Below are 60,091 nucleotides of genomic sequence, written 5' to 3' on the forward strand. Positions count from 1 at the left end.
AGGGTCAGTTCTTCATAATTCATTTATCTGAATAATGAAAATGTCATTTTTCAGTGTATGTAGAGCGATCAATCAGCCTCATCCATGAGAACAGCCTTCAGTACTGTATGTAATGTCTCATATTAGCATTGTCTCTCCATCCAGGCATTTGTACTGCATCCATCACTCTAGAGCCTGAGCATATACAAGAAGCCAGAGGAATGTACCGTACTGAATCCTTACCTGTAAGAGGTTAAGAAGCTCAAATAACCTGGCTGGCACCTGACCAAAAATACCAATAAGGAAAGAAGATACTTTCAAATCTGATGGGGCGGGGGAGGGGGGTGGTATTTTGTTTGGGCTTTCTTTGTTGTTCCCTCTCTGGATGGAGAGAGAAACCAGGCAGGAAAAAATCTCCTGAAAACATACCTGAAATGAGCATATGAGATTACAAAAATTGTAAGTAAGGGCAAGGAAATGTGATAGATTATCTTTTGTTTCAGCTTGTGAATTTGCCCTGTACTAAGAGGGAGTTTTATTCCTGTTTTTGTAACTTTGAAGCTGAGCCTAGAGGGGAATCCTCTGTGTTTTAAATATTTTTATTACCCTGTAATGTTACCTTCCATCCTGGTTTTTGCAGGTGTGATTCTTTTTATTTTTCTATAAATAAAATTCTTCTTTAAGAACCCGATTGATTTCCAGTGTCCTAAGAACCAAGGGGTTTGGTCTGTGCTCACATTGTAACCAATTGGTTAGTATATTATTTTCAAGCCTCCCCAGGAAAGGGGGTGAAAGAGTTTGAGGGGAATATTTTGGGGAACAAGGGACTCCAAGTGACCCTTTTCCTGATTTTTTGTCTAAATCACTTGGTGGTGGCAGCAATACCATCCAAGGACAAGGGGACTAATTTTTGTCTTCTGGAAGTTTTTAACCGAAGATGGTAAAAATAAGCTTAGAGGTCTTTCATGGGGGCCCCCACATCTGTACCCCAGAGTTCAGAGTTGGGAGGGAACCCTGAGAACAAGCATTTTTGTTAGGCCATGCCTTTTGCTTAATACCATTATCATGATAATGTTTTTTTTCTTTTCTTCCTGTTTTGAGGGGTCAAATTTTGAGGTTTTTTGCTTAACAGAATGCACTGGCTCATTGGATGGGCTCTCTTTGCTAACAGCTATTAGCAAATCTTTCTTCTTCCTGGCAGCCAGATAATTTGCATCAACACAGACAGGAGCCAGTTCACCAGTTTCCAGATCCTTAACTGCTACCAATTCCAAGGCTGGAGTGTCTTGCAGAGATACTACACAAATCCAAAGAGTCTAAGGGTGAGAGTTTGCTTGCTCTCCCCAGCATCCTTAAGCATCCAGCGCTAAAACTGTTCTGCTCTGAAACACCAGTACCCAAATCTGTCCTTAGACCCTAACGCACACACTGTTTACTCAAAGAATCAGCATGAAGACTTTCCTCTTTCAACAACCTTGCCTTCCTCACAAACTGGCCAAGCACAGCCACTTGGTTATAGGGCTGTTCAACTTTCTTAACAGCTTTTACGCCATCTGAGACCTTCTCAAAGTTACCCACACTAGATCTTTCAAAAGGAAAGTCAGTGGATCCATTTACAACAGAAAATTTCTGGCTGTTAGGAATGGAAACTTCCTTGATTAAATCACTTTCACACCCTTCAGCTACATCAAAGTGCTTGCACAGATTACCATGAGGATTCCTTTTCCTAGGAGCTTCTTTAAGCAACAATTCACCCCTCACCGAAATTCTGCCATTACCCTCTTCACCTAGGACTTGCTGTAAAGGAACACTTTCCTGAGCAGCAACAGACTCTTTCTGGGTCTCACTTACATCCAGGATCACCTTGGGCTTATCAGGCGGATTCCTACACAATCCCCTTTCAGGCAAACTGCTTGATTTCATAGTTAAAGGGTCAGAAGCATTTTCCTTTCCTTTCCACACACAAGCTCAGGAATCTTTTCCTTCTTGCTATAAGTTTCCAAAATGTCAGTTGGTAACACAATCAAATTACCTTTGTGCTCTCCTTGTGCCCTGGCTAGGGTATCACCCTGATCAGACAGAGCTGCTACACCCTTTTCCAGACACACATTAGCAACAGGCAAAATACAAGCATCAGAATTGTCAGATCTCTGCGATTTTGCTAAGAAACTAATTGGATGCAACCTAGTCACAGTGCCATTCTCCCCAGCAGACACAGACTTAGGACCATTCCCTTCCTGGGCTTTAGTTGAATCCAGAACCAACTCTGAGACAACTGCACTATTCTCAACCATCACAGACTGAAAGGCACCTTCTGTCTGCTCCACAGAAAAAGAAGAGCCAGAGACACATTCTCCTTGACCAGACACACAGCTTGGGATCTCATTTCCCTTGTCCCAGCACACAGGACTGTTCACAGACAACTGCTTGGAGACCGAGGTAGCTTCCTCCATAGGCAAGTCAATACCCCTGACAGACACAGGCACATTCCCTTCACTGTCACATTTCTCCACACAGGACACAGGTAAGGGATAGGGACACTTATCTTCCACTATCCCTGTCTTCCCAAACTGCTGACTAGACACAGCCATCAGCTCACAAGGCTGCCTAGGCTCATTCAAACTTTCTTTGATCTCCTCTCCCATCAAAAATCTTCACTTTTCTTCCTCAGCCAGGGATTTAACCTGACTATCCAATTTAATCTGCTCCTGAATTTTTTTTCCTGACCAATGAGTTCTTTCTGTGCTTGATCTAATTACAGATTCATTTCTGAGACATTAGACAGACATTCAGACACTTCATTCACAGACAGACATCTATTTCCCACCAAGTTAGAGTCCCCCTCCTCTGGACATAGCATAATGGGTTAAACACAGAAAACTGCTCAGAGTAATACAACATACCAACATTGTTATAAACTGAACTTTCAAGAGGATACGGTTTCTACTGTTCTTCCATTGATTTTTTTGCCTTGAAGCTGAAGTCTGGCAGTTTCTTGTTGCATCTGATGAACCCTCTGAATATGATTACACTATTTATGTACATGTATCATTTCTATACCGAAAGTTATGAATATTGACTATGTACCAGTATTTCAAATGTGTTTGCTCCTGGGTAACACCCACAAGAGACTTTACATCCACATCTATACTATAAAGATGAGATACTGTTGATTTAAAGTCTCTCTAGTGTACAGAACTTAAGTTGTGATTTTGTTTAATTCTTAGGTAATCAACTTTGATCAGTCCACTATTACTTATAATCACTTAAAATCTATCTTTCTGTACCTTATCTGTTTTACATTTTTCAACCTAAAAGCGCATTCTTTGAAATGTAAAAGGGAAATCTGCTCAGGAACAAAGGCTAGTGCATTGTCCTCTCCACATTGAGGGAGAACAATGTTCTCAAGTTGCAGTGGGGAAAATCTAGGTTGGATATTAGGAAACACTATTTCACTAGGAGGGTGGTGAAGCGCTGGAATGGGTTACCTAGGGAGGTGGTGGAATCTCCTTCCTTAGAGGTTTTTGAGGTCAGGCTTGACAGTGCCCTGGCTGGGATGATTTAGTTGTGGTTGGTCCTGGTTTGAGCAGGGTGTTGGACTAGATACCTCCTGAGGTCTCTTCCAACCCTGATATTCTGTAATTCTATGATTCTATGATAGGCAGACTGGGTAATAAAAAGTTAGTTACACTGGTGAAACTTTTGGTGAGGGCATGATGGTATAAGTCTGCGGTCCCAGGCTGGAGAGCTGGGGTGAGCTGGCTGGAGCCTCTGTATTGTTGGATCCTGAGTGGTTAGTGAAAACACTGATGTAAGTACAGATGGCTCTGTCCCTGTCTGCGAAAGGCTGTGTAAGTGGAAGATCTGAGATGACTGCACCTTGTCAGAGTCTCACAGTGCGAGAAGGGGCCTAGACTGGTTTAGCAGAGGGTTTGGAGGTAACCCCATTCCAGGTTGCACCCTGGGAAAGTCTGTCACATCCTCCAAACAACCAGGCCCGGATAGACCATGAGTTCATTTCCCTCTTGTCATGCGCTCAGTTAGTGACGGAGAGACCGTGGTTATGGCAGGGAAATCAGGACTGCTGCATTCTGTCTGTCATTCTCTGTGTGACCTTTCCCAATTCACATCTCCCTGTGTCTCAGTTTACCTATCTGTATGATGGGGATGTGTTCATAGTGACTTTCCTCTGCTAGGTATTTTGAAGATCCTTTAAAAAAAGGTGCTACAGGGTATGATGATACTCACAGATGAGAATTAAAGATCAGTGATCCATTAGCGACATCCCCACATACCTGCAAAAAGCGCTCAGGTCTCCCATCAGTCATTTATCTCTCGATATCTCTGTCTGCTACAACACATCCCACCTTGGCATTTACAGGGTGTCAGGCCCTATGCAGATCTAGGCATTATCCCTAGTTTTCTTAGCAATCAACTATAATTTTTAAATATACACAAATGCACAGAGCAGCCAATTCCTCTCTGACTCAGCACAGAGCCCAAGAGTTCTCATCTTCCTTTGGGAAGGACACTTAATTGTTGTTTACTCCTATAGATGGATAAAGAACCCAGAAGAACAGAAAGGGAATGAAAATATTGGCTAGAGTGCTTCTGTGTCCAGCCTGTTTCCATTTAGATGGCCCTTCTACCCTAGAGGCTGGATGAACCCGCACTGGGATTGTACAGATCTATAATATAAATAGTGCACATCTCTGTGTCAGCTCTCAGCATGGGATGCTGCTGCAGATGCTGGAGTGACAGAGGTGTGGGAAATGGCTACCTGAAGGGGATTGCCAGGGAAGACGCTTCCTTCTCAGTATTCACAGGTACCCATCTCTTGCTGAGGAGTTCACCTGTCCGGCAAACCTAATAGAACATGGGTGTTATGGGATAGAGATTAGGTCTTTGCTGCCCCCTCCATGGCAAGCTGATGACTTCCAGCCCCAATGTGTCTGTATTTCAGTGACACAGTGGATTCTTCAGCATAAAAGGTCTTAGTAGATGTCCAATACAAGGCCAAATTTGGAGGCCATGGACCAGAGTTTGCTCAGGCCCCACCAAGGCAAAAGTCTCCTTGGTGTTAGAACTCAGAAAAGACCACAGGAGCCAGATGTGTGTTAATACACAGAAAGTGTCACCTCCTCCTCTTGGATTTCAGTGCTTGGCTGTTAACGAGTGAGGGGGAGTGGAGCTGTTACCTTAATTTAATGTGCTAGAAAGCATAGAGGTGATAGTGTTCCTCACTGAAATAATTATACAATTTTTTCTACATGGGCAAGACATGTTTTCTCCTAGCTATATTAATGAAGTTAGTTGAACTGTTATGCCTGAAACTTTCAAAAAACAATTCAGCCAGAAGCAGAAACCCAGTATGGGAATTTTTCAGTCTAAACAGTGACAGTTTGGTAAACTTATAAGCAACTGAAAATAAGGTCTTCAAATTGAACGTGCCAGAGTGCCCTAACTAAAAGCAAAAGTAGTGCCACCATCACTATGTACAATGGCCAGTCCTAAGAAAATAAGAACATAAGAATGGTCATAATGTGTCAGACCAAGGGCCAATCCACATCCTCTGTCACTAGGTTGCCTACCCCATTCAATAAGGGGCCCACATTTTCTCTGACCTTCTTCTTGTTCCTAACATATCTGAAGAAACTCTTCTGGTTATTCTTAACATACCTTCCTAGCTGCAACTCCAAGTGTGATTTGGCCTTCCTGATTTCACTCCTGCTTACCTGAGCAATATATTTATACTCCTCCCTGGTCATTTGTCCAAGCTTCCACTTCTTTTTACTTCTTTTTTGTGTTTAAGATCAGCAAGGATTCCACTGGTAAGCCAAGCTGGTCGCTTGCCATATTTACTGTTCTTTCTACACATCGGTATGGTTTGTTCCTGCAACCTCGAAAAGGATTCTTTAAAATACAGCCAGCTCTCCCGGACTCCTTTCTCCCTCATGTTATTCTCCCATTATACATTCAAGTTGAGCCTTTGGTGTCTTTAAAAAGTTTCCATGCAGCTTGCAGGGATTTCACTTGGCACTGTAACCTTTAATTTCTGTTTAACTAACCTCCTCATTTTTGTGTAGTTCCCCTTTCTGAAATTGAAATGTGCTCCACTGATTACTACATCAAGAATTGCCTAGCCACATGTGGGTTCCCATCCTCAGGTGACATGTACCCAGTCAATATGGGGATAGTTGAAATCCCCCATTATCAATTAGTTTTTTATTTTAATAGCCTATTTAATTGCCCTGAGTATTTCATAGTCTCGATCACAATCCTGCTCAGGCGGTCTGTAATATACCCCTACCGCTGTATTCTTATTATAAGACATGGAATTTCTATCCATAGAGATTCTATGGTACAATTTGATTCAGTTAAGATTTGTACTTCACTTGATTCTACACTTTCTTTCACATATAGCACCACTTCCCCACCAGCACGACCTCTTCTGACCTTCCAATATATTTGATACCCTGGTATTACTGTGTCCCATTGATTATCCTCATTCCAACAAGTTTCTATGATGCCTCTTATATCGATATCCTCATGTGATATGAGGCACTCTAGTTTGCCCATTTTGTTATTTAGAGTTTAGCATTGGTGTATAAGCATTTTAAAATCTTGAGTCCTTTCAGCTGTCTGTCATTACAGGATGTAATTGAATGGGACACTTTTTCATTTGATTGTTTCTCATGAGACCCTGCCTGTATTTTATCATTTTCCATCTTCTCGTCCTCAGTAAGATTAGAGAATCTCCATTAATAGATCAGATCCTTAGGGATGTCTTTGTCTGAACCACGTTCCTCTGCACCTGTCAGCTTTCCCCAAGCTCTTAGTTTAAAAACTGCTCTATGACCTTTTTAGTTTTAAGTCCCAGCTATCTGCTTCCATTTCGGTTCAGGTGGAGTGCATCCTTCCTGTATAGACTCCCCCTTTCCAAAAAGTGTCCCTATTTGTGAATCCCATTCAGCTAAACATTTTAATCCAGTAATGGCTGAGTGACAGAGTGGGGATTCAGTCTTGACAGGAACTATATGGATAAACAGTATTCAGAAGCATGTTTCCTGCTGGTGCCTAATAAGGTTTCTCAGACCATGACATGTAGGAATTAGTGATGCAAGGGATCCCTTAAAATTTGGAATTGGCATTAGTAGGGTCTGTTGCTCATAATTCATTACTCTGAATAATGAAAATGTCATTTTTCAGTGTGTGAAGAGCGACCAATCTGCTTCACCCATGGGAAGAGCCTCCCGTAGCATAGGATGTAGTGTCTCACATTAACATTGTCTCTCCATCCAGGCATTTGTACAGCGACCATCACCTGAGAGCCTGGGAACATACAGGAAGTCAAGGGAATATACAGTACATGCAGGAGAGACCATTCTGCTTCAGTATTGGTCACCTTCTCCTCTACTTCATGTCAGATTCCAACACAACCGACTTCACCAACCCCTCCACCTTCATCCTGCAGGGCATTCCTGGCCTGGAATCCGCCCATGTCTGGATCTCCATCCCCTTCTGCACCATGTATGTCACAGCCATCTTGGGGAACTTCACCATCCTGTTCATCGTGAAGACGGAGCCGAGTCTCCATGGGCCCATGTACTATTTCCTTTGCATGCTGGCCATCACCGACCTGGTAGAATCTACGTCCATTGTGCCCAAAATGCTGAGCATCTTCTGGCTCAATTCCAGAGAGATTGATTTCAGTGCCTGCCTCACCCAGCTCTACTTCATTCACTGCTTCTCAGTGATGGAGTCTGGGATCTTTGTGGCCATGGCTTTGGATCGCTACGTGGCCATTTGTGATCCCCTGAGACATTCCACCATCCTGACAAAGTCCATTGTGGCTAAGATTGGCCTGGCCATGATGCTGCGCAGCAGCATTGTTGTACTGCCATATCCCTTCCTGGTAAGGCAATGGCCTTATTGCAGAACCAACGTCATCCCCCAGTCGTACTGTGCACACATAGCCGTGGTGAAGCTGGCCTGCGCCGACATTCGCATCAGTAGTTACTACGGCCTCTTTGTAGTATTCTGTGTGATGGGTCTGGATGCGATTTTCATTGCCCTGTCCTACACCCAGATCCTCAGGGCCATCTTCAGCCTCCCCACAAAGGATGCCCGGATCAAGACTTTTGGGACCTGCATCTCCCACCTTTGTTCCATCTTAGCCTTTTACATCCCAAGTCTCTTCTTCTCCCTCATGTACCGGTTTGGTCAGAATGTACCCCTGCATTTCCAGATTCTCATTGCCAACGTTTACCTCTTGATGCCCCCTGTGCTAAATCCCATCATCTACGGGGTGAGGACCAGACAAATCCGGGACAGGCTGCTCCGGCTCTTTACTCATAAAGGGACCTAAAATTTTCTCTTGGTGCTCTGGCTCTCAGACATCCAAGCACAGTTGGCTGGTGATATGGTGCTGGACAGTCAGAGAGACGTTAATTCCTTTCCTGACCTTACTATGCTTTGTTGGTGTGGAAAATTAGGGAATTGGTCTATGCACAATTCATGGAGTTGACACCTTTCTAATTGTTGGTAAATGCCCCATCTCTTCTGCTGAGGCCCCGCCCCTGTCACATGAAAAGGAGCCATTTCAGATTTTCCTAGGACTGGCAATTTTTCCAGTTTTTTAGGCCTCACCTCATATTGCTAAAACCATTCAATCATTGCTTCAGCAGACAATCATTCATAAGTGTATCTCAATAGGCAACTCTCCAATCTGCCCAGTACAAAAACCAAATGGGTCATGTCAGCTTATCATTGACTATCAAAAGACTCCAGCTTGTACAGGTGTTCTATGCAAAATGATTAAATCTATCAATCCCAAAGCAAAATGATTTTCTACCATGTGTCTAAGGGAAGCCAACTTTGCCCAGCTTTCACAGTAGAAGGGGGTCAGTTTCCATTTCAAGTCTGGCCCCAAGGGCTACATAATAGTTCAGCCATTTTCCATGGGTAAATGAAATGAATTTTGTCAAGGTTTCCAGAACCCTCTGTTCTGTTTCAATATGTAGATGACATTTGTTTAGCAACAGAAACTCAAGAGAAACACCTAGAGTGTTGACTGAACTTTTTCAAATCATCAAGTACACAGGATTAATGGGCCAAGCAGTTTCCTTTCTGGGTATCACATTGTCTCAAGGAGGTCGATCACCTGCACACCAAAAGATGGATTCAATTTGGGAACTATCCATGCCCACTAACATAATTGGTTTACATTCGTTCTTAGGTTTAGCAGGATACCATCGAAACTTCATCCCTAACTTTGCTCACATTGCACTTCCATTCTATAAACTCTTGAAAGAAGGAGTTGCTTGAATTTGGACAAACAAACATGCAAACATAGGGAAATGATCTATTTGGTACATGACATACCATCAGGAGGCCATTGAGTGGTGGGAGAAAAACAAGCAGTGCCTCAACTCGATAGGTTGGTGGCCATGCATGAAGGCAAATGTACACCAGTACTGTAAAAATTGTTTAGTTTGTGCACAGAATAATCCTACCCCAACAGAATAGAATGCTCCTTTAAGATCCCAAATATGTGAAGGTCCATGGAAATAAATACCTTCTGGTTGTCATTAATCCATTCTCTTAATGGGTGGAAGCATTTCCTTTAAAAGCAAATACGCTGTAGTCATAGCAGAGGCTCTAACTGACCAACTATTTTCTCACTGGGACCTCCCTGCTAGGGTGGAGTCAGACAGTGGAACACAGTTTACTGAACAAGTTTTCCAAAAAGGCTTACACTTGTTAGGAGTGCAACAAAAATTGCATATTCATATTCAATCATCAGGGATGGTAGAGCGAAGAAATCACACCATCAAACATACGCTGCAAAAGCTGGCAGATGCAAATGGACACAGTTGGGACACCTTGATTCCTCTCATTTTAATGGCATTCAGGGCAACTCTAGCTGCCTCCACAAGTCATACACCCAGTGAGGTTATAACTAAACAAACTATGCATGTGCCAGAGCATCTTTTATATCATGCCAGTGGCACACAGCTAAAGGGAGTAAAGCTTGAAACCCATCTGCAAGAATTACAAAAACATCTGAATCAGGTAGCTTGCAAATTGGAAAAAATTCAAATGAAAGGCAAGAGCCTATTTTGACACAATTAAAAAAATTAAAAAAAGCTTGGGAGGTTGGAAACCAAGTTATGCTTTTATTCTACGGTGGATCCGAACACAATTTATGTAACCCATAAACTGGGCTATAGACTATTGTGGACAGATTAAGTGCCTGTCATAAACAGAGAGTTAAGGGTTAATGCCTCTTTTTCCTGTAACAGGTTAAGAAGTTCACCTAACCTAGCTGACACCTGACTAGAGGAACAAATGGGGGAACAAGATGTTTCAAAAGGAAGGAGGGAAGTTTCTTTTGTTTAGAGTCTGTTTCAGTTTCAGCGGGAGTGAAAAAGATCAAGGAACCAGCCTCTTATCAGAGTAGTAAGTTTTAGAAAGGAATAAATAGGTTTATGTTTATTTTCTTTTGTAACTTGTTTTTGTGCAATTAGGGGAATAATCAAATATGGGAATTCTTGTGTGTATTAAGGTTTTTGCCCAGGAGAACATCCTGTGTTTTAAATCTGTTGTCTGTGAGATCAGCTTGTATGCTGTCTCCCAGAGGTTTTTTTCTTTTACCTTTCTTTTCTTTAATTAAAAGCCTTCTTTTTAAGAACCTGATTGATTTTTCCTTGTTTTAAGTTCCAAGAGGATTGGATCTGGACTCACCAGGAATTGGTGTGGGGAAGATGGGGAGATGGTTAAATTCTCCTTGTTTTAAGATCCAAGGAATTTGGATCAGTGTTCACCAGGGACTTGGTGGAGGAGTCTCTCAAGGGTACCCAGGGAGGGGAAGGTTTTGGGGAGGAAGAGAGTTTTCCAGGTAACTCAGAAATCTGGATGGTGGCAGCAAGACCAGATCTAAGCTGATAGTTAAGCTTAGACGTGTCCATGCAGGTCCCCACATCTGTACCCTAAAGTTCAGAGTGGGGGGTGAGACCTATGACAGTACCTCTGTGTATAAAATCAAAATTGTACCAAGTACCAAAAAAGTAGATAAATATTACAATGTGAATCAGCTAAAGCAGTATCGCAAGGGAGATATTTCTCCACAGGCACCAGAACTAACTATGATAATTGCGCAAGAAAGCCAACATGAAAGAGCTCAGTGACAGACACAATAAAAATGCCACTCGCACCAACAGTAATCCTATACTTCTACGTGAATGCTGCCGTTCAAACTGAGTCACAGGCAGGTTCTCCATCAGAGACACAAATGATTGCAGTGGAGCAAAATGTTATGGTGGGACTAAACTCAGACTTGCCTATTAAGGCTAAAAATTCACAGATAACAGTGACTTGGGTACAAGAAAGAGTAAAACCAGGCCAAGAGTCATTTAAAACACCAGGCCTGTTAACTGAGATTTTCTTTAAATGGAATTACCCACCAGACTAAGAACAATTCATAGCTAAAATTTGAGACAGAACACTGTTTACCACATGGTTTAATGATACAACTGTAACAATGTGTAAGGTACAGAATTTTATGTCAGATTTGTATAGACTAGGGTTACATGTAACATTAAATGATAAACAAAAACTTGTATTGTGGAAAAACCCACAGAAACATACTGTTGCCCAAAAACATTACGTAGCCAAATGCCTCATCATAGGTTTTATCAACAAGTCAAAGGAAAAGTAGGGAAACATATTGTTCTTGCATATGATATAGAAGAAAATAAACAATAGCCTTATGTAGATTGGAAAAAGGATCGTGCCTTTACTGAAGCTAGGATAGTCAAGCAGACGAAGGACAATTCAGATCTAAAATTTTGGACAGAACACTGTTAACTACATGGACTAATGATACAATTGTAACAATCATAGAATCATAGAATATTAGGGTTGGAAGAGACCTCAGGAGGCATCTAGTCCAACCCCGTGCTCAAAGCAGGACCAACACCAACTAAATCATCCCAGCAAAGGCTTTGTCAAGCTGGGCCTTAAAAACCTCGAAGGATGGAGACACCACCCTCTCCCTAGGTAACCCATTCCAGTGCTTCAGCACTCTCTGAGTGAAATAAATGTAAGATACAAAATCATATGTTGGGTTCGTATAGACTAGTATTATATGTAACATTGAGAAATAACCAAAAGTCTTATGTAGATTGGAAAAACAAACTCTTTCCCTTACTGAAGAAATCTAGTGGGGGAGAATGTAAAACATATATCTCAGGAGAAACTCACTCTTTTCCAGCCAGTCATGGAATTCCATATGGATTATGGGAAAATAGAACCAGATGTCGAAGCTCAGTAAAAGGTGGAACAATGGCTATTCATGATTTAAAACAGGAAGGTGAGAGAGAGTATAAGACCTGTATCGAAATTAAAGTTTGGATGGAACTAGAGTTTTTAACAAATACTTCAAGGTGAAGGTACAGGCAATAAGAGTTAAAAGGGACCGTGAACCTCAAAATTCAGTAAAATATCCAAAATTACAGGAAGGACCTATTAGTGGTCTGACTGCCACACCAGTGCCAGGGGTGTTAATCAATCAGGCATAATTCATGCATATCCCTGTTGTGTTAAATCTATCTTATTGGCAAATAAGCAAGTTCAATTACTGCAGGGACACCAAGGTGGCATTTGTTTTTTTCCTCAGTACACCGTGTGGATAAGGTTACTGCTTATCAACAATGAGTGCACGATATAGCTAATTTGGATCTAAAAGAACACAATAATCTGCATGCTCCTAGAAGAAAACACAAACACCAAATCAATCAGAAATCATAAGCAGTATTACAAGGTTATGTTGTACAAAAACGTCAATTTGAAATAAGGAGAATGTTGAAAAAACAAAAAGCATATTATGTACTTCAGGAAGAAGTTAATCACGTAGTTGATCCAATATTGAAAGGGATTTATGGATTATCAACTGAGAAACAATTGACAGTGTATAATATGCATAAAATCACTAGATTATTTAATAAAATCCAAGAGAAGATTAATCAATTGGTAAACTACAATAATGATCAGGACAAAATTCATTATATTGGAGGAAAACTTAGTTGCTTTCAATTTTTAGAATGAAAATGGTACCAAAATTGATTAAAAACCAGCAAATTATAAATTGGTATTGTCCACAGTATATTCAAGGGTATGGAGAAGAAAAAGTTGAATGCCAAATGGAATGTAATAAAAAATGTCATTTGGGGCAATCAGAAACCTAGGGCTTGTGACCTCACATCCGAATCATGGTGTGTTTAAGAACACCCTGTGACATGTCATAATCCTTATACATTTTGTTCAATATATTATTACCATTATCATTGTGTTCAACCCAGATAAGGCTGTTTTTTGATCAATTGGCTACTGTACAACCCATAAGCCATCTAGAAAATATTTACAATGAACAAATGCAAGTACTTCTGCTAATAGTGTATCACTACGATACCCAAACATGGAAAGTACCACAGATAACTTGTTGCTCTCAAAAAAGGCATCAATGGATCTCTAGATGCAATGTGTTTGAAGTAATAACTCCACTACGTGGTCTGCTGAAAAGGTACCAACAATGCGACGTAAGCATCATGCCCAGTACAACCAACTAAATGGAGATCTGTAATGGAACAAATGGCCTATGCAGAAAAACAACAACAACAACAACAACAACAACAACAAACAGTATTATGTGGTAACCAATCATAAAGAATTTTATCATGGTCAACGTAGATGTATGTTCATTAATCCAAATTTTTGTTTAAAATCACAGGTACGCACAACAATTGGTCATACAACAATACCTCCAATACTCACTTTTGAAAAGTGGGTATTCACCCATGAAAGTTCATGCTCCAATACGTCTGTTAGTCTATAAGGACTCTTTGCTGCTTTTACAGATCCAGACTAACACGGCTACCCCTCTGAAAATAAAACTGTTATTCTTAGTAACCCTGGCTATCAGAATTTGATCAGGCAAAGCACTCTGATCTTTCACAACTATATATCACCACTAACATTACCGCTGAAACAATTATTAGAAAAAAGAAATTAATATTTAAATGAAATTAGCAATGCCATGGATAAAGCAAAACAAGCAATAATCAAAATTTTAGACCATGATAATTCACAGGACAGTACACCTAAAGGAATGGGAATTGGATGGAAAGGATGGATTATTTGCCATAGTACCCTTAGGATGTGCACCATCATTGCCTTCTGTTATATGGGAGGAAAAATTAAAATAATACGTGTGACGGGCCAACCCCTTATCACATATACTTTTTATTCCCTTATCTATGTGGTGAACTGTCACAACACCAGCACCAGCCAGGCACAATGGGAGAGAAGGGTGCAAAGAGATTGAGATTTATGAAGAAATACAGAGCATGAGTCCACATCCAATTCCAGAAGCACCCTATGATTACAGTCACGTACCACAGTGCAGAGGAGTAATTACTTCAGCAATTGAAAGAGTCCCAAAAGAAGGAGCTAAACCCTAGTAATAATGTCAATTAATGACACGTGGATAAAATTAAGTTTCATATAATCTTTAGGCATAAATTTTAAGTTATATATACAATTTGATTATTAATTAATTGTTGATTTTCGCATTAACCATTGCTGTATGTTGGTATATGTATGTGACAGAGCACTTATTATCTAATCATCATTTGATAATCAGATAACTCTCCCTCAGCGTAGCCAGTAATTTTAGTTTAGTATTCATTTATTGTGTGGTGTTATGATTAATCAATACGTTATACTCGGTGTACTTACTCTATGTTAATCAAAATTGACTTAAAGAAATTCGTTTAAAGAATTATAAAAGTATAAGATTAAGCAAAATATAAGGATGAGTAATATTTAAAGGAACTAGGTGAGAAATCAGACAAGCTGAAAAACAAGGAAACTGTAGGCTAAAACCAGCAAGATCTAGCTGAACTATTTTAGGCCTTATATTCAGGAAATGGCCCAGGAATGACCTAATGCCCTAAGATTCTGGTGACTTTGCGAAAGCAAATTCAGATAAGGTTAAAATTAAACATAAAATTGCTGGAACAATGAAATGTTTTCATAACACGTGCCTGACCCACAAGGCGAAGGTGGCACATCACCCTACGCAGCCTGTAGAATCTGGAGTCCCTCGTGACTGCAAGGGGATGACCAAGAAGAAAGAGGGGGACAATAACAGCACGTACATGCACAGAAGTAGAATCATAGAATCATAGAATCTCAGGGTTGGAAGGGACCTCAGGAGGTATCTAGTCCAACCCCCTGCTCAAAGCAGGACCAACCCCAACTAAATCATCCCAGCCAGGGCTTTGTCAAGCCTGACCTTAAAAACCTCTAAGGAAGGAGATTCCACCACTTCCCTAGGTAACCCATTCCAGTTCTTCACCACCCTACTAGTGAAAAAGTTTTTCCTAATATCCAACCTAAACCTCCCCCTCTGCAACTTGAGACCATTACTCCTTGTTCTGTCATCTTCTACCACTGAGAACAGTCTAGATCCATCCTCTTTGGAACCCCCTTTCAGGTAGTTGAAAGCAGCTATCAAATCCCCCCTCATTCTTCTCTTCTGCAGACTAAATAGCCCCAGATCCCTCAGCCTCTCCTCATAAGTCATGTGCTCCAGCCCCCTAATCATTTTTGTTGCCCTCTGCTGGACTCTCTCCAATTTATCCACATCCTTCTTGTAGTGTGAGGCCCAAAACTGAACACAGTACTCCAAATGAGGCCTCATCAGTGCTGAATAGAGGGGAATGATCACGTCCCTCGATCTGCTGGCAATGCCCCTACTTATACAACCCAAAATGCCATTAGCCTTCTTGGCAACAAGGGCTCACTGTTGACTCATATTCAGCTTTTCGTCCACCGTAACCCCTAGGTCCTTTTCTGCAGAACTGCTGCCCAGCCATTCGGTCCCTAGTCTGTAGCAGTGCATGGGATTCTTCCATTCTAAGTGCAGGACTCTGCACTTGTCCTTGTTGAACCTCATCATATTTCTTTTGGCCCAATCCTCTAAGTAGATATAGTCAAAGTCAGTGCATAAAAAGGGGTGCCCAAGAATAGCAAATTGAGCTCCCTTTGGGAGACTCCAGCAGGAACCCGTATTAACAATCAATCCATGTGAGGACCAAGAGACTATGAGAGGTCCAACACACTCTAACACCACCTAGGAGGAGGTAAGAATGTCTATAGTAACAGTCAATGGTACAGATACGTCTTTGGAATTATATATGCTGTTACTTTCATGATTTGACATGAGCCTTTGACAAGGACCCTCACCAAAGGCTCTTACATAAATTAAGTTGTCATGGGGTAAGAGGGAAGATTCTTTCATGAATTGAGAACTGGTTAAAAGACAGGGAACAAAGAGTAGGAATTAATGGTAAATTCTCAGAATGGAGAGGGGTAACTAGTGGTGTTCCCCAAGGGTCAGTCCTAGGACCAATCCGATTCAACTTATTCATAAATGATCTGGAGAAAGGGGTAAACATTAAGGTGACAAACTTTGCGGACAATACTAAACTGCTCAAGATAGTTAAGACCAAAGCAGACTGTGAAGAACTTCAAAAAGATCTCACAAAATTAAGTGATTGGGCAACAAAATGGCAAATGAAATTTAATGTGGATAAATGTAAAGTAATGCACATTGGAAAAAATAACCCCAACTATACATACAATATGATGGGGGCTAATTTAGCTACAACGAATCAGGAAAAAGATCTTGGAGTCATCGTGTATAGTTCTCTGAAGACGTCCACGCAGTGTGTAGAGGTGGTCAAAAAAGCAAACAGGATGTTAGGAATCATTAAAAAGGGGATAGATAATAAGACGGAGAATATCTTATTGCCCTTATATAAATCCATGATACGCCCACATCTCGAATACTGTGTACAGATGTGGTCTCCTCATCTCAAAAAAGATATACTGGAACTAGAAAAGGTTCAGAAAGGGGCAACTAAAATGATTAGCGGTTTGGAATGGGTCCCATATGAAGAAAGAGATTAAAGAGGCTAGGACTTTTCAGCCTGGAAAAGAGAAGACTAAGAGGGGATATGATAGAGGTATATAAAATCATGAGTGGTGTGGAGAAAGTGAATAAGGAAAAGTTATTTACTTGTTCCAATAATATAAGTACTAGGGACCATCAAATTAAATTAATGAGCAGAAGGTTTAAAACAAATAAGTGGAAGTTCTTCTTCACGCAGCGCACAGTGAACCTGTGGAACTCCTTGCCTGAGGAGGTTGTGAAGGCTAGGACTATAACAGTGTTTAAAAGAGAATTGGGTAAATTCATGGAGGTTAAATCCATAAATGGCTATTAGCCAGGATGGGTAAGAATTGGTGTCTCTAGTCTCTGTTTGTCAGAGGCTTGGGATGGATGGCAGGAGAGAGATCACTTTATCATTACCTGTTAGGTTCACTCCCTTTGGGGCACCTGGCATTGGCCACTGTCAGCAGACAGGGCACTGGGCTGGAAGGACCTTTGGTCTGACCCCGTATGGCCGTTCTTATGTTCTTACTGTATTGGTAACTTTGATGAAATTACTAAAAGAGAAATGTTCTTGTAATTGTATGTGTTATGTGCTTGTGGTTTGCTGTATTCCTATGGGCTCTGGATCTAAAACAAACTGAGATGACTCTGTTGAACTTAAGACTGCAGACGCCAGAGCTGAACCCAGGGAAGGGTGATTAAATTTAAATAGAATAAAAGCCTAGAAATCTAAAACGAACACGTTTGCTAAGATTGGGATTATCAATCTCTCATCCTGACTGATGATACAAACAGGTTTACAGATTCTTGTTCCCCTCCTCTGTTCAAAGTCCTTTGTTTTCCAGAAGTTCTTTCAGGTGTTGAGCTGTGGGGAAGCGAAGACAAATGATGATGTCACTCCTCATCGTTTAAAGTTTCTTCCAGCTTGCTGGAAAGTCTGTGCATGTGACGTGGATGGTCCACTCACATGGGCCAAACATTTTCCATTGTATCCATGCTTCCTCTGAGGAGGCTTCCTTATAGAGAGTCCCTGTATCAGTGGATTCTTCCCTGGATAGATGTAGATGACAGAAATTAACACTGTCTGGCTACTCTATTGTTGTACCCAAATGGCTGCTTTTGCGTGTTTCAAGCCTTATGCTTAAATTATACCATAATTTAATAACTCACACATAGCAAGATTTCATAATGCCACATACAATGATAGCAATGAGCTCTTAATAGTCAGCAGCTCAAGACTTTTAGAATGATACCTCACAAGGCATACTTAGTACAAAACTTATCATAATTCCATCACCACTGGAAATATGAGGAGATAACTGGGTCTGTGGATGCGGGGAAAGCAGTGGATGTGTTATTCCTTGACTTTAGCAAAGCTTTTGATATGGTCTCCCACAGTATTCTTGCTGGCAAGTCAAAGTAGTATGAGCTGGATGGAGGGAATATAAGGTGGATAGAAAATTGGCCAGATTATTGGGCTCAACGTGTAGTGATCATTGGCTCCGTGTGTAGTTGGCAGCCGGTATAAAACGGAGTGCTGCAAGGGTCGGTACTGGGTCCTGTTTTGTTCAATATCTTCATTAATCTGGAGCAGTGGTACCCAACCTTTTTGTCTGGCGGGCGCCAGAAGATGGACCATGGTGGCAGTGGAGCATCTGCCGAAATGCTGCCGAATTTCGGCGGCATTTCGGCGGCAATGCCTCTCGATGACATCGCTTGTCGACGGTAAGCGGCGTCATCGAGAGGCGTCGCCGCCAAAATGCAGCAGAAATTTGGCATCATTTTGGCGGATGTTTGACCACCATCCAGGAGGCGGGTGCATTTAGATGCCCCCCCCCGGGTGCCATGGTGCCCGCAGGCACCGTGTCGGGGACCCCTGATCTAGAGGATGGCATGGACTGCACCCTCAGCAAGTTTGCAGATGACACTAAAGTGGGAGGAGTGGTAGATATGCTGGAGGGTAGGGATAGGATATAGAGGGACCTAGACAAATTAGGGGATTGGACCAAAAGAAATCTAATGAGGATAAACAAGGACAAGTGCAGAGTCCTGCAGTTAGGATGGAGGAATCCCATTCACTGCTACAGACTAGGGACCAAATGGCTAGGAAGCAGCTCTGCACAAAAGGACTTAGGGGTTACCCCAAGCAAAAAGAAGAGCGCCGCCCCGCCGTACCCCCCCTGCAAGTGCCGTGCCACCGAACCCCCCCGAGTGCCATCGAACCCCGCACAGCACTGCGCCGCTGAACCCCCCGCCCCCTGCCAAGCCCCACGCCGCCCGAAGCCCCACCCCAAGCGCCACACAAGCCCCCGCCCCACCAGTGCCGCGCCACCCGAAGCCCCGCCCCACCAGTGGTGTGCCACCTGAAGCCCCCGCCCCCGCCCCCGAGTGCTGTGCCATGCAAGCCCCTGCCTGCCCAGCACCACGCTGCCCAAAGCCCCCGCCCTCCCCAGCGCTGCGCCACCCGAAGACCCTGGCCCCCCAGCGCCGCACCATCCAAAGCCCCCAGCCCCCCTCCGAGCTCTGCGCCACCCGAAGCCCCCGCACCCCTGAGCGCTGCGCCTCCCGAAGCCCCACACCCCCGAGCGCCGCGCCGCCAAAACAAAACAAAAAAACCCTTCAGCGCTGCCCCAACTAACCAAAATAAATAAATAAATAACAAGCGCCACCCCGCCCCAAGGTACCGCCCCAAGCATGTGCTTGGTCAGGTGTTGCCTGGAGCCAGCCCTGGAGTCAGCAGTGTGCCCTTGCTGCCAAGAAGGTTAATGGCATTTTGGGCTGTATAAGTAGGAGCATTGCCAGCAGATCGAGGGACGTGATCATTCCCCTCTATTCGACATTGGTGAGGCCTCTTCTGGAGTACTGTGTCCAGTTTTGGGCCCCACATTACAAGCAGGATGTGGAAAAATTGGAAAGAGTCCAGCGGAGGGCAACAAAAATGACTAGGGGGCTGGAGCACATGTTTTATGAGGAGAGGCTGAGGGAACTGGGATTGTTTAGTATGCAGAAGAGAAGAATGAGGGGGGATTTGATAGCTGGTTTCAACTACATGAAAGGCGGTTCCAAAGAGGATGGATCTAGACTGTTCTCAGTGGTAGCAGATGACAGAACATGGAGTAATGGTCTAAAGTTGCAGTGGGGGAGTTTTAGGTTGGATATTAGGAAAAAATTTGCACTAGGAGGGTGGTGAAGCACTGCAATGGGTTACCTAGGGAGGTGGTGGAATCTTCTTCCTTAGAGGTTTTTAAGGCCCGGCTTGACAAAGCCCTGGCTGGGCTGATTTAGTTGGGCATTTGTCCTGCTTTGAGCAGGGGGTTGGACTAGATACCTCCTAAGGTCCCTTCCAAACCTGAAATTCAATGATTATATGATTCATTCTGTCCGTCATTTTCTGTGTGACCTTTCCCAATTTACATCTCCCTGTGCCTCAGTTTACCTATCTGTATGATGGAGATCTGTTCATAGTGACTTTCCTCTGCTCAGTAATTTGAAGAATCTTTAATAAAAGGTGCTACATGTTATGATGATACTCACAGATGAAAATTAAAGATCAGTGATCCATTAGCGACATCCCCACATACCTGCAAAAAGTGCTCAGGTCTCCCATCAGTCATTTATCTCTCGATATCTCTGTCTACTACAACACATCCCACCTTGGCATTTACAGGGTGTCAGGCGCTATGCAAATCTAAGCATTATCGCTAGTTTTCTTAATCATCAACTATAATTTTTCAATATACACAAGTGCACAGAGCAGCCAATTCCTCTCTGACTCAGCACAGAGACCAGGAGTTCTCATCTCCCTTTGGGAAGGTCCCTTAATTACTGTTTACTCCTAAAGCTGGATAAAGGATACAAAAGCCCAGAAAGGTTGGTCTCCAGAGGCTCCCCTAGAGGCTGAGTGAACCACACTGGGATTGCACAGAGCTATATTATTAATAGTGCACATCTCTGTGTCAGCTCTCGGCGTGGGATGCTGCTGCAGATGCTGGAGTAACAGAGGTGGGGGATCTGGCTACCTGAGGGGGATTCCCAGGGAAGACACTTCCATCTCATCATTAACAGGTACCCATCTCTTGCTGAAGAGCTCACCTGTCCGACAAACCCATGATGGGATAGAGATTAGGTCTGTGATCCTTTCCGCTGTGCAGAGGTATTAAACATCCCAGGTCTCTGGAGACAGGTGGTGAGTTTGCTGCAGTATCACCGGCCAAATTGTCCCACTTTGCTGCCCCCTCCATGCCAAGCTGATGACCTCCAGCCCCAATGTGTCTGTATTTCAGTGACACAGTGGATCCTTCAGTATGAAAGGTGTTAGTAGATGTCCAATGCAAGGCCAAATTCGGAGGCTATGGCCCATAGTTTCCTCAGGCCTCACTGAGGAAAAAGTCTCCTTGGAGTTAGAACTGAGAAAAGACCTCAGGAGCCAGATGTGTGTTAATATACAGAGAGTGTCACCTCATCCTTTTGGATTTCAGGGCTTGGCTGTTAACGAGTGAGGGGGAGGGGAGCTGTTACCTGACTTTAATTTGCTGGAACACATAGAGGTGATAGCACTCCTCACTGGAACAATTCTACAATTTTCAACATGGGCAAAACATATTTTTTTCTAGCTTCATTAATGAAGTCTGAAGAATTGTAATGCCTGAAACTTTCAAAAAACAAGTCAGCCAGAAGCAGAAACCCAGTATGGAATTATTTTCAGTGCAAACAGTGACAGTTTGGCAAACTTATAACCAACTGAAAATAAGGTCTTGAAATTGAACGTACCAGACTGCCTTAACTAAAAGTAGTGCCACCATCACCACCTACAATGGCCAATCCATAAGAAAATAAGAATATAATAATACCCATACTGGGCCAGACCACAGGTCCATCTAGCCTAGTATCCTCTCTTCTAACAGTGGCCAGTATCAGATGCCCCAGTGTGAATGAACAGAACAGGAAATCATGAAATGATAAATTCCCTGTTGCTTCTTCCCAGGCTCTCACAAACAGAGACTAGGAACACCTTCCCTCCCCATCCTGGCTAATAGCCATTGATGGACCTATCCTCCATGAATTTATCTAGTTCTTTTTTGAAATCTATTATAATCTTGACCTTCAAAACATTTTCTGGCAAGGAGTTCCACAGGCTGACTGTGTGTTGTGTTAAAAATACTTACTTTTATTTGTTTTATACCTGCTGCCTGTTAATTTCATTTGGTCACCCTAAATTCTTGTGTTATAAGAAGGGGTGAATAGCACTTCCTTATGTACTTTCTCTACACCAGTCATGATTTTACAGACCTCAGGCATATCCTCTCTTAGTCATCTATTTTCCAAGCTGAAAAGTCCCAGTCTTTTTAATCTCTGATCACAGAGAAGCGCTTCCATACCCCTAATCATTTTTGCTACCAGGGAACATTGGTATTTACCTCTCTCCATTATAAAAACTGACCATTTATACTATCCTTTGTTTCCTATCTTTTAGCTAGTTACCAATCCATGAGAGGACCTTCCCTCTTATCCCATGACAGTTTAATTTGCTTAAGCACCTTTGGTGAAGGACCTTGTCAAAAGCTTTCTGAAAATCTAAGTACCCTATTTCCACCAGATCCGTGATTTCCCATTACAAAACACATGTTGACTCTTTCCAAACAAATTATGTATATCTACATGTCTGACAATATTGTTCTTTACTATAGTTTCAATCAGTTTGCCCGGTAATGAAGTCAGATTTACTGCCCTCTAATTGCCGGGGTCACCTTTAGAGCCCTTTTTAAAAAATTGGCATCACATTAGCTATCCTCCAGTCATGTGGAACAGAAGCTGATTTAAATGAGACGTTACAGACTACAGTTAATAGTCGTGCAATTTCACATTTGGGTTCCTTTAGAACTCTTGGGTGAATCCCATCTGGTCCTGGTGACTTATTACTTTTTTAATTTATAAATTTGTTCCAAAACTTCCTCTAATGACACCTCAATCTGGGACAATTCCTCAGATTTGTAACCTAAAAAGAATGGCTCAGGTTTGGGAATCTACCTCACATCCTCAGTCGTGAAGACCAATGCAAAGAATTCATTTAGTTTCTCCACAATGGCCCTATTGTCCGTAAGTGACCCTTTTTCATCTCAATTGTCCAGTGGCCCCACTGGTTGTTTAGCAGGCTTCCTGCTTCTGATGTACTTAAAAAAACATTTTGCTCCTAGTTTTTGAGTCTTTGGGTAGTTGTTCTTCAAATTATTTTTTGGCCTTTCTAGTTATATATTTACACTTCATTTGCCAGAGAGTTTATTCTCCTTTCTGTTCTCTTCAACAGTATTTAACTTCCACTGTTTAAACAATGCCCTTTTGCCTCTCACTGCTTTCTTTACTTTGTTGTTTAGCCACTGTGGCACATTTTTGGTTCTTGTTTTATGTTTTTTAATTTTGGGTATACATTCAAGTTGTGCCTCTATTATGGTATCTTTAAAAAGTCTCCACACAGCTTGCAGGGATTTCACTTTTGGCTCTGTCCACTTTAATTTCTGTTTAATTAACCTCCTCATTTTTGTGTAGTTCCCCTTTCCAAAATTGAAGGCTTTCTTGGACCAGATCCTCTGCTCCACCTATCACTACACAAAGCATTGCCTCTCTTCTTGTATTTTCCAAGAATAGCTGCTGCAGGAAGCAGTCCTTTAAGGCAGCGGTCCCCAACCTTTTTGGCACCAGGGACTGGTTTCGTAGAAAAAAAAATGTCCGCGGACCTGTGGGATGGTTTTGGGACGATTCAAGCGCATTACATTTATTTTTGTACTTTTATTTCTATTATTATTGTAATATATAATGAAATAATTATACAACTGACCATAATGCAGAATTAGTGGGAGCCCTGCCCCCTATCTGACCCCCACCCACTTCCTGTCCCCCCGACTGCCCGCCCCCCTCAGAATCCCCGACCCATCCTGCTCCTTGTCCCCTCACCATCCCCCAGAGACCCCACCACCCTGGGACCCCACCCTTGCTCCCTGTCCCCTGACTGCCCCAACCCCTATCCCCTCCCCCCGCTGAGTCCTGACAGACCCCCCCCGGAACACCCACAATCCAACCCCCCCATTCCCTGCCCCCTGACCGCCACCCCAACCTCCGCCCCCTCTCTGTGCCCTGACTGTCCCCAGGACTCCCTGCCCCTTAGCCAACCCCCCCGGCCCTGGCCTCTTACCCCCGGCTCCCTCCTCACCCGGAACCTCAGTGCCTCGCCCGACAGCTGCAGTGTGTCTCCGGCGGGGCCTGAGCTCCGTCCCGCTCAGATCCGCGTGGGGAGGGGGCGGGGCTGTGAGCTCCACGCCGAGAGGAGGCAGCTGAGCTCAGCCCGGAGCTCACAGCCCTGCCCCCTCACCACGCGGCTCTGAGCGGGGTGGGGCTCAGGGGCCCCGCCGGAGACAGGCCGCTTGATGTGCTAGGGGTCGGTTCGTGGCCCGGTTCCTAACAGGCCCGGGGGTTAGGGACCCCTGCTTTAAGGTGTCAAGAAACTTTTTCTCTGCAACATGTTCTCAGGTGACATGTACCCAGTCAATATGGAGATTATTGAAATAACCCATTATTAATTAGTTTTTTGTTTGTTTGTTTGTTTTAATTTGAGTAGCCTGTTTAATCTCCCTGAAATTTCACAGTCATGATCACAATCCTAGTCAGGTGGCTGGTTATATATTCCTACAGCCATATTCTTATAATTTTTCATGGAATTTCTATCCATAGAGATTCTATAGAACATGTGGATTCACTTAAGATTTTTAATTCATTTGATTCTACACTTTCTTTCACATCTAGTGCCACTTCCCCACCAGCACGACCTCTTCTGTCCTTCCGATATATTTGGTACCCTGGTATTACTGTGTCCCATTGATTATTCTCATTCCACCATGTTTCTGTGATGCCTTTTATATCAATATCCTAATTTGATACGAGGTACTCTAGTTTGCTCATTTTATTATTTAGAATTTTAGCATTGGTATATAAGCACTTTAAAATCTTAGTCCTTTTAGCTGTCTGTCATTACAGGATGTAATTGAATGGGACACTTTTTCATTTGATTGTTTCTCATGAGATCCTGCTTATATTTTATCATTTTCCATCCTCTCGTTCTCACTAGGACTTAGAGAATCTCTATTAATAGATCCTTCCCTTAAGGCTGTCTTTCTCCGAACCACATGTTCCTCTGCAGCTGTTGGTTTTTCTGCAGTTATTAGTTTAAAAACTGCTCTATGATCTTTATAAGTGCTAGCAATCTGGTTTCATTTTGGTTCAGGTGGAGCGCATCCTTCCAGCATAGGCTCCCCCTTTCCCAAAAGTTTCCCATTTGTGAATCCTATTCAGCTAAACACTTTTATCCAATAATGTCAGTGGCAATGAGTTCCACAGGCTAAATATGGATTCTGTTAACAATTTTTTTTCTCGCTGTTATATGTTCAGACTTTCAATGTAATTGAATGTTCCCTTGTTCGGGTTATAAAACACAGTAAACATTATTGTCTGATCCATTTTCTTTATTGATAGATTCATAGGGTTCAAGGTCAGAAGGCATGATTTTATCATCCAGTCTGTCCTGCTGTATAACACAGGCTATTACATTTCACCCAGTTACCCCTGTATTGATCTCCATGACTTCTGTTTGACTAAGTCCTGCTCCTCACTAGGAGATGACATTGTAAAATCATAGAGCCCTAGGATGAGAAGGGACCACAAGGGTCATCTAGTCTAACCGCCTGCCATGATGACTAAACCACCCCAGACAGATGACTTTCCCTGACTTTCCCTTCTCCTTTAGAACACCTCCAGCGAAGGAACTTCCACAACCTCCAGAGGCGTCTGTTCAATTGTTCTCCTATTCTTACAGTTAGGAAGTTTTTTTCCTGATATTTCATCTAAATCTGCTGTTCCGTAGTTTGAACCCATTGCCTCTTCTCCTGCCCTCTGCAGCAAGATATGGCAACTTTCCTCCAGCTTTTTATGGCAGCCTTCCAACTATTGAAGACTGCTATTATGACCCCCGCTTAATCTCATCTTTTTTTAAACTAAACATGCCGGGTTCCTTCAGCCTTTGTTCATATGGCTTGTATTTCCTCCCTTTCATCATCTTTGTCACTGGCCTCTGGATCCCCTCCAGGTAATCTACGTACTAATTCCTACTGTGACTTGCACGCTATCCCTCTGCTAATACAATCTAACATTGCATTTGACTTTTTTTGAAGTAGCAGAAAAAAATCCAACCTCTGAGGCCAGGTCTACACTATGAGTTTACCTCGAATTTAGCAGTGTTAAATATAATTAACCCTGCACCCGTCCACACAACAAAGACCTTTTCTTCGATATAAAGTAACTGCGATAGAAAGTGGTGGATTCTCCAACTCCCCATGTCTGCAGATCCAGAGATTCAGTCCTACCTGGAATATCATGGCAGCTGGAGGCTTCTGCCTCAGGCTGCTCTCTCCAGTCAGCAGCACCGCGCGTTGCGCCTACCCCTTACTACCAGGGCTCACAATCACATACTTAGACCTCTACATTTTGATGCAAATAAAAAAATTAAGCTGCCGTTTAGAACTGTCCCCCAACATACATATCCTGGGACATTTTGTATTTTACCAGTGTCAATCACACACAAATGGAGATTCAGTCCCGCCTGTGCTTCTATCCTAGTGCTTGTCACAGATTCCCATTTTCAGCTATAGGCTGAGCAAGTGCAGAATGGTGGTTCACTCTGCTTCGCTGTAAAACAACCGCCCTCCCCTCCCCCCTTTGATCTCTGCTTGCAGAGGCAATAAAGTCAGTGGTGTTATTCCTGCATTCTTTATTACTTCATCACACAAGTGGGGGGATAACTGCCACGGTAGCCCAGGAGGGGTGGGGGAGGAGGGAACCAACGGGTGGGGTTGTTGCAGGGGCACCCCCTAAAATGGCATGCAGCTCATCATTTCTGCGGGATGTCTGGGGCTCTCACCCAGAGTAGCTGTTTGCCTCTCTGGTTCTTTAGTAGGCTTGCCTGATATTCTAGGCAGGACTGACTCTCCATTAGACAAAACTTAAAGAAGAGAATGACCTGGGGAGTCATTCCCATTTTTGTCCATGCGCCCCCGGCTGACCTCACCAAGGCCGGCCAGGAGCACCCATGACAGCAGCAGACGGTACAGTATGACTGGTAACCGTCTTTGTCAACTTGCAAAGCAGCAGGCGGTGCAGTAGGGCTCGTAACCATTTTTGCTAACTTGCAAAGGCAAGGGGATGCTGCTGTGTAGCACTGCAGTACCGCGTCTGTCAGCAGCAGCATCCAGTAGACATACGGTGACAGTGAAAAAAGGCTGAACAAGCTACATGGTTGCCATGCTATGGCGTCTGCCCGGGCAATCCAGGGAAAAGGGCGCGAAATGATTGTCTGCCGTTGCTTTCACGGAAGGAGGATTGACTGACGACATTTAGCCATAACCACCCGTGATACATTTTTGGCCCCATCATGCATTGGGATCTCAACGCAGAATTCCAATGGGCGGGCGAGAATGCGGGAACTATGGGATAGCTACGGGATAGCTACCCACAGTGCAACGCTCCGGAAGTTAACGTTAGCCTCGGTACATGGACACACACCGCCGAATTAATGTGCTTAGTGTGGCCGTGTGCACTCGACTTTATACAACCTGTTTCCAAATATTGGTTTCTGTAAAATTGGAATAATCCCGTAGTGTAGACATACCCTGAGAGATGTAGTTATATAAGTCTAATCCCTATGTAGACACCATGATCTCAACGGAAGAATTCTTCCCTCAATCTAGCTATCATTTCTCAGAGAAGTGGATTACATACACTGATGGGAGAACCCCAGCCATTAGTGTTAGACTCTACACTGAATCGCTATGGCAGTGCCACTGTAGCATTCTAAGTGTAGAGAATCCCTCAAGCAGATCTTCTAGAAAAGGGACCAGTCTGGATCTGCAGACATGGGGAGTTGGAGAATCCACCAATTCCCGTCACAGTTTCTTCCAGCGGTTAATCACCCCAGCTTCCAGCCACTGGTTCTTGCGCTGCCTTTCTCTGCTAGATTACAGAGCCCATTATTACAATTGAATGTGAATAAATGAAGCTCTTTAAGTCTTTCACTGACAGGCATTTTCTCCAGCCTCCAATAATTTTTTTGGCTTTTTTGGGGCCCCTCTCCAATTTTTCAACATCCCTTTTGAAATATGGACCCTGGGACTGGACGCAATCAATTTCACCCATGCCATGTGCAGAGGTAAAATCCTTCCCCTGCTCCAACTCACCACTCCCCTGCTTATGCAGCCAAGGATCGCAACAGCCCTATTGGCTGCAGCATTGCACTGGGAGCTCTCAATGAGTTTGTTGCCCACAGTGACCCTTAAATCCTTTGGAAGGTCTCTGCATGCCATAATATTTTTTGGGAGGTCTGGTGCTGATTGACTGTGTACTTCTGGTTCCAAATGAGATGCATGGTGCATCAGTCAGTTTGTAACTCTGGTATTTGTAATTGTAAGGTTCTATTACACATGTTCTTTAACATCTTCCTGGACAGCTAATGGCCTGGAGAGTGTTTCATAACCTTAGGTGATATGAGCACCTCATGCTGCTTCTTTACAAATGCAGAACAAAAATATTTTTGAACACATCTCCTTTGTCTGCAAGATTAACAAGTTTCCTTTCTCCCTCTAGGAATCACTCTAAAACTTTTTCTAGGATTTCTTTGGTTCTTTATATACTCAATAACCTCCTTTTTGTGATCCTGAACACTGCCTAGCATGGATTTTTCCCTTGTGTTTTTAACATCCCTTATCAATTTTCATAACTTCCAATTTGTATTGTTTTCTGTCTATTTCCCATTTCCCCATATGCTCTACTTTGATCTCCCCTCTCATCTCCTGCCTTCACTTTGCCACTGAACTGGGCTTTGTCCAAAGTTCTCTATTTTCTTGACTGGCATCGTGACTTTTTGAATATCTAATCAACTCTTCTGAAAGAACTCCCAACTTTCCATCCTGTTGTTTTGTCTACATTTTTCCTCCCAATCAGTTCTGCTGATAGTTTGCCTCAGCTTTGGAGAACTAGCCCATATGAAGTAATAAGGGTCTATAGATATTACTGGTCGGGGACTCTTCCCTGTTTGTCCATTTGAATGTCATCAGTTCATTCTTCATTTTGCTCTCCGCTATCATATGCCCCCTTCTTTGTCTCTTCTCCAGTCAAAACAGTCCCAGACTTTTCAATGTCTTTCAGAGAGACTGGGTAACCAGAACTGAGCACAAAGCCAGAGGAGGTTATTCTTCATCCCATTCCTTAGTCATCCGAACGTTGCCTTTGTTTTGCCCACTTCTGAGAACAAGCATTTGTTTCTATGGAGCTGCTGTCAACGACGTCCACTGAGATATGTTTTATTTGGGATGATTTCCCCTGGCACATCTCTTGGCACTGGTTTGTTTTTTTCCCAAATCTCAGATTTTGAGCAAGCAGGTGAATGCAGATCTCCCTACAGCATGGACTTTTTAGCCCGGGTTTCATTCCATTAAGGAACTGTGATAAATAAAAGGGTGGTGGGATTGCTCCCTTTGATGGACAGCCAGCCAGCCAGTTAGCTGTAAAATCCCTCTTGGTAGCTGTTCTTTACTTGCTTTACCTGTAAAGGGTTAAAAAGTCCCCCAGGTAAAGGAAGTGGGCACCTGACCAAAAGAGCCAATGGGAAGGTAAAACTTTTTTAAATTGGTCAAGAAACTTTCCCTTTGTTGTTCTCTGGGCTGGGGGGATGGAGCAGACATGCTATAGGCAGTGTAAGCCAGGTGTGATCATACATTATCAGATTATGCATAGAACCACTTATCTGAACTCCAAATGTGTAAGTAGATCAGAATGTTTAACTAAACTCCATTAGGGTTATTTCTTTTATTTCTTACTGGCTTGTGGACTCCTCTGTGCTCATCCCAGATGCTTTTGTATGCTCATAGCCTTTAAGGTGACCCCTCAAGAAAGCTATTTTGGGTGCTTGATTTTTGAAATTGCTCTTTTAAAATCTAGCAAAAGCCTAAGCTCCAGATGTATTTTCTTTCTTTTCACTTTTAATAACATTTACCTTTTTTACGAACAGGATTGGATGTTTGGTGTCCTAAGAGGTTTGTGCATGTTGTTTGATTAGCTGGTAGCCACAGCTAATTTCCTTTGTTTTCTTTCTCAGCTCTTCTCTGGATGGTACCCCTCAGGGAGGAAGTCACAAGTGCTCCTTCCTGGGATCAAAGGGGTGGGGAGGGTTGATTTTGGGTGGTGGCAGCATTTGCCAAGCTAGCGTAAGAGAAAACGTGAAACCTTGGGAGCTTAGTACAAGCCTTAAACCTTAAGGCAAGTAATATTTTTTAAAATCCTTGTGAGCCCCATAGCTGCACTTGGAGTGACAGAGTTGGAATTCAGCCTTAACAGGAACAATGATGGATAACCAGTGTTCACACTCACGTTTCCTGCTGGTGCCTATTAAGGTTTCTCAAAGCATGACATGTAGGAATTAATGATGCAAGGAGCCCCACACAATATGGAATTGGCATTAGTAGGGTCTGTTGTTCATAATTCATTTATCTAAATAATGAAAATGTCATTTTTCAGTGTGTGAAGAGCCACCAATCTGCTTCACCCATGAGAACAGCATCCAGGTGTGCATGTAGTGTCTCATATGAATATTGACTCTCCATCCAGGCATTTGTACTGCGACCATCACCCTAGAGCCTGGTCACATACAGGAAGTCAGGGGAACTTATGGTACATGCACTAGACACCGTTCTGCCTCAGTGTTGGACACCTTATCTCCTACTCCATGTCAGATTCCAACACAACTGCTTTCAAGAACCCCTCTAGCTTCATTCTGCTGGGCATTCCTGGCCTGGAATCCGCCCATGTCTGGATCTCCATCCCCTTCTGCACCATGTACATCACGGCCATCTTGGGGAACTTCACCATCCTGTTCACTGTGAAGACGGAGCCGAGTCTCCATGGGCCCATGTACTATTTCCTTTGCATGCTGGCCATCACGGACCTGGTTGTATCTACATCCATTGTGCCCAAAATGCTGGCAATATACTGGTTCAATTCCAGAGAGATCGATTTCAGTTCCTGCCTCACCCAATTATACTTCTTTCACTGCTTCTCTGTGATGGAGTCTGGGATCTTTGTGGCCATGGCTTTTGATCGCTATGTGGCCATCTGTGATCCCCTGAGACATTCCACCATCCTGACAAGCCCAGTGGTGGCCAAGATTGGCCTGGCTGTGGTGCTGCGAAGCAGCATGGTTGTACTGCCCTATCCCTTCCTGGTAAGGCAATGGCCATATTGTAGAACCAACATCATCCCCCAGCCGTACTGCGCACACATAGCCGTGGTGAATCTGGCCTGTGCTGACACCCGTGTTAGTAGTTACTATGGCCTCTTTGTGGTAATCTGTGTGATTGGTCTGGATGTGATTTTTATTGCCCTGTCCTACACCCAGATCCTCAGGGCCATCTTCAGTCTCCCCACAAAGGACGCCCGGCTCAAGACTTTTGGGACCTGCATCTCTCACCTTTGTGCCATTTTAGCCTTTTACATCCCAAGTCTCTTCTTCTCTCTCATGTTCCGGTTTGGTCAGAATGTGCCCCTGCATTTCCATGTTCTCATTGCCAATGTTTACCTCTTGATGCCTCCTGTGCTAAATCCTATCATCTACGGGGTGAGGACCAAACAAATCCGGGATAGGCTGCTCTGGCTCTTTACTAATAGAGGCACCTAATTTTCTCCCGGTGCTCTCAGATTTCCATGCAAAGCTGGCTGGTGATACAGTCAGAGAGATATTAAATCCTTTTCCGGCATTACTATGCTGTGTTGGTGTGGCAAATTATGCACAAGTCATAGAGTTGCCACCTTCCTAATTGCTGATAATTGCTCCTCCTCTTCTGCTGTGGCCCCACCACTGTTGCTTGCAAAGTAGCCATTTCAGATTTTCCTAGGAATGGCAATTTTTTTCAATTTTTTAGGCCTCACCTCATATTGGTAAAACCATTGAATCATTGCTTCAGCAGGGAATCATTCATGAGTGAAATTTCAGTATGCAACTCTCCAATCTGGCTCATACAAAAACCAAATGGGTCATGGCATCTTACTATTGATTGTCAAAAATCGAATCAAGTGACTCCAGCTTGTACAGCTGTTGTATGCAAAATGCCTGACCTGATTAAATCTATCAATCCCAAAGCAAAACGGGTTTCTACCATGGGTCTAAGGGAAGCCAACGTTGCCCAGCTTTCACAGTAGAAGGGGGTCAGTTTCCATTTCAAGTCTGATCCCAAGGGCTACATAATAGTTCAGCCATTTTCCATGGGCAAATGAAATGAATTTTGTCAGGGTTTTCTAAACCATCTCTTCTATTTTGAAGGGTCAGAATCCATTAGCTATGGATGTAAGAGCTTAACTATAGTTTCTCCTGAGAATTTTTCATCTAAGCCCAGAGTCCACAGCTTGGCTTGGGCTATGGGGGCTGGCTAACAGAGAACAATACATAGCTAAGAGGAAGCTGGGGTAAACAGATAACCTTGTGAGTTTCAAGTCAGTGAGCGGATTCAGCATATCTCCCAATGTAATTGGGTGTCCTTATTGCGAGTTATAGACCCATGAAGCGCTGGGAAAGGCCTCATGGTTACTCCGTAATGTAGGAAAGAGATAGTGGTACAATACCCTCAGATCCCAGACAGAGTTCAGGGAGAGGCCCAATATTATAGACATAAATTATGACACCCTCCCCTCACAGATATATGCCAATCCCAGCCCACAGAAATGTAAGGGTAAATTTATAAACAATCGTTAATTTTAAGTACTAATTACTGCCTTTTGCTTTAAATCTCCAGGAATGTACCTTTTGGTCAACTGGGAGAGCTGCTACCTCATTCCCCTGGAACCCCAAATTAGGATTTAACCTATACACTTTAATATACATAGTTTGGGGGTAATTACCTGTATTTCAGCAATATGTTAATTTAAGCCTTGGACGGAACCATTCTGTAATCTTTTAGACCACTGGCTTATTGTGCTTATCTTGTCCTGCTGCTAGAACCTATCCAAGGGCTTGGGAAAACCCATCCCCATTGCTTCTCTCCGCCCAATGAGCCTGTATAATCTAGTGTAATTAATTGTTCTGTGGTGTCTCTAAGCCTAACAAACAAAGTGACACTCCACCAGTGCTGTGTGGAATAAACTTATGTGCTTGACTCTACACAGTGTGAAATATTGTTCCTTCAATTTCAATATGTAGCTGACATTTGTTTAGCAATAGAAACTCAAGAGAAACACCTGGAGTGTCTAAAAGATTTTATTTCAAATCATAAAGGATGCAGGATTAAAGTGTAATCCAACAAAGGTATGACTAATGGTCCCAGAAGTTTCCTTTCTGGGTATCACATTGTCTCAAGGAAGTCGATCACCTGCACAACGAAAGGTGGATTCAATTCAGGAACTATCCATGCCCACTAACATAACGTCTTTACATTCTTTCGTAGTTTTAGCAGAATACTATCGAGACTTCATCCATAACTTTACTCACATTGCAGGTCCACTCTATAAACTCTTGAAAAAAGCAGTTGCTTGGATTTGGAGAAACAAGCATGCAAACGGAGGGAAATGATCGATTTGGTACATGACATAGCATCAGGAAGTCATCAAAGGGTGGGAAAAAACATGCAGTACCTCACCCCAATAGGTTGGTGGTCATGCATGAAGGCAAATGTACACCAGTACTGTAAAAATTGTTTGGTTTGTGTGCAGAATAATCCTACCCTCACAAAAACAAATGCGCCTTTAAGATCCCAGATATATGAAGGTCCATGGCAGGCTCTGCAAGTTGATATTTTGGACCTTTACCAAAAACTCCAAGGGAAAACCAATACCTTCTGGTTGTCATTAATAAAAGGTAGTAATTGGAGATATACCAACCTCCTAGAAGTGGAAGGGACCTTGAAAGGTCACCAAGTCCAGCTCCCTGCCTTCACTAGCAGGACCAATTTTTGCCCCAGATCCCTAAGTGGCTGCCTTAAGGATTGAACTCACAACCCTGGGTTTAGCAGGCTAATGCTTAAACCACTGAGCTATCCCTCCCCAATCTGCTTGCTACATGAGGGGCAGCATTTCCTTTAAAAGCAAATACGCTGTAGCCACAGCAGAGGTTCTAGTTGAACAAGTATTTTATCGCTGGGAATTCCCTGTTAGAGTAGAGTCATACAGAGGAGCACACTTTACTGGACAAGTGTTCCAAAATGCCTGCAATTGTTAGGAATGCAAGAAAAATTGCATATTCCATACAGATCTCAATCATCAAGGATGGTAGAGTGAAAAAATCGCACCATTAAACGTATGCTGGTAAAAGTGGTAGATGCTAATGGACGCAGTCGGGACACCCTGATTCCTCTCATTTTAATGGCATTCAGGGAAACTCCAGCTGCCTCCACAAATCAGACACCCTGTGAGATTATAACTAAACAAACTATGCATGTGCCAGAGAATCTTTTATATCATGCCAGTGACACACAGCTAAAGGGAGTAAAGCTTGAAACCTATCTGCAAGCATTACAGAAACACCTGAGTCAGGTCCACTTGCAGGTAGTTGCCAAATTGGAAAAATCCAAACAAAAGGCAAAAGCCTATTTTGACAAAAATGAAAGAAAAAAAATGCTTGGGAAGTTGGAAACCAAGTTATGCTTGTATCGTATGCTGCACCAGAACACAGCTCATGTAACCCATAAGATGGGCTATATTCTATTGTGGACAGATTAAGTGCCACTGTGTTTAAAATTGTACAAAGTAACAAAAAAGTAGATAAGTATTACCAAGCAAATCAGCTATAGTGGCATTGCAAGAGAAATATCTTTCCACACGTACCAGAACCAATAACGGTAATTGCGCAAGAAAGCCAACACGAAAGAGCTCAGTGACAGACACAATAAAAATGCCACTTGCAACCACAGTCATCCTATACTTCTGCTTGAATGCTGCAGTTCAAACTGAGTCACAGGCAGGTTTGCCACAAGAGACACAAATGGTTAAAGTGGATCAAAATATTGTGGTGGGGCTAAACTCAGACTTGTCTATTAAGGTTAAAAATTCACAGATAACAGTTTCACAGTGGTATCCGTGTTAGTCTGTATCAGCAAAAATAACAGGAGTCCTTGTGGCACCTTAGAGACTAACACATTTATTTGGGCATAAGCTTTTGTGTGCTAAAACCCACTTCATCAGATGCCTGGAGTGGAAAATACAGTAGCAGGTATATATACACAGTACATGAAAGATGGGAGTTGCTTTATGAAGTAGGGGGTCAGTGCTAATGGGATAATTCAATTAAAGTGGAAGTGGGCTATTCTCAATGGTAGAGTACCAAGGGAGGAAAAATGACTTTCGTAGTGGTAGTGAGGGTGGCCTCCTTCAAAGAGTTGACAAGAAGGTGTGAGTAACAATAGGGGAAATTAGTTTTTGTAATGACACATCCACTCCCAGTCTGAGTGGCCAGAGAGGTTGAAGTTTGCTCATACTGGTTTTTGAATGTTATGATTCCTGATGTCAGACTTGTGTCCATTTATTCTTTTATGTAGAGATTATCTGGTTTGGCCAATGTACATGGCAGAGGGCCATTGCTGGCACAGGATGGCATATATCACGTTGGTAGATGTGCAGGTGAATGAGCCCCTGATGGTGTGGCTGATGTAATTAGCTCCTATGATAATGTCACGTAAATAGATATGTGGACAGAGTTAGCATCAGGCTTTGTTGCAAGGATAGGTTCCTGGGTTAGTGTTTTTGTTCTGTGGTGTGTGGTTGTTGGTGAGTATTTGCTTTGGGTTGTATCATGATCTTTAGCAATGATCGTTAGCTAAAACTATAACTTTTATCACAGGTGGGCAGGGTAAAACAGGAACCATATTTTCCACCAGATGTAACCCTCTTTGTCTGTGGTTTATTCACAATAGATGCTTGTGTCTGCTGAAAATCATCAGCTACAGAAGCCATCTCATCCACAGTTTTCAAATTTTTGTCCCATGGACATTGTTTTACACCATCTTTACATACTGTGACAAAGTTCCTCCTCTACCTTGGTGGGTCCTGCGCTAATTGGCGGATTTGCTCACCTCAGAGATCTTCCCTCTGGTGGAACCCACAGTCTGGGTCAACTCCTCCTGTGTCTGATCAGGAGCTGAGAGGTTTGGGGGGAACCCGGGCCCGTCCTCTACTCCGGGTTCCAGCCCAGGGCCCTGTGGATTGCAGCTGTCCATAGTGCCTCCTATAACAGCTGCATGACAGCTACAACTCCCTGGGCTACTTCCCCCTGGCCTCCTCCAAACACCTTCTTTATCCTCACCACAGGACCTTCCTCCTGGTGTCTGATAACGCTTGTACTCCTCAGTCCTCCAGCAGCACGTCCTCTCCCTCTCAGCTCCTTGCGCCTCTTGCTCCCAGCTCCTCACACGCGCACCACAAATTGAAGTGAGTTCCCTTTTAAACCCAGGTGCCCTGATTAGCCTGCCTTGATTCTAGCAGCTTCTTAATTGGCTGCAGGTGTGCTAATCAGCCTGTCTGCCTTAATTGTTTCCAGAAAGCTCTTGATTGTTCTGGAACCTTATCTTACCCAGGGAAAGGGGACCTACTTAACCTGGGGCTAATATATCTGCCTTCTATCACTCTCCTGTAGCCATCTGGCCTGACCCTGTCACAATACGTTTAAGAAACATTCTTGAGCAACAAGGTCAAGCATCCCTTCAAAGCTTGTAACACCTTTGCTCCTTACCCACTTTCCAATCAAATATTTCATTTTTTTACATGTTCCACATTACTCTTACCATCATCCCGCTTAAGATTCCCTGTAGAGGATTAGTGGTGGTCCCTCCCCCTCTGCGTCCGTGGGAGGCTACTCTGCTTCACCACATCACTGGGCATTGCCCACTATTAGGGAATTAACTGGGCAACCCACAGCCTGAAGCTCTGCCCAACAGTCCGGGCAGAACAATAATCAGGTCGGGGAAGTAAAGTGGGGGAACAATGGGGAAAACGTATATCTCCCACTGGAGCAGGGCCTCTCCTTTTCCCGGTAGTGTCCCTGCCACCCTCTGCTACATGGACCTCACCGAACTACACAAGATGGAGGCAGGGCCCACCCACTCGCCTGGGTGTGATGGGGAGCTATTCCCAGGGCCCAAGTGGTTCTCTTTTAATCTTTTTTTTTTTTTTTAATTTGGGGTATACCGTCCATGCTTGCTGCTGCGATAGTCCCAGCTGGTAGAAGGGACACAGCAAAGAGCCTGGGCGAGGGGCAATGAGCAGGTCCCGATCGTAAGCAGGGGTGATGGAGGGAGTGGCAGTGGTGGGGGGGGGAAGAGATGGGATAGGAGGAGCACTCCACGCCATTCCCACCTACTCCCCACAACAGCAGGAGCAAGCACCCACACAGGAGCAAAGATATAAAGTCACTCAGTCCAGGAAGAGCCCCCTCTGCAATGTCCCGCAGCAGCCCTCCTCTTTGCCCTCCTCGGTGACAGCAGCAGAAGGCTCGGAAGCAGCAGCAGTAGCCACCAGCGCCCAAGCAGCCAAGCGAGCCCCGGGAATGGTGGTGGGCTCCTCACGTCCTCCCTGCACAGCAGCAGCAGCAGCCAGGTAGACGTCCAGCCAGCAGAGCAGCTGGAGAGATGGGCCAGCCAGCGGAGAGAAGCCTTATTGGAAATGGCAGGAGCTGGGCAGACACAACACTGCTTCTACAGCCCCTCCCCCAGCCTTGGAGGAACACTCCTGGGACCTGGACTCCAGCTAAATACAGGGGACAACTAAAGAGTAACAGGGTCAGGAGTGAATGTCAGAGGTTCCAGACTAGGGATCCGGGGGGGACACTGGACAGAGAACGCCAGACAGCGCCCACTGCTCCTCAGGCAATGCAGCATGACCTCAGAGACCCCCAGCACCTTGGGCAGTAGGTCGGGGAGAACAGGGTGGCCACCCCGGCCAAATGAGCACCCTACAGCCCAGCATGTTCAAGCTAGCAAAGATGGTCGGTTTCATAGAGAGGGCCGGGGAGGATCCTCAAAGGGTCAGAGATGGGAGACATGAAAACAACCCGCTGAGGGTCGTCTAGGGACAGGGGAAATGAAATAACCCCGGCGGGGGCGGAGGCCGAGGCAGTATGGGGGATGGAGGGGAAGGAGGTGGCAGGGAATGCATCAGGGATGGGAACAGAGCCAGGGACAGGAATGCACTTACTTGCAGGAGCAGGAGTAGAAATGGGATCAGGATCCCCGGCAGCTGCACCACTGGGATGTGGCACCTCTGGACCTGGTTCAGAGGTCGAGGGGACGGGACCGGGAAGGAGGGCCTCACCAACACTTGGCCTGGGCACCACAACAAACAGCACCCATAGCCATGATGTCAGGCATGGTGGCATCTGTAATAGGGCTCTCAATTGGGAAGAGAGGTCATCACTCTGCCTCGGGAGGGAGTGCACCCGAGACCCCGGGCCCAGCTGCTCACCACTGGTTGTTGCTACCAGGGGCTCGGCAGCCAGGAATGAGGTGCCATCTGCAGCCAGACAGGGGGATGACTCCAGGGATGCCCCAAGTTTGAGATGGGGGCAGCAGCCTGGGGAAGAAGGAAAAAGGAGGAGAAGGGGGCAGTGAGACCAAGGCACTGCCCAGACTGAGGCCCGCTGGCAAGGGGTCATCCTCCCCCTGGGTGATTGGGGTCAGACCCAGGGCCTTGTTCTCCTCAAAGAGGGAGCTGAAAACTCCTCCCCACTGCCCCAGAGTCCTGCCCGCCAGCAACTGAGGGAGCAATCGCCTCAGTGTCGATACAGAGCTCAGATGACAAGAGGGCTAGGAGGACTCTATCTTAGGCATCCTCAGGAAGGGTCTCCAACATGGGCTTGGTACCACCCTCCTCTGCTGCCATGACATAGTCGGACGGCTCCACATGATGGAATCCAGGAAAGGCCACCAGGGTCACTGACAATGGTAGGGCTGGCATTGTACCGGTTCTCAGAAACTCTATTTCACGAGGAGGGTGATGAAGCACTGGAATGGGTTACCTAGGGACGTGCTGGAGTCTCCTTCCTTAGACGTTTTTAAAAAGCCTTGACAGAGCCCTGGCTGGGATGATTTAGTTGGGGCTGGTCCGGCTTTGAGCAGGGGGTTGGACTAGATGACCTCCTCAGGTCCCTTCCAACCCTGAGATTCTATGATTCTATGAGCGGCAGACTGGGTAATAGTTACACAGGTGAAACTTTTGATCAGGACATGATGGTACCACCCTGGGGTCCAATCTGGAGAGCTGGGGTGAGCTGGCTGGAGCCTCTGTATTGTTGGATCCTGAGTGGTTAGTGAAAGCACTTCTGTAACTACATGTGGGTGTGTCTTTGTCTGTGAATGGCTGTGAAAGTCCAAGATCTGAGATGACTGCATCTTCTCACAGTCTCACAGTGTGAGAAGGGGACCAGACTGATATACCACAGGGCTTGGAGGTACCCCAGTTCCAGGTTGTACCTCAGAAAATTCCATCACACTCACCCAACAAACGGACTCTGCTACATGGTGAGTCCATTTTCCTCTTGCCATGCATTCAGTTACTGATGGAGAGACCATGGCTATGCGAGGGAAATCAGAATTCATGCATTGTCTGTCATTCTCTGTGTGACCTTTCTGAATTCACATCTCCTTGTGCATCAGTTTACTTATCTGTATGATGGGGATATGTTCATAGTGACTTTTCTCTGGAAGGAATTTTAAAGATCCTTTAATAAAAGGTGCTGCAGAGTATGAGTATAGTCACAGATGAGAATTAAAGATTTTTGATCCATTAGCAATAGCCTCATGTACCTGAAAAAAATGGCTAGTGTCGCCCCTCTGATATCTTTCTCCAGATCTGTCTGTCTACTATCTACCCATCCATCCTGGCCATTTACTTGGTATCAGACTCCATGGAGACCTAGGCATTATCCCTTGTTTTCGTATATCAACTATAATTGTTAAATATACACAAATACTCAGAGCAGCCAATTCCTCTCTGACTCAGCACAGAGCCCAAGAGTTCTCATCTCCCTTTGGGAAGGTCCCTTAATTACTGTTTACTCCAAAAGCTGGATAAAGAGCACAGAAGCATAGACATAGAAAAAGAAAGATTGGCTAGAGTCCCTCCGGTGTCCGGCCTGTTTCCTTTCAGATGTCATTCCTCCCCTAGGGGCTGAGAGAACCACACTGGGATTGCACAGACCTATAATATAAACAGTTCACACCTCTGTGTCGGCTATCGGCGTGGATGCTCCTGTAGTTGCTGTGGTAAGAGAGGTGTGGAACACGGCTACGTGAGTGGGGTTCCCAGGGAAGATGCTTCTGCCTCAATATTCACAGGTACCCATCTCCTGCAGAGGAGCTCACCTGTTCGACAGCATGGGTGTGATGGGACAGAGATTAGATCTGTGATCCTTTCCGCTCTGCAAAGCCATTAAACACCCCAGCTCTCTGGCCAAAGGTGATGAGTTTGATCCAGTATCACTGTCCAAAGTGCCCCTCTCTGCTGAACCCGCTCCCCCCTCCCCCGCCCACTCCGAGCTGATGACCTCCAGCCCCAAGGTGGCTGTATTGCAGTGACACAGGGCATCCTTCAGGATGAAAGGTGATGGTAGATGTACAATGCAAGACCAAATTCTGAGGTTGTGGCCTACAGTAAGTAATAGCAAGTGCATTAAACAGGGGTTCTCAAAATGGGGGTTGGGACCCCTCAGGGGGTCGTGAAGTTATTACATGGGGAGCCGCGAGCTGTCAGCCTCCACCCCAAACCTTGCTTTGCTTCCAGTATTTATAATGATGTTAAATATTTTGAAAAGTGCTTTTAATGTATAAGGCAGGGTGGCACTCAGAAGCCTGCTATGTGAAAGAGATCACCAGTACAAAAATTAAAGAACCACTGCATTTGAAGCAGGAAGCCGGCTAAACAACCAGTGGGGCCACTGGACGATGGCGGTGCTAACGGAGCACTCATGGACGATAAGGCCATTGCGGAGAAGCTAAATGAATTATTTGCATCGGTCTTCACGGCTGAGGATGTGAGGGAGATTCCTAAACCTGAGCCATTCTTTTTAAATGACAAATCTGAGGAACTGCCCCAGAATGAGGTGTCGTTAGAGTATGTTTTGGAACATATGATAAATTAAATGGTGAAAAGTCACCAAGAACAGATGGGAGTCACCCAAGAATTCTGAAGGAACTCAAATGTGAAATTGCAGAACTACTAATTGTAGTCTGTAACATATCAATTAAATCAGCTTCTGTACCAGATGACTCAAAGATAACTAATGTACTAATGTGACGAGAATTTTTAAGAAGGGGTCCAGAGGTGATCCCGGCAATTACAGGCCCCCTAAGCCTGATTTCAGTATCAGGCAAATGAGTTGAAACTATAGTAAAGAACAATATTGTCAGACATATAGATGAACACGGTTTGTTGTGGAAAAGTCAACATTGTTTTTGTAAAGGTAAATCACTCCACACCAATCTGCTAGAATTCTTTGAGGGGGTTAATAAGGAGGTGTACAAGGGGGATCCAGTGTGCATAGTATATTTAGACTTTCAGAAAACCATTGACTGGGTACCTTACCAATGGCTCTTAAGCAAGGTCAGCTGCCACGGGATAAGAGGGAAGACGCTCTCATGGACTGGTAACCGGTTAAAAGATAGGAAACAAAAGGTAGGTAAAAATGGTTAGTTTTCAGAATAGAGAAAGGTAAATAGTGGTGTGTCCCAAGGGTCTGTATTTTATCATTTTCCATCCTCTCATTCTTACTAGGACTTAGATAATCTCCATTAATAGATCCTACCCTTAGGGATGTATTTATCCAAACCACATGCTGTTCTGTATCCATTGGCTTTCCTCCAGCCTTTAATTTTAAAATTGTTCTATAACATTTTTAATGTTAAGTGCCAGCAATCTGGTTCCATTTTGGTTCAGGTGGAGCGCATCCTTCCTGTATAGGCTCCCCCTTTCCCAAAAGTTTCCCCATTTGTGAATCCCATTCAGCTAAACTCTTTGATCCAATAAAGTTTGGGGCAAGGAGTTCCACAGGCCAAATATGGATTCGATTAACTGTTTTCTTTTCTCCGTGTTATATGCGCAGACTTTCAGTGTAATTGAATGTGCCCTTGTTCATGTTATGAGACACAGAAAATCTAATTGCCTGATCTGGTTTCTTTATCAATAGATGCATAGGGTTCAGATTCAAACAGGACCATTAAAACATCCAGTCTGTCCTTCTGTATAACACATGCTATTAGATTTCACCCAGTTACCCCTGTATTCATCTGTTCCATTCTTCTCCTATTCTTACTGTTAGGAAGTTTTTTTTTCCTGATATTTCATCTCAATCCGCTATTCTGTAGTTTGACCCATTGCCTCTTCTCCTGCCCGCTTTGGCAAAAGAGAACAACTTCCTTCCAACTTTTTATGGCAGCATTTCGAACCATTTGAAGACTGCTATCATGTCCCCCCTTAAATACACCCTTTCAGCACTAAACATGACCTGTTCCTTCAGCTTTTTCATATGGCTTTTAATGCATTTAATCCCTTGAATCATTTTTGTCAGTTGTCTCCGGATCCTCTCAAGTTTCTCTACATCTTTTCTCTACAGCAGTGACCAAAATTGGACTCACTGCTCTAACTGAGGCCTAACCAGCGCTGAACAGAGCGGTAGTATAGCCTACTGTGACTTGCATGATATGCCGCCGCTAGTACTAACTAACATTGCATTTGTCTTTTTCTGAAGAAGCAGAAAAAATCCACACCTCTGAGAGATGTAGTTATATCAACCTAACCCCCGGTTTAGACAGCAGGAGGACAACAAAAAAATTCTTCGCTAAATCTAGTTTTAGTTTTGATGACACTAAATTGGCAGGGCCAGCACCAAACCCCAGCACGCCAGGCGCGTGCTTGGGGCAGCGTGCCGCGGGAGGGCGGCAGGCGGCTCCGGTGGACCTCCCGCAAGGGTGCCTGTGGAAGGTTCACTGGTCCCTTGGCTCTGGTGGAGCATCCGCAGGCGTGCCTGCGGGAGGTCCACCGGAGCCGCGGGACCAGCGGACCCTCCGCAGGCACGTCTGCAGGAGGTCCACCAGAGCCGCGGGACCAGCGACCGCCAGAGCACCCCCTGCGGCGTGCCGCCCTGCTTGAGGCGGCGCAATTCCTAGAGCCGCCCCTATAAATTGGGAGGAGTGGTAGATACGCTGGAGGGTAGGGATAGGATATTGAGGGATGTATACAAATTATAGAGGATTGGGCCAAAAGAAATTTGACGAGGTTTAACAAGGACAAATGCAGAGTCCTGCACTTAGGACGGAAGAATCCCATTCACTGTTACAGACTAGGGACCGAATGGCTAGGCAGCAGTTCTGAAGAAAAGGACCTAGGGGTTACAGTGGACGAGAACCTCAATATGAGTCAACAGTGTGCCCTTGTTGCCAAGAAGGCTAGCGGCATTTTGGGCTGTATAAGTAGGGGCATTGCAAGCAGATCGAGGGATGTGATCATTCCCCTCTATTCGACATTGGTGAGGCCTCATCTGGAGTACTGTATCCAGTTTTGGCCCCACACTAAAAGAAGGATGTGAAAAAAAATGGCAAGGGTCCAACGGAGTGGAACAAAAATGATTAGGGGACTGGAGCACATGAGTTATGGGGAGAGGCTGAGGGAACTGGGATTGTTTCGTCTGCAGAAGGGAAGAGTAAGGGGGGATTCGATAGCTTCTTTCAACTACCTGAAAGGTGGTTCCAAAGAGTATGAATCTAGACTGTTCTCAGTGGCACCAGATGACAGAACAAGGAATAACGGTCTCAAGTTGCATTCAGAGCAGTTTAGCTTAGATATTAGGCAGGAAAAAATCATGACAAGAGTGGTGAAACACTGGAATGGGTTACCTAGGGAGGTGGTGGAATCTCCTTCCTTAGAGGTTTTTAAAGCCCGGCTTGACAAAGCCATGGCTGGGATGATTTAGTTGGTCTTCATCCTGCTTTGAGCAGGGGGTTGGACCAGGTGACCTCCTGAGGTAAATTTGAACCCTGATATTCTATTATTCTAACTATCACTTCTCAGGGAAGTGGATTACATACACTGATGGGAGAACCCCAGCCATTAGTGTTAGACTCTACACTGAATCGCTATGGCAGTGCCAATGTAGCATTCTAAGTGTAGAGAATCCCTCAAGCAGATCTTCTAGAAAAGGGACCAGTCTGGATCTGCAGACATGGGGTGTTGGAGAATCCACCAATTCCCGTCGGAGTATCTTCCACCGGTTAATCACCCCACTTTCCAGCCACTGGTTCTTGCTGTGCCTTTTTCTCCTAGATTACAGAGCCCGTTGTTACAACTCAATGTGAATAAATGAAGTTCTTTCAGTCTTTCACTGACAGGCATTTTCTCCAGCCTCCAATAAATTTCGTAGCTTTATTCTGCCCTCTCCCCAATTTTTCAACATCCCCTTTGAAATATGGACCCTGCGACTGGACGCAGTCAATTTCACCAATGCCATGTGTGAGGTAAAATCCTTCCTCTGCTCCAAATCACCACTCTCCTGTTTATGCATCCGAAGATCGCATCACCCCTTTTGGCCACAGTGTCATACTGGGAGATCATGATTATTTCATTGCCCAGGGTGACCCCTAAATCCATTTCAGGGTCCCTGCATTGCATAATAAATTTTGGGGGGCTCTGCTGCAACTTTACTGCATACTTCTGTTTCCGAATGAGATGTGTGGTGGACTGGTCATTTTGTAACTCTGGTGTTCATAATTGTAAGTTTCTGTTACACATGTTCTTTAACACCTTCCTGGACAGCTAAGGGCCTGGAGAGTGTTTCATAACCTTAGGTGATATAAGCACCTCATGCTGTTCTTTCTCAAATGCAGAACAAAAATATTTTTGAACACATCTTCTTTTTCTGCAAGATTAACAAGTTTACTTTCTCCCTCTAGGAATCAGTATAAAACGTTTTCTAGGATTTCTTTGGTTCTTTATATACTTAATAACCTCCTTTTTGTGATCCTGAACTCTGCCTAGCATGGATTTTTCCCTTGTGTTTTTAACATCCCTTATCAATTTTCATAACTTCCAATTTGTATTGTTTTCTGTCTATTTTCCATTTCCCCATATGCTCTACTTTGATCTCCCCTCTCATCTGCTGCCTTCCCTTTACCACTGAACTGCGGTTTGTCCAAAGTTCTCTATTTTCTTGACTGTGGCATCATGACTTTTTGAATATCTAATCAACTCTTCTGAAAGAACTCCCAATTTTCCTTCCTGTTTTTTGGTCTACATTTTTCCTCCTAATCAGTTTTGCTGATAATTTGCCTCAGCTTTGGGGAATTAGCCCATTTGAAGTAATATGGGTCTATAGATACTAAGGGTTGGGAACTCTTCTCTGTTTGTCCATTTGAATGTCATCAGTTCATTCTTCATTTTGCTCTCCGCTATCATATGCCCCCTTCTTTGTCTCTTTTCTAAACAAAAACATCCCAGACTTTTCAATCTGTCTGCATATGGCAACCCTTTCAGAGAGACTTGGCAAGTTATGCTTCATCCCATTCCTTAGGCATTCGAATGTTGCCTTTGTTTTGCCCACTGCTGAGAATGAGCATTTGTTTCCATGGAGCTGCTATCAATGACAGCCAAATCTTTTGCCAGAGGTATGTTCTAGCTGGAAGATTTTCCCCTGGCACATGTCCTGGCAACGGTTTGTTTGTTTTTCCCCAGTGTCAGATTTTGAGCAATCAGGTGAATGTAGATCTCCCTACAGCATGGACTAGTTAGCCTGGCTTTCATCACATTAAAAACAACAATGGATAACTAATGTTCACACTCATGTTTCCTGCTGGTGCTTATTAAGGTTTCTCAGACCATGACATGTAGGAATTATTGATGCAAGGAGCCCCATTAAGATAAGGAATTGGCATTAATAGGGTCTGTTGTTCATAATTAATTTCTCTCAATAATGAAAATGTCATTTTTCAGCATGTGAAGAGTGACCAAATGGCTTCACTCATGAGAACAGCCTCCAATAGCATATGTAGTGTCTTATATTAGTTTTGTCTCTCTATCCAGGCAACTGTACTGCGACCATCACCCTAGAGCCTTGGCATGTACAGGAAGTCAGGGGAACGTACAGTGCATGCAGGAGACCCCGTTCTGCCTCAGAGTTGGACACCTTCTCCCTTACTGCATGTCAGATTCCAACAAAACCCACTTCTCCAACCCCTCCACCTTCATCCTGCTGGGTATTCCTGGCCTTGAGGCAGCCCACATCTGGATCTCCATCCCCTTCTGCACCATGTACGCCATAGCCATCTTGGGGAACTTCACCATCCTGTTCACCGTGAAGACAGACCTGAGTCTCCATGGGCCCATGTACTATTTCCTTTGCATGCTGGCCGTCACCGACCTGGTTGTATCTACGTCCATTGTGCCCAAAATGCTGGCAATATACTGGTTTAATTCCAGGGAGATCAATTTTAGTTCCTGCCTCATTCAGCTCTACTTCATTCACTGCTTCTCAGTGATGGAGTCTGGGATCTTTTTGGCCATGGCTTTTGATCGCTATGTAGCCATTTGCCACCCCTTGAGACATTCCACCATCCTGACAAACCCCATGGTGACCAAGATCGGCCTGGCCATGATGCTGCGCAGCGGTTTGCTTGCATTACCATTTCCATTACTGGTAAGGCAGTGGCCTTATTGCAGAACCAACATCATCCCTCTGTCATACTGTGCACACATAGCTGTGGTGAAGCTGGCCTGCGCTGATACCCGTATCAGTAGTTATTACGGGCACTTTCTGGTATTTTGTGTGATTGGTCTGGATGTACTTTTTATAGCCCTCTCCTACACCCAGATCCTCAGGGCCATCTTCAGCCTCCCTACAGAAGACGCCCGGCTCAAGACTTTTGGGACCTGCATCTCTCACCTTTGTTCCATCTTAGCCTTTTACATCCCAAATCTCTTCTTCTCCCTAATGTACCGGTTTGGGCAGAATGTGCCCCTGCATTTCCACGTTCTCATTGCCAACATTTACCTCTTGATGCCTCCTGTGCTAAATCCCATCATCTACGGGGTGAGGACCAAACAGATCCGGGACAGGCTGCTCCGGCTCTTTACTCATTAAGGGTCCTAACATTTTTCTCCTGGTGCTCTGGCTTTCAGACCTCTGCGCAGAGCTGGTTGGTGACATGGTACTAGACAATCAGAGGGACATTAAATCCTTTTCTGACCTTACTATGCTATGTTGGTGTGGCAAATTAGGGAACTGATCTATGCACAATACATAGAGTTGCCACTTTTCTAATTGTTGGTAAATGCTCCACCTCTTCATTTGTGGCCCCATCCCTGTTGCTTGCAAGGGAGACATTTTAGATTTTCCTAGGAATTACATTTTTTTCCATTTTTACAGGCCTCACCACATATTGCTAAAACCACTGAATCATTGCTTCAGCAGGGCATCATTCATAAGCGTATTTCAATATGCAACTCTCCAATCTGCCCAGTACAAAAACCAAATGGGGCATGTCGTCTTACTATTTACTATTGAAAGTTTAATCAAGTGACATGTGTCTAAGGGAAGTGAATGTTGCCCAGCTTACACAGTTTAAAGGGGTCAGTTTCCATTTCAAGTCTGACCCCAAGGGCTACATAATAGTTCAGCCATTTTCCATGGGCAAATTAAATGGATTTTGTCAAGGTTTTCTAAACCATCTCTTCTATTTCAATATGGAGATGACGTTTGTTTAGCTACAGAAGCTCAAGAGAAACACCTGGAGCGTCGAAATGAACTTTTTTTCAAATCATGAAGGACTCAGGATTAAAGTGTAACCCAACAAAGGTACAACTAGTGGGTTCAGAAGTTTCCTTCATGTATCACATTGTCTCAAGGAGGTCGATCAGCTGCACAAGTAAAGGTGGATTCAATTCGGGAACTACCCATGCCCACTAACATAACTGCTTTACATTCTTTCTTAGGTTTAGCAGGATACCATTGAGACTTTATCTCTAACTTTGCTCACATTGCAGGTCCACTCTATAATGTCTTGAAAAAAGAAGTTGCTTGAATTTGGAGAAACAAGCATGCAAATGGAGGGAAATGATCGATTTGGTACATGACATGTACGGTGAGGTTTTGGCAAACCAGTAAAGTGCCTGAAACCACTATTGCCTATTGCTAAAAGCAGCCAAGTCAGCAGGCTGTAAAGTGGCCATGCAGCAGCCTCAGCTTGACCAAGGCAGGAGGGGAAGGGGTTTTGGGTGCCACAGAAAGGGCAGCTCGACCCCACATCCTTCCTGATAAGAATTGTGTTGAAGTTGCTGATACATTTTAGAAGAGAAGGATGTGCCCACAGGAAAAAAAAACAGCTGGTTAATCAATAATCAGAAGGAACTTCTTGCTTGACCATTGGAACTGCTCACTTAACAAGTTTTCTTTAAGGGACATGTCATTGTATTACTAATCTATAATTAAGGGGGGAAAGTTTGAGGTAGTTGGACTGGGCTCTCCTCTGGATGCATCTTGTGTTCCACACCAGCAGATGGGCTACGCTGTGCCACTCGAGAGCCACACTCAGCTTTGGCAATTATTGAGGGTGGGGTGTATTTTACTAACCTGTTGCGGACGTGTGTAAGTGCTCGAGAAAAAGTAAAGTTTAGCTTTAAGTGAAAGCGCTCTTGTGTTGTCCTGTCTGTGCCAGCCATCTATCGGCCGGACGGCCATGTCTCCCCTCATTTATTTCCTGACACCACCTCACACGGAGTACAAGTTACCAAGAGGTCTGGGTTAAAAGAACCCTGGGTAACAGAACTACCATCAGGAGATGGAAAAAAACCATGCAGCATGTCACCCCGATAGGTTGGTGGCCATGCATGAAGGGAAACATATACCCGTACTGTGCAAGTCGTTTGGTTTACGCACAGAATAATCCTACCCCCACAAAAACAAATGCTCCTTTATGATGCCAAATATATGAAGGTCCATGGCAGGCTCTGCAAATTGATTTTTGGGACCTTTACCAAAAACTCAAAGGGGAAACCAATACCTTCTGGTTATCATTAATCCATGCTCTTAATAGGTGGAAGCATTTCTTTAAAATTAAATACACTCTAGCTACAGCAATGTGAGTACAGACCACACCCTTTGTTTTTAGGACACTAAAATCAATCAGGTTCTTAAAAGAAGAACTTTATTATAAAGAAAAAAGTAAAAGAATCACATCTGCAAAATGAGGATGGAAGGTAACCTCACAGGGTAATAAATAGATTTAAAACACAGAGGATTCCCCTCTGGACTCAACTTCCCAATTACAAACACAGGACTAAAACTACCTTTGTAGCAGGGCCGGCTCTAGGCTCCAGCAAAACAAGCAGGTGCTTGGGGCAGCACATTTCCAGGGGGTGGCATTTGGGCCATCCTTTTTTTTTTAAACTGACTTCCTCCTTTCTCCCAACCCCACAGAAGCAGAGCCAGGGAGCAGCTGGGGATCGTGAATGGGAGCTGAGAACCCATGGGACTCTGGGATCTGTAGTTTCTTGACTGGCTCCCTGACTATAGAGCCAGCCCTGGAGCAGAGAAAGAACTACATTTCCCAGCAATCCCTTGGTAGCTATCAACAGGAAAGGGAGAGGTAGGGAGTGAGGTAGCTGAGCCATGCTGTGAGTCGAAAGGGGTGGCACTGTGAATGGGGAACAAGTGTGCCCAAGGAGTAGGAGGCTTTGGCCCAGATATCCCCTTCAGAAGACATCCCCAGACTGGCTTAGGGATACTGGTGTGACCTCACCTTGCAGCCCCCAAAGAAGGAATTGGGTGGACTAAATGGACAGTGCCCCTCTCTAGCTGAAGCCTAGCAAGGGAGGTACGTGGATCCCACTAGAATTTAAAATGAAAAGTAAGGGAGGGGAGGCTCTGCTAGAGGACCTGGGCAGCTTTAGATACAGTACCAGGCATGTAGGAGGATTTCCACTTCTGAGCCATGGAAGCAGACATTGACTTTTCCTTTCCAGATGTAGCTAATATTCAGAAAGGGAATCTAGCCCCTGCCTTCCAGATTTGAACACCTCAAAATTCAGGAGTGCTCAAGCTCAATTTGGGCAGCCGTTACTTCATTTCTCCCAAATCAAATACGCTGATCCACTGAACTTGCTGTAGAAAAACTAGGATTAGAAATGAATAAGCAAGAAATACTTCCCAGTGGTTTTTAGGACTGGAATTGCTATTTTCACCAGCCATTGCCTTTTTTTTTAAGTTTTATTTGTTTAAAAGGAAGACAGTGATACTGCATTGGCAAATTCCCCATAGAAAGAAAGAGTGGAACAAAAGAATAACAAAGGCACCTCAACTTTTCCTCATTTATGGAGGACAGTCTTACAATATGCATCCAGATATCCTCCAATAATCACACAAGCTAAAAATTGTTCCTCTTTACTGCCGTTCTGTAACCATATGGGAACCAGTCCTGCCTGTGTTCTGTGCACATCCAAAATTCCTGCTGAATGACCTGCCCTGGGAGCAAGTTACCATTGACCCAGGGCTGGGACAACAGGAGGGTGCAGGTTGCGGGACAGCGCCCAGGGCTGGGGCAGCATGGGGGAGTGCCGGTGGCTGGAGGGAACTTGTGGGGGGAAAGGAGGGACCCCAGCACTAGGACGGCAGAGGTTGCTGGCTGGGGGAGCCCAGGGCCAGGGTGGGGGGCAACAAAATTTTTTTTTGCTTCAGGAAGCAAAAACGTAGAACCGATCTCCTTTGTAGCATTGAAAATTCACAAGCCAAAAATATTACCTAACATCTTTCCTTGCCTTACTTACAATTTCTGTAATTTTAGATGGATCAGTCCAGGTATGTTTTTAGAAGATGTTGTATCTGCTTGGTCTCGCCCTCTGTCTTGGGATGGAACAAACAATGAGCGCCACAAACAACTCCCACACCTCCGCCACAGATTTGAAACTATCTTCTTCCTCATTGGTCCTTCTGGTCAGGTGCCCAGTAGGTGATTTGAGTAGTGGGGAAGAAGAAAGCGAGTGGCAGTCAGTAGCTGTTTTTGAAGGTTTCTTTTGTTGAAGAATTGCCACTTTTAATTCTAATACAGTGACACACTACACGATAAAAACCACTAACCCAGGAACCAAACCCTGCAACAAAACCCAGTGCTAACTCTGTCCACATATCTACTTCACCCCTTAGAGGTAAAGTGGCAAGGAGGGCAGGGCAGGCTGAGTAACACATTCCAGGGCCAAACTGGAGCTGGCAAACTAGCAACAACAACAACAAATTCCTAGATGCCAGGGCAGAAGTCGGGGAAATTGAAATGGGCAGCAAGAGGAAAGTGGCAAACGGCTGGAAGGAGGCTACTTGTCAGAGCAAAGGGAGGCTACCAGGGACGGGAGGGCAAGTCCACGGCGAGGGGGAGAGGCACATGCGCCAACGTGCGCTTGTTTTTCTGCAGTCCATGCTTTCCGGTGCAATAGTCCCAGCTGGTAGAAGGGGCAAAGCAAAGAGTTGGGGCGAGGGGGCGAAGAGAAGATCCCGATCGTAAGTAGGGGTCGTGGAGAGGATGGGGGGGGAGACATGGGCTAGGGGGAGCACTGCACACAGCTCCCACTTACTCCTTACCACAACAGGAGCAAAGATATAAAGTCACTCAGTCCAGGAAGAGCCCCCTCTACAATGTCCCGCAGCAGCCCTCCTCTTTGTCCTCCTCGACGACATGAGCCATGTGGGTCTCCTGCAGGGAAATCACAGAGTACTACCCCCCAAAGGAAGGAGAGCACCTTACACCTGTGGAAAACCACCCTACAGCCCAGGGTGTTCAAGGTGGCAAAGATGGTCGGTTGCATAGTGAGGGCCGGGGAGGATCCTCACAGGCCTCACAACAATCTGTGACCGACCCCAAAAGCCAGCAGGGAATCACGGAAATTGCCACTGGTAGGCCATGATGTCCTGCCTCTCGGTCCCCCTCTCCTCCTTCAAAATATCGCTCTCAGCCCGGAGGACTTTCCTACAGGAAATGGCGCAGTTCCTCCTTCAGAGCAGTGGGGAGAGCTGGGCCCCTGTGACAATCCCATGGCCCATGGAGATGGGCAAATGGGGGGAAGACCCCAGTGATGTGCCTAGTGCTGTTGCTGCCCTACTCATCTCCATTTTGAGCTGGGCAAGGGGCGATGGAGGGAAGAGAGCAGCCCCTAAAGGGTCAGAGATGGGAGACATGAGAACAACCCATTGAGGGTCGTCTGGGGACAGGGGAAATGAAATAACCCTGGCGGGGGCGGAGGCAGAGGCAGTATAGGGAATGGAGGGGAAGGAGGTGGCAGGCAATGCATCCAGGGTGGGAACAGGGGCAGGGACAGGAATGCGCCTACTTGCAGGAGCAGGAGCAGAAATGGGATCAGGATCCCCAGCAGCTGCACCACTGGGATGTGGCACCTCTGGACCTGGTTCAGAGGTCGAGGGGACGGGAACAGGAGGGACGGCCTCACCAACGCATGGCCTGGGCACCACAACAAACAGCACCCATAGCCATGATGTCAGGCATGGTGGCATCTGTAATAGGGCTCTCAATTGGGAAGAGAGGTCATCACTCTGCCTCGGGAGGGAGTGCACCCGAGACCCCGGGCCCGGCCGCTCAGCACTGGCTGTTGCCACCAGGAGCTCGGCAGCCATGAGTGAGGTGCCATCTGCGGCCAGGCAGGGGGATGACTCCAGGAGTGCCCCAAGCTTGAGATCAGGGGCAGCAGCCTGGGGAAGAAGGAAAAAGGAGGAGAAGGGGGCAGTGAGACCAAGTCACTGCCCAGACTGAGGCTCGCTGACAAGGGGTCATCCTCCCCTTGGGGGATTGAGGTCAGACCCAGGGCCTTGTTCTCCTCAAAGAGGGAGCTGAAAACTCCTCCCCACTGCCCCAGAGTCCTGCCCGCCAGCTACCGAGGCAGCAATCGCCTCAGTGTTGATACAGAGCTCAGATGACAAGAGGGCTGGGGGGACTCTATCTTAGGCATCCTCAGGAAGGGACTCCAACATGGGCTTGGTACCACCCTCCTCTGCTGCCATGACATAGTCGGACGGCTCCACATGATGGACTCCAGGAAAGGCCACCAGGGTCGCTGACAATGGTAGGGCCGGCATTGTACTGGTTCTCAGAAACTCTATTTCACGAGGAGGGTGGTGAAGCACTGGAATGGGTTACCTAGGGAGGTGGTGGAATCTCCATCCTTAAGAGGTTTTTAAGGCTCAGCTTGACAAAGCCCTGGCTGGGATGATTTAGCTGGAAATTGGTTCTGCTTTGAGCAGGGGGTTGGACTAGATACCTCCTCAGGTCCCTTCCAACTCTGATATTCTATGATTCTATGAGCGGCAGACTGGGTAATAGTTACACAGGTGAAACTTTTAATCAGGGAATGATGGTACCACCCTGGGGTCTAAGGCTGGAGAGCTGGGGTGAGCTGGCTGGAGCCTCTGTATTGTTGGATCCTGAGTGGTTAGTAAAAGCACTCCTGTAACTACACGTGGGTGTGTCTTTGTCTGTGTTTGGCTGTGAAAGTCCAAGATCTGAGATGACTGCATAGTCTCACAGTGTGAGAAGGGGACCAGACTGATATACCACAGGGTTCGGAGGTACCCCAGTTCCAGGTTGTACCTCAGGAAATTCCATCACACCCGCCCAACAAACGGACTCTGCTACATGGTGAGTCCATTTCCCCCTTTTCATGCATTCAGTTACTGATGGAGAGACCAAGTTTTCACACCAATCAACTATAATTTTTAAATATACACAAATACACAAAGCAGCCAATTCTTCTCTGACTCAGCACAGAGCCCAAGAGTTCGCATCTCCCTTTGGGAAGGTCCCTTAATTACTGTTTACTCCGAAAGCTGGAGAAAGAGCCCAGAAGCGCAGACATAGAAAAAGAAAGATTGGCTAGAGTGACTCCAGTGTTCAGCCTGTTTGCATTCAGATGTCACTTCTCCCCAGGGGGGCTGAGTGAACCGCACTGGGATTGCACAGAGCTATAATATAAACAGTTCACACCTCTGTGTCGGCTTTCTGCGTGGATGCTGCTGTAGTTGCTGTGATAAGAGAGGAGCGGAACATGGCTACCTGAGGGGGATTCCCAGGGAAGACGCTTCCCTCTCTGTATTCACAGGTACCCATCTCCTGCAGAGGAGCTCACCTGTTCAACAATCCCAATGCAGCATAGGTGTGATGGGACAGAGATTAGATCTGTGATCTTTTCCGCTCTGCAAAGCCATTAAACACCCCAGCTCTCTGGCCAAAGGTGATGAGTTTGATCCAGTATCACTGTCCAAAATGTCCCACCCTGCTGCATCCCCTCCTCCCGCTCACCCCAGCTGATGACCTCCAGGGGAAGGGATAGCTCAGTGGTTTGAGCATTAGCCTGCTAAACCCAGGGTTGTGCATTCAATCCTTGAGGGGGCCACTTAGGGATCTAGGGCAAAAATTGGTCCTGCTAGTGAAGGCAGGGGGCTGGATTTGATGACCTTTCAAGGTCCCTTCCAGTTCTAGGAGATTGGTATATCTCCAATTATTACCTTTTAGCCCCAAGGTGGCTGTATTGCAGTGGCACAGGGCATCCTTCAGGATGAATGGTGATAGTAGATGTACAATGCAAGGCCAAATTCTGAGGCCATGGCCAACACTTTGCTCAAGCCCCACTGAGGCAAAACTCCCCTTGGAGTAAGAAGTGAGTAAAGACCTCAGGAGACAGCTGTGACTTAATGCACAGACACTGTCACCCCCCCTCCTCTTGCATTTCAGGGCTCTGGCTTTTAATGGGTGGGTGGGGGGAGCTGTTACCTTACTTTAATCTGCTGGACTGATCAGAAAGAGTCAAATGAAAAAGTGTCCCATTCAATTACATCGTGTAATTGCAGACAGCTAAAAGGAGACACGTTTTTAAAGTGCTCATAAACTTGGTGGAATGAGGATAATCAACGGGAGAAAGTAATACCAGGGTACAAAATATATCGAAAGGACCAAACAGGTTGTGCTGGTAGGGGAGAGGCACTAGATGTGAAAGAAAGCATAGAATCAATGAAGTAAAAATAGTAAATGAATCAAACTGTTCCATAGAATCTTTATGGATAGTAATTCCGTGCTCTAATAATAAGAATATAGCAGTAGGGATATCTTACTAACCTCCTGACCAGGATGATGATATGAAATGCTCAGGGAGCTTAGAGAGGCTGTTAAAATAAAAAAAACTCAATAATAATATTGCGGGATTTCAATTATATCAATATTGACTTGGTACATGTCACCTCAGGACAGGATGAAGAGATAAAGTTGCTTGACACCTCACGTGTCTGCTACTTGGAGCAGCTGCACCTGGAACCCACTACAGGAGAGGTAATTCTTGATTTAGTCCTAAGTGGAGCACAGGATCATGTCCAAAAGGTGAATATAACTGGACCGCTTGGTAACAGTGACCATAATATAATAAAATTTAACATCCCTTTACCAAGGAAAACACCAGAGAGGGCCAACATCATATCATTTAATTTCAGGCTGGGGAAGTAGACAAAAATAAGGTTAATGAAACAGAAATTAAAAGGTACAGTCCCAAAAGTGAAATCTCTGCAAGGTTCAAAGAAACTTTTTAAAGACACCATGATAGAGGCTCAACTTGACTGTATACCCCAAATTAAAAAAAAAAAAAAAGATTAAAAGAGAACCAAAAAAGTGTCATCGTGGCTAAACAAGAAGGTCAAAGAAGCAGTGAGAAGCTAAAAGGCATCATTAAAGGAGTTTAATTCTAGTGAATAAAATAGAAAGAAGCATAAACTCCTTTACATATCCAAATGATATGTAAAAATATAACTAGGAAGGACAAAAAATAATGTGAAGAACAGCTAGCGAAATACTGAAAAAAGTAATAGCAAGTGCATTAAACAGGGGTTCTCAAAATGGGGTCGGGACCCCTCAGGAGGTCATGAGGTTATTACATGGGGGGAGCTGTCAGCCTCCACCCCAACCTCACTTTGCCTCCAGCGTTTATAATGGTGTTAAATATTTTTAAAAGTGCTTTTAATGTATAAGGCAGGGTGGCACTCAGAAGCTTGCTATGTGAAAGAGATCACCAGTACAAAAATTAAAGAACCACTGCATTAGAAGCAGGAAGCCAGCTAAACAACCAATGGGGCAACTGGACGATCGCGGTGCTAACGGAGCACTCATGGATGATAAGGCCATTGTGGAGAAGCTAAATGAATTATTTGCATCGGTCTTCACGGCTGAGGATGTGAGGGAGATTCCCAAACCTGAGCCATTCTTTTTAAGTGACAAATCTGAGGAACTGCCCCAGAATGAGGTGTCGTTAGAGTATGTTTTGGAACAAATGATAAATGAAATGGTAAAAAGTCACCAAGACCAGATGGGATTCACCCAAGAATTCTGAAGGAACTCAAATGTGAAATTGCAGAACTACTAATTGTAGTCTGTAACATATTAATTAAATCAGCTTCTGTACCAGATGACTCGAAGATAACTAATGTACTAATGTGATGACAATTTTTAAGAAGGGCTCCAGAGGTGATCCCGGCAATTACAGGCCAGGAAGCCTGATTTCTCTATCAGGCAAATTAGTTGAAACTATAGTAAAGAACAATATTGTCAGACATATAGATGAACACGGTTTGTTGTGGAAAAGTCAACATTGTTTTTGTAAAGATAAATCACTCCACGCCAATCTACTAGAATTTTTTGAGGGGGTTAATAAGCATGTGTACAATGGAGATCCAGTGCACATAATGTATTTAGACTTTCAGAAAACCATTGACTGGGTAACTTACAAATGGCTCTTAAGCAAGGTCAGCTGCCACGGGATAAGAGGGAAGAGGCTCTCATGGACTGGTAACCGGTTAAAAGATAGGAAACAAAAGGTAGGTAAAAATGGTTAGTTTTCAGAATAGAGAAAGGTAAATTGTGGTGTGTCCCAGGGGTCTGTACTTTATCATTTTCCATCCTCTGGTTCTTACTAGGTGTCATAAACAAATAGTTAAGGGTTAATGCCTCTTTTACCTGTAAAGGGTTAAGAAGTTCACCTAGCCTAGCTGACACCTGACCAGAGGAACCAATGGGGGAACAAGATGTTTCAAAAGGAAGGAGGGAAGTTTCCTTTGTTTAGTCAGTTTTTCAGTTTCAGCCAGAGTGAAAAAGATCAAGGAACCAGCTTCTTATCAGAGTAGTAAGTTTTAGAAAGGAATAAATAGGTTTATGTTTATTTCTTTGTAACCTGTCTTGTGCAATTAGAGGAAGAATCAAATTGGATATTTGGGTATTTTCATTGGTGTAATTAAGTTTTTGCCCAGGGGAACATCCTCTATGTTTTGAATCTGTTGTCTGTGAGAGTAGCTGGTATGCTAATCTCTCCCAGAGGATTTTCTTTTACCTTTCTTTTCTTTAATTAAAAGCCTTTTTTTTAAATAACCTGATTGATTTTTCCTTGTTTTTAGATCCAAGGGGGTTGGATCTGGATCCACCAGGAGTTGGTGGGAGAAAGGAGGGGGGATGGCTAATTTCTCCTTGTTTTAAGATCCAAGGGGTTTGGATCTGTGTTCACCAGGAAATTGGTGAAGTCTCTCAAGGCTACCCAGGGAAGGGAATGCTTAGGGGTGGTGGCAGCCAGACCAGATCTAAGCTGTTAACTGAGCTTAGAGCTTCTCATGCAGGTCCTCCACATCTGTACCCTAAAGTTCAGAGTGGGGAAGGAATCTTGACACTAGGACTTAGATAATCTCCATTAATAGATCCTACCTTTAGGGATGTATTTATCCAAACCACATGCTCTTCTGTATCCGTTGGCTTTCCTCCAGCTTTTAATTTGAATATTGCTCTATAACGTTTTTAATTTTAAGTGTCAGCAATCTGGTTCCATTTTGGTTCAGGTGGAGCGCATCCTTCCTGTATAGGCTCCCCCTTTCCCAAAAGTTTCCCTATTTGTGTATCCCATTCAACTATACTCTTTGATCCAATAAAGTTTGGGGCAAGGAGTTCCACAGGCCAAATACGGATTCTATTAACTGTTCTCTTTTCTCAGTGTTATATGCACAGACTTTCAATGTAATTGAATGTTCCCTTGTTCATGTTATGAGACACAGAAAATCCAATTGCCTGATCTGGTTTCTTTATCAATAGATTCATAGGGTTCAGATTCAGACGGGACCATTATACATCCAGTCTGTCCTTCTTTATAACACAGGCTATTAAATTTCACCCAGTTACCCCTGTATTCATCTGTTCCATTCTTCTCCTATTCTTACTGTTAGCTCATTGCCTCTTCTCCTGCCCGCTGTGGCAAAAGAGTCAACTTTCTTTCACCTTTTTATGGCAGCATTTCAAACCATTTAAAGACTGCTATCATGTCCCCCCTTAAATACGTCCTATCAACACTAAACATGCCCTTTTCCTTCAGCTTTTTCATATGACTTTTAATGCATTTAATCCCTTGAATCATATTTGTCAGTTGTCTCTGGATCCTCTCAAGTTTCTCTACATCTTTTCTCTACAGCAGTGACCAAAATTGGACTCACTGCTCTAACTGAGGCCTAACCAGCGCTGAACAGAGCGGTACTATATCCTACTGTGACTTGCATGCTATGCTGCCTCTAATACAAACTAACATTGCATTTGTCTTTTTCTGAAGAAGCAGAAAAAATCCACACCTCTGAGAGATGTAGTGATATCAACCTACCCCCGGTGTAGACAATATGAGGACAACAAAAAAATTCTTCCCTAAATCTTTTGTTTGTGCTCTTTGTTTGGGGGTTGTTCGCTCTTGGGACTAAGAGGGTCCAGACATCAATCCAGGCTCTCCAAATCGTTCTGCATCAGTCTCTCATGTTTCAAACTTGTAAGTAATAGCCAGGCAAGGCGTGTTAGTCTTATTTTTGTTTTCTCAACTTTTAAATGTTCCTTTTTTGCTGAGAGGATTTTACCTCTGTTTGCTGTAACTTTAAACCTAAGACTAGAGTGGGTTCCTCTGGGCTATAGGAATCTGATTACCCTGTAAAGTATTTTCCATCCTGATTTTACAGAGATAATTTTTACCTTTCTTTCTTTAATTAAAAGCTTTCTTTTTAAGAACCTGAGTGATTTTTTCCTTGTGTAAAGATCCATGGGGATTGTATCTGGACTCACCAGGAATTGGTGGTGGAAGGGAGGGGGGATGGTTAAATTCTCCTTGTGTTAAGATCCAAGGGGTTGGATCAGTGTTCACCAGGAACTTGGTGAAAAAGCCTCTCAAGGCTTCCCAGGGAGGGGAAGGTTTTGGAGGACAGAAAGTGATCCAGACACTGAAATTTCTGGCTGGTGGCAGTGTTACCAGATCTAAGCTAGTAATTAAGCTTAGAAGTGTCCATGCAGATCCCCACATCTGTACCCTAAAGTTCAGAGTTGGGGAGGAACCTTGACAGGGCTAAAAGAAATCTGACGAGGTTCAATAAGGACAAATGCAGAGTCCTGCACTTAGGACGGAAGAATCCCATGCAGTGCTGCAGACTAGGGACCGAGTAGCTAGGAAGCAGTTTTGCAGAAAAGGACATAGGGATTACAGTGGACGAGAACCTCGATATGAGTCAACAGTGTGTCCTTGTTGCCAAGAAGTCTAAAGGCATTTTGGGCTGTGTAAGTAGGAACATTGCCAGCAGATTGAGGGACATGATCATTCCCCTCTATTTGACATTGTTGAGGCCTCATCTGGAGTACTGTGTCCAGTTTTGGGCCCCACACTACAAGAAGGATGTGAAAAAAAATGGCAAGAGTCCAGTGGAGAGCAACAAAAATGATTAGGGGGCTGGAGCACATGAGTTATGGGGAGAGGCTGAGGGAACTGGGATTGTTTCGTCTGCAGAAGGGAAGAGTGAGGGGGTTCAAAAGAGGATGAATCTAGACTGTTCTCAGTGGTACCAGATGACAGAACAAGGAGTAAAGAGCTCAAGTTGCATTTGGGGCAGTTTTGGTTGGATATTAGGGGGAAAAAATCATGACGAGAGTGGTGAATCACTGGAATGGGTTACCTGGGGAG

At 44.5% G+C, this 60,091-nt stretch overlaps 3 protein-coding genes across 3 annotated transcripts; all 3 read left to right on the forward strand.

The window, feature by feature from the left end:
* Window positions 1-7,399: 7,399 nt before the first annotated feature.
* On the forward strand, window positions 7,400-8,347 carry LOC123361995 (olfactory receptor 52R1-like). The gene has a single exon (XM_045002221.1). The coding sequence runs from the start codon at window positions 7,400-7,402 to the stop codon at window positions 8,345-8,347; it is 948 nt and encodes a 315-aa protein (XP_044858156.1).
* A 22,468-nt stretch (window positions 8,348-30,815) lies between these two features.
* On the forward strand, window positions 30,816-31,763 carry LOC123369477 (olfactory receptor 52M1-like). The gene has a single exon (XM_045015107.1). It carries the CDS (start codon window positions 30,816-30,818, stop codon window positions 31,761-31,763), a length of 948 nt encoding a protein of 315 aa, XP_044871042.1.
* A 14,481-nt stretch (window positions 31,764-46,244) lies between these two features.
* Window positions 46,245-47,183, forward strand: LOC123353757 (olfactory receptor 52R1-like). Its single transcript, XM_044995194.1, has one exon. It carries the CDS (start codon window positions 46,245-46,247, stop codon window positions 47,181-47,183), a length of 939 nt encoding a protein of 312 aa, XP_044851129.1.
* The last annotated feature ends 12,908 nt before the right edge of the window (window positions 47,184-60,091 follow it).

The sequence above is a fragment of the Mauremys mutica genome, chromosome 1, assembly GCF_020497125.1.
Source record: "Mauremys mutica isolate MM-2020 ecotype Southern chromosome 1, ASM2049712v1, whole genome shotgun sequence".
Taxonomy (NCBI): domain Eukaryota; kingdom Metazoa; phylum Chordata; order Testudines; family Geoemydidae; genus Mauremys; species Mauremys mutica.

Coding starts and splice junctions, on each gene's coding strand:
- LOC123369477 (XM_045015107.1), top strand. CDS start 30,816: ATGTCAGATTCCAACACAACTGCTTTCAAGAACCCCTCTAGCTTCATT.
- LOC123353757 (XM_044995194.1), top strand. CDS start 46,245: ATGTCAGATTCCAACAAAACCCACTTCTCCAACCCCTCCACCTTCATC.
- LOC123361995 (XM_045002221.1), top strand. CDS start 7,400: ATGTCAGATTCCAACACAACCGACTTCACCAACCCCTCCACCTTCATC.